Below are 72,089 nucleotides of genomic sequence, written 5' to 3'. Positions count from 1 at the left end.
AGTCACGGGGCACGACGAAGAAGAGGAAGAAGAAGAATGAAAAGAAGAAGAATGAAAAGAAGAAGAAGAATGAAAAGAAGAATGAAAAGAAGAAGAAGAAGAATGAAAAGAAGAAGAAGAAGAAGAATGAAAAGAAGAGGAAGAAGAAGAATGAGAAGAAGAATGAAAAGAAGAATGAAAAGAATGAAAAGAAGAATGAAAAGAAGAAGAAGAAGAATGAGAAGAAGAATGAGAAGAAGAATGAAAAGAAGAATGAGAAGAATGAAAAGAAGAATGAAAAGAAGAAGAATGAAAAGAAGAAGAAGAAGAATGAAAAGAAGAAGAAGAAGAATGAAAAGAAGAAGAACGAAAAGAAGAATGAAAAGAAGAAGAAGAAGAATGAAAAGAAGAATGAAAAGAAGAAGAAGAATGAAAAGAAGAAGAAGAAGAATGAAAAGAAGAATGAAAAGAAGAAGAAGAATGAAAAGAAGAAGAAGAAGAATGAAAAGAAGAAGAAGAAGAATGAAAAGAAGAAGAAGAAGAATGAAAAGAAGACTTAAAAGAAGAATGAGAAGAATGAAAAGAAGAATGAAAAGAAGAAGAATGAAAAGAAGAAGAAGAAGAATGAAAAGAAGAAGAAGAAGAATGAAAAGAAGAATGAAAAGAAGAAGAATGAGAAGAATGAAAAGAAGAAGAAGAAGAAAGAAAAGAAGAATGAAAAGAAGAAGAAGAAGAATGAAAAGAAGAATGAAAAGAAGAAGAAGAAGAATGAAAAGAAGAAGAAGAAGAATGAAAAGAAGAATGAAAAGAAGAAGAATAAGAATGAAAAGAAGAAGAAGAATGAAAAGAATGAAAAGAAGAAGAAGTAGAATGAAAAGAAGAAGAAGAAGAATGAAAAGAAGAAGAAGAAGAATGAAAAGAAGAATGAAAAGAAGAAGAAGAGGAATGAAAAGAAGAAGAAGAAGAAGAATGAAAAGAAGAATAAAAAGAAGAAGAGGAAGAATGAAAAGAAGAAGAATGAAAAGAAGAAGAATGAAAAGAAGAAGAAGAAGAATGAAAAGAAGAATTAAAAGAAGAATGAAAAGAAGAATGAAAAGAAGAAGAAGAATGAAAAGAAGAAGAAGAAGAATGAAAAGAAGAAGAAGAAGAATGAAAAGAAGAAGAAGAAGAATGAAAAGAAGAAGAAGAAGAATGAAAAGAAGAATGAAAAGAAGAAGAATGAAAAGAAGAATGAAAAGAAGAATGAGAAGAAGAATGAAAAGAAGAATGAAAAGAAGAATGAGAAGAATGAAAAGAAGAATGAAAAGAAGAAGAATGAAAAGAAGAAGAAGAAGAATGAAAAGAAGAAGAAGAAGAATGAAAAGAAGAAGAACGAAAAGAAGAATGAAAAGAAGAAGAAGAAGAATGAAAAGAAGAATGAAAAGAAGAAGAAGAAGAATGAAAAGAAGAAGAAGAAGAATGAAAAGAAGAATGAAAAGAAGAAGAAGAATGAAAAGAAGAAGAAGAATGAAAAGAAGAAGAAGAAGAATGAAAAGAAGAAGAAGAAGAAGAATGAAAAGAAGAAGAAGAATGAAAAGAAGAAGAAGAAGAATGAAAAGAAGACTTAAAAGAAGAATGAGAAGAATGAAAAGAAGAATGAAAAGAAGAAGAATGAAAAGAAGAAGAAGAAGAATGAAAAGAAGAAGAAGAAGAATGAAAAGAAGAATGAAAAGAAGAAGAATGAGAAGAATGAAAAGAAGAAGAAGAAGAATGAAAAGAAGAATGAAAAGAAGAAGAAGAAGAATGAAAAGAAGAATGAAAAGAAGAAGAAGAAGAATGAAAAGAAGAAGAAGAAGAATGAAAAGAAGAATGAAAAGAAGAAGAATAAGAATGAAAAGAAGAAGAAGAATGAAAAGAATGAAAAGAATGAAAAGAAGAAGAAGTAGAATGAAAAGAAGAAGAAGAAGAATGAAAAGAAGAAGAAGAATGAAAAGAAGAATGAAAAGAAGAAGAAGAGGAATGAAAAGAAGAAGAAGAAGAAGAATGAAAAGAAGAATGAAAAGAAGAAGAGGAAGAATGAAAAGAAGAAGAATGAAAAGAAGAAGAATGAAAAGAAGAAGAAGAAGAATGAAAAGAAGAATTAAAAGAAGAATGAAAAGAAGAATGAAAAGAAGAAGAAGAATGAAAAGAAGAAGAAGAAGAATGAAAAGAAGAAGAAGAAGAATGAAAAGAAGAAGAAGAATGAAAAGAAGAATGAAAAGAAGAAGAATGAAAAGAAGAATGAAAAGAAGAAGAAGAAGAAGAAGAATGAAAAGAAGAAGAAGAAGAATGAAAAGAAGAATGAAAAGAAGAAGAAGAACAATGAAAAGAAGAAGAAGAAGTAGAATGAAAAGAAAAAGAAGAATGAAAAGAAGAAGAATTCCAGTACAGCAAAAAGTGTATCTGCAGAGAGCTCCGCTATTTCTGACAGTTCTCTGACAGTTCCTTCACATTTACAGCGGTTGAAACATTGTATCTATTTATTTCCGAATAAAAACATCTGTATCCTAAATGGAAACAAATAGATACAATGTTTCAACCGCTGTAAATGAACTGTCAGAACTGTCAGAGAACTGTCAGAAATAGCGGAGCTCTCTGCAGTGACACTTTTGCCGGCTGATCGGGGAAAATTCGATTCGTGCATCCGAAGTTTGCTAAAATTCGGATTCGATGCGAATCGAATTTTTCCTAATATTCGAAACGAATTCCACTTCGCCAAGTTCGATTCGCTCATCTCTAGTAGTCTCAGATAAAATGTTATCTCCCTGACTATTTTCAGTGGACACAAATCATATGTAATGGAAGCCCCTCCCTCTTAGATTGTAAGCTCCAAGGATCAGGGCCCTCTTATCCCTCTTTTATTGAACTGTATTGTTGCTGTATTGTCTCCCTTTATATTGTAAAGTGCTGAGCAAACTGTTGGCGCCATATAAATCCTGTATAATAATAATAATAATAATAATATTAATAATTGGAAGAGTTTTATTATTTTTTTAATGGTTGTGCTGAGGATTATACATGTCTGTGAGACTCTTGCAGAAATGTAAGCATATTTTACTGTTATAAGAAGGCTTTTGTTTTAGTTAATCACGCCACATTACTATTCCACTTGAGGTTCCCAGATACTCCTTAGGTCTTTTACAATCCCAGCAACACCCCAGCCACAATGAAGACCATGCCTGCTTTTTGTCATAGTGTACTAAGTGTAGCACTACCCTCTTAGGTGTTGCAAGAGATATGGGTCCCCCTATAGTCCTGCACAGCCAGGCAACACACATTTTTCCATTCAGACTTGCATCCAGGAGGTAGTGACCAGTCCTTGAGCTTTTGTTTTGATGTTTTATTAGGGGATAATAAAAACTTGGATGGGGTAAGGGTTGTACAGGATGTCCAATGGAACTGGAACTAAGGAAATACTTCCTGAAACTATTTACAAGTCTCTACAACAAAAGATCCACTTCTGGAAAGCTAACTAGCCTCTCCCTGTGTAGCACCCCAGACTTTCCTCTTATTTGGCTGCCTGGAGGGATCCCTGAGCATGGGATCCAGTGCCTGTCACTTTAGGACAATAAGACAGTCCCAGCTGGTAGCTAATATGGTTTCACACCAGAGTGTTCCTTCCCCTATCTGGCTCAGGGGGTGCAGGCCTACTCACTCAGTCCTTCTCCTGTGTTGCTGGTGGGTCAGTGGCTGCTACCAGGCATTCTAGCTGGGCCGCTCCTTCCCTGTCTCACAAGTGGTCCTCTCCCAGGGGGGTAGTGAAGTTCCAAGTTTTCCTCCTTCCAAGGTCCTCTGCCTGCAGGTGAGCCCCTCTCCATCTGGGCCCCTTACATACACCTGCCTCCAGCCTCATACCCTTCTCTCTCTTCCACCCAAGCTCTCTTGCAGTTGAGCAGGCTCAGTTACTCTTAAAGGTTGTGCTGGCCCCTTGCCAATCCTCCTGTTGGGGATTGGCCAGGGTCCTCCAAGAGTACAGGCCAGCCACTCCTCAGATCCTCCCACTGCTCCTAGACCTTTCTGCAAAGTTCTTGAACAGGGAAATTCCAGAAAGTTGGTCTGCAGAGCCTCTCAGCTTGGACCACAATTTGACCCTGCTAACTATTGTACCCAGGCTGCTACTCACCCCTAGCTAACTAGGAGGGTGCTACATAAGCATGCCACAATATTTTTTTTATAGTAAGCAATGGGGCCCAGCTTATGATCTTGCAAACAGACCCACTGATTTCATAAAGTGTCCCTGCTTCCCATTAACATGTTGTGTTATGATGTAGAGACTTATGTGAAAAAAGGAATAGACACAAATGCTCCAGTCACTGAGAATGATGACTTGCTGCTCCTCGAACCCACCTGAGCAAGCCTGCCAGGAAGCTGTCACCTGTACTGGGCCAATCACGTATAATGGGTACAATGGGTGTGCATACATGTGGCTGAGGGGCAGGGAAGGCCTTGGCCACTTATCGTTGGCCCATCACAGTGACAGCTTCCTGGTGGGCTTGCTCACGGTGGGTTTAGAGCAGGATATTAATTCACCTGAGTTCATCCCTAATCACGAGCTGTTTTAGTAACACCTGATCTATTAATAATTTCCTGTGTATTCCTAGCCTAGAGTGGTGACTGCCAACAAGTGGTTAAAGCTCTCAGTAACAAGAGATTAAAATTAGCCTTATACATAAAAAATATGCATTTTCCTTTATTGTGGTTTTCCTCTGTATAGTGTCCTTCAAAGTAATTCTTTATGGAGGTAGTCCAAGCAAAAACCATATCTATTATTCATTGCTGTAGCGTACAACAAAGATCGATTAGACTCAATGCACATTAGTAAAGTACAGAGCAAGAGTACGGTGACATGAGGATAGGGGAACTGATATATCAAGAATATTGTCCTTCATTATTCTTAAAATGAAATTAAAGTTGGAATGGAAATAATTGCTAGCAGGTAGGTATTTATGGAAGAAAAGACTCAAGGGCATATTTATAAAACATTGAATGTGACATTCACCAAATATTCTCTGCAGGTAAATCAATTACTGTAATTCAACCGTTTTGCTCACATTTTTCATCTCTAGAGGACAGGCCATCAGGGGAATGAAGTATAGACCTAATGGCACTTATCTGGCCATAGTTCCTTCAAGAACTACCTTCACCTAATTCAAGCTAGCATTTGCGCCAGTGTCAGTGTAGCACCCTCTAGTGTGCTACTAGAATAGTGTAGGCAAATCTATTGTGTATGACTCAAAGTAACTGTTTGAGTTTGTGATTAAGGTCAGGTTACTGCAGGTCAAGCTGGATGGCTTAACAGGTTGGGACTCTATAGCTTCTATCTGGTTCTGGAGGACTATTGGAACTTTCCAGAAGCCAGTGGGTGGAAGAGGTGGATACCTAATCTGCATATTTATGGAAGTCTAGTCAATTCCAGGTTTGGAGGCCCTGGTAGAGTGGTGAGACCAGCCCATAAATATAAGGTGCCCCTTCAACAAGCCATGTGCTAAGAGGGCACCCATGTACATCTATGACTCCCACTGCTCTCAGTGTTTTCTGGGGGAGGGAGCAGCCCTGCTGCAGCTATGATAGCGCTTGATCGGTGGTAGAAGAGCTAGGTGTTTAGGGATGAGAAGGGGGAACACAAGTAGTGGGATTTTTTTTACCTTAATGCAGGGAATTTATTAAGGTAAAAACATTTTGACTTTAGACCACTTTAAGTACTGTCACCAGGATAAGCCCATTGGTAACAGTTAATAGTGCAATTGTGACAGGTCATCTTTGTAGAAATATGAGTGGTAGAGGAAAAAATTGAGGACACAGAGTCCTCAATATCCTTCTCCCTTGCTGTCCGCTACTACTGAACACAGATGTGCTGTGTACTTAACTCTTCAGTGTTCATCCACAAACTACAGGAGGTTGTAAACATGCCTCTTGTGCTTGTGGTTCTCCTTCAGATTATGAATGAACACAGAAGTGAGCACTATGGCTCTTCTGTGTTCCTTCACAAGATGAAGTAGGTTAGTAAACATCAGAAATATGTATACCAATCTCCCCATCCTGAACAGATAAGCCACAAATGAGACTGGCATGAAGCTAAGAGGGTGGCCACATTGACAATAACAGCTGGGGGAGAAGGCTGAAAGCAGAAGGCGGGCTTGTGGGCAGGGCTTAAGGCTCCCCTAGTGGGCACACTGTGGAACTGCACTCGCTAATGCCTAAATTTTAGGCAGGAGCTGCAGCCATGTGAAATCAACATTAAGGCAGGACTCCAAACATTAGAACTAAGCAGCAACTTGCACAGTTAACACTTTGTAATCCATGGCCATACTTCTCACACTGTTTACGCTAAGCACTTTGGACACACTTCTGTTAGAGATCACCACTCCCCAGGTGTGCTGCATTTCTGAGCCAGTACTGTGGAGCGTGTACCAGTCTTCACCAACTCAGCAGTCCCGTGACACAGGATACACATTTTGCTGTAACTTCATGCTTGTTTTCCTCCCGGGGCCTCACTCCATAACTCTTCTGACTTTATAGACCTCAGTGTAAATGCCTTAAAACACTGGATTCAAACATTTTTTTGGAGTATTTTTCAGGCTGTTTTAGACTTCATTAAAAGATAAGTTCACTTTTTTTAAACAAATAAATTCCCATTTTTTGGCAGGTAAAAAAAAAATGTGCATTTACTAATTTTTTTTTTTCTAGAAGCCTGTACAGCAAAGCATCAGCGATCAGCAGATCACCGATGCCATACAGGTCTCCTGCTTCCTGTACATTGAAGGAAGAATCAACACTGGTAGTTCATTGAAGACTACAAGCTGACATCCGCAAAGAATGCCAGGACTTGTAGTTCATTCATTCACAGAGTTCTGTAAATGAATGACGCAGCTGTGTGGGTGGAACCCCCGCACGGCCGCACTGTTTTCAAAAACTGATAGTTAGTACGGGGAACTTCACAAAATCATGTAGACTTCACCTCTGCATCATCTCCAAGATACGACCGTTCCTAACCCCAGAAACCACTAAGCAACTTATTCACTCCCTTGTCATATCACGCCTCGACTACTGTAACTCCCTCCTCATTGGCCTACCTCATCGCAGGCTATCCCCCCTCCAGTCTATCATGAATGCCGCTGCCAGACTCATCCACCTCACCAACCGTTCTGTATCTGCCACCGCTCTCTGCCAATCCCTCCACTGGCTCCCAGTTGCCCAACGGATAAAATTCAAAACACAAACAATGACATATAAAGCCATCCACAACACTGCCCCAACTTACATAACCGATCTTATCTCTAAATATCACCCAAACCGTACATTCCGCTCCTCGCAAGACCTCTTACTCTCTAGCTGCCTTATCTCCTTCTCCAGGGCGTCACCCATCCTCTGGAACTCCCTACCCCAATCTATCAGACTCTCACCTACTCTACTTGCCTTTAGGTGATCACTGAAAACCTATCTCTTCAGGAAAGCCTATCCCGCCCTCTGCTAATTCTGGAATCCTCTACTCTTCCAACCACTCCAACCCCCACAGGGATTACCTGTTGTACCATTCACCTCTCCCTCCTAGATTTTAAGCTCCAAGGAGCAGGGCCCTCAAATCCCTCTTGTATTGAACTGTGTTGTTACTGTATTGTCTCCCACCATAATGTAAAGCGCTGAGCAGACCGTTGGCGCTATATAAATCCTGTGTAATAAATAATAATAATAACTTCTCCGCTCTCTCAACTCTCTACTGCTGTCATAGGGGGAGAGCGCAGCGGGTAGCAGCTGCAACAGTGGGGACATGGTACATGTTCCACCCTAAAAACAGATGAGATATGTAACATGTTCCCAAAGGTGAACTTATCCTTTAACTCACGGGTGTCAAACTGGTGGCCCTCCAGCTGTTGCCAAACTACAAGTCCCATGAGGCATTGCAAGATTGACAGTTACAAGCATGACTCCCAAAGGCAGAGGCATGATGGAACTTGTAGTTTGTCAACAGTTGGAGGGCCACCAGTTTGACACCCCTGCGACTGATCTCCCCCTAGTGATTTCCTTTGGTGAAAACAAAAAGCCTGAAGCTTGAATACACATGTAAGCCGTTTGTAATATGTTTCTAAAAACGCCTGTATACACTTGGAAAAATGCTCAAAAAGGCTCTGATAAAAATGACTGGAAATCGATCTGCTCAGGTGTGAATGCAGCCTAAAGGGCCACTGAGTCTCCTGCACATCCCCCATCCCCCCACATTGACACCCAGCCCCATTCATAGCCTTCTAGCATTTCAATACACACTTTTGCATTATCATACTTTTATTGTATGAGTATTGGAAGGTTTTGGAAGAATTTACCGGGCCCTGGTCTCAAAAAGGTTGAAAACCATTGGCTAAGCAATCGAGAGTAACAGGAAAGATACACCTGCAATGAATGTTTGGTGAATGTCACATAAACCTAATCCATTAACCCCATTCGTCCCTTCTGGCACATCTCTCCCCCTGCCCACTAGCCATGTTTTACTTATACACCGACAGTAGCACAGTGTACAATCCTGTAAGATGCACAGAAGATACATCATCCCAGTCTAGCAATAGACACAAATCAACTTTCTGTGCACCAACTGCCATTGTAAACAAAGTAATGGTGATATCATCACTGTGCTGTACATACCTTGTGCAGAAAGCAGAGTTGTAGGAGGGGCCTAACAGCTCCTCCCACTACAAGCTGCCTGCAGAAAACTACAGGAGGGGCGGAGACAAGACCAGTCACAAGGGGGTAGAGTAGCAGTGATTGGTCTTTATTACAGGAAGCTCCTGCACAGAGGAAAAGTTTCACGCTGGATTACTGTAGAGCGATTCAAGTAACAATACACATGACAAATGTATTTACACAACATATACGTTTGCTGGAGTTCTGTTTTATGCCTGGTGTCTATGGAGATGGAGGAACACTTTCTAAAAAGGAGGAAGAAGAAAAAAAAGCTGTAGATTAGATTGATGGATTCATCTTGATCTATCCAGATAATTATGCTGACTTCTTATGATTTACAATTAGAATTTAATTTTATTATATGTCTATTATATATTAGAGCTATATTATAAAATATGTCTAGGACTAGGTCCAGGTTAGGAGATCTGTGTATGTAAAGACAAAATCTTTTTTTTTTTATTTTATATAGCGTGGGAAAGGGTTAGAACCTCTAGGGAGGTCATCTGGTGCTGGTGAATATAGTCTCCCTTCCAGAAAGTGATGGGAAATAAAAAAAGAGTTGTAAAAAAAAAAAAGGTGGGGGTAATCTTTGAAAGGGTCAACTGTTCTAGTGACAACTAACAGAAAATATCCTCTTACATTGGAGAAACTTCCTCTTTCTGTTGTGTCTTTGCAAAAGAAGTGAAGGTAAATCTGCCTGATGGGACACAGATAGATCAGAAAGTACCTGACTGTGGCCATAAAGTGGACCTTGCACCTAAAAATCATGGCTGCATTTATTTATTTTTTTTAGGCTTTCTTTCTCCTATTCTCACCTGGTGATTCAGCCAGTAAGTCTGTTTTTTTCAAAAGCACAAGCTGTCCAACAGAATGTATCAGTTTCAGAGATGAGACAAGCCAATTAACACTAATAGGGTAGTTACAGCTTTTACACATGTATGTATAACCTTTATCTTAAAAGTAAAAACACTGTTGCTGTAATCGCTTATAAAGTATTAGGTAGAGTTCCACTTCAATTTGTTAGTGTATCTACAGTGGGGATCGAAAGTTTGGGCACCCCAGCTAAAAATTTGTATTAATGTGCATAAAGAAGCCAAGGAAAAATGGAAAAATCTCCAAAAGGCATCAAATTACAGATTAGACATTCTTATAATATGTCAACAAAAGTTTGATTTTATTTCCATCATTTACACTTTCAAAATAACAGAAAACAAAAAAATGGCATCTGCAAAAGTTTGAGCACCCTGCAGAGTTAATATCTTGTACTGCCCCTTTTGGCAAGTATCACAGCTTGTAAACGCTTTTTGTAGCCAGCCAAGAGTCTTTCAATTCTTGTTTGAGGTATCTTTGCCCATTCTTCCTTACAAAAGTCTTCCAGTTCTTTGAGATTTATGGGCTGTCTGTCACACACTGCTATTTTAAGGTCTATCCATAGATTTTCAATTATGTTGAGGTCAGGAGATTGTGAAGGCCATGGCAAAACCTTCAGTTTACGCCTCTTGATGTAATCCCCCGTGAATTTCGAGGTGTGTTTAGGATCATTATCCATTTGTAGAAGCCATCCTCTCTTTAACTTCAGCTTTTTCACAGATAGCATCAAGTTACCATCCAAAATTTGCTGAAATTTTATTGAATCCATTTTTCCTTCTACTCGTGAGATGTTCCCTGTGCCACTGGCTGCAACACAACCCCAAAGCATGATTGATCCAACCCCATGCTTAACAGTTGGACAGAGGTTCTTTTCATTAAATTCTGTGCCCCTTCTTCTCCAAACGTACCTTTGCTCATTCCGGCCAAAAAGTTCAATTTTAACCTCATTGGTCCACAGAACTTGTTTCCAAAATGCATCAGGCTTGTCTATATGTTCATTTGCAAAGTTCAAACGATGATTTTTGTGGTGAGGACGTAGAAGAGGTTTCCTTCTGATGACTCTTCCATGAAGACCATATTTGTACAAGTATCTCTTTATAGTGGAATAGTGTACCACAACTCCAGTGTCTGCCAGATCTTTCTGGAGAGATCGTGCAGTCAAACGTGGGTTTTGAATTGTTTTTCTCACAATCCTGCGAGCTGTTCTGTCTGATATTTTTCTTGGTCTTCCAGATCTTGCTTTAACTTCCACTGTTCCTGATGACTGCCATTTCTTAATTACATTCTGAACAGAGGATATTGACATCTGAAAACGCTTTTCTATCTTCTTATAGCCTTCTCCAGCTTTGTGAGCGTCAACTATTTTCAGTTTCAGTTTTCTAGACAACTGCTTAGAAGAACCCATGGTGCTGATTGTTGGGGCAAGGTCAGATGAGTCTGGGCATTTAAAACCTTTGAGATTGACATAACCTGGTCTTCCCAGACGATGATTGAGAACAATCCATGACACTGGCAAGTCTCAGCTTTGCAAAGGGGGCAGTGCATGCTATAAATTCTGCAGGGTGCCCAAACTTTTGCAGACGCCATTTTATTGTTTTCTGTTATTTTGAAAGTGTAAATGATGGAAATAAAATCTAACTTTTGTTGACATATTATAAAAATGTCGAATCTGTAGTTTGATGCCTTTTGGAGATTTTTCCATCTTTCCTTGGCTTCTTTATGCACATTAATACAAATTTTTAGCTGGGGTGCCCAAACTTTCGATCCCCACTGTATATCTGCTAGTACATCTAACACTAAAATAAAATAAAACATGGCACCTGCCCCGGTCTATAACTGACTTATGAAGCAAGGACTACGTGAACCGGGCAACGCATGTCAGTAATAAAATACAAAATAAAAAAAGGGGGTTTAAAAATCAACTTGCCAACAACTAAATTAACCTGTCTAACAGTATGCGTTAAAAACCGGGGTTTAGTTAGCACACGTTTGCAAATATATACGTAAGCCACAGAGCCACATCACAGCACCCCGATATTCTGTGGTCCTAACTCTACAAATTTGAGAGTCCCCTAGTACATCTAACACTCCCTTCCCCCAAACTGAAGATTCCCCCCTGTGCTCCTTTATCCAGAGTGAAGGCATAGGAGGTGGTAGGTGTGTGACTGGACAGCAGTGCCGACACAAGGTCATCTAGCGCCCAGGGCAAACATACCAAACTGCAACCCCCCAGCCCAAGAAGTATGAGCATCATGTGTCAGCCAAGCCCCCCCACCCAAAAAACAAATCACTAATCAATACCAGCTAAAATTTGCCCTCCTCCATCAAAAATCCCATCCAAAATCACCCTTCTAAGTGCAAATCATGTTCCACCCAGCACAAATCCCCCCAATCCCCCATCCTAGCACAAATACTGCCCTGTTATCCCTAAAAGCACAAGTCCCCCCCTGAAAAAAATCTCCCGGATAGATCACCAGGTGACAACAGAGGGGAAAAAAAACTAAAAAAGAAAACTAATGTTGAACCAATACGGGGTTAACTGATCTTGCAACCCATAGTGATCCGCGGGATCAACTTCAGCGGTTTGCAGCCTGTAAGGGGTTAACTGTGGCAGCTCTGTGCTAAAGTCGGAGATCGGCGATTGGCTTCTTCGGCCTGAAACTGGCACATGCGCAGTTGCTTCGGGGGATACATATCTACACGGGTCCGGGATACTCATTTTACCACTACACCAGGGGCAGCTGTCACTGTGCCGGGAATCCGGGAATCCAGGATCACCTCAATAACTGGCCAGGACCTTCACAGAGACCGGAAGTTCTGCTGGCACCCTGCTCCTGCACCCCCTGTGATGGTGTCACCAGGTGAGGCCCACACCCCCCTAGGGATGCCACTGGCCAGCAGTTACCATTATTAAAAGTCTGTTCCTCAAAAAAATGTCCCTGATTTTAGTAAACCATCCCCAGCTGCTTGGCAAATTACATTCCCATTGGCTTCTTGTGGTTGGAGGTGGAAGAGCGTTTTTATTGGCTGCCTGGACTCGGAAAGGAGGAAGGAGGGGAAGGGATACGTGCATTAGCACTTTATATTTAAAGAAAAATGTGTGCTCTGCAGCTTCAGAAATGGAGACAAAACTATTATATTCACCCATCACAGCTCTATCATTAGAAAGAACTGATATGTACATGTCATGGCTTTAAAGAAGACCTGGAAGAAAGAGAATCTGTTTATTACAATAAGGGCATCTTGTATAAACCAATTATTTGAGTCATGGAAACCCTTTGAACTCTAAGTAAGTTATTGATGTTTTATCCTCTACATGTCTGTGAGTGTTCAAAAATGCTCTTTTGTTCATCTCTACATCTCTCCTGGGCCTTAAACACTTGTGATTGCTAATTTTTCTTTCTGCTTTAACTACTCATTAAGTTAAAGGAAAAAAGCTGTTGATTTCTTAAGTACCTTCCTTCAGCATCAAACAAGTCGTATGTCGTCTAGTTTATCTCCTTTGATTGGGTTCAATGTTTTCACCCTTCATTTAATGGATTCCAGGAACATAAAATGAGATATTATTGCAAACTTCTGTGGAATCTGATTTACAAAAAATGTGATTAAAGCAATTTCTGAAAGTAAGTGAATGGCGCCCTTAAAGCCGACTAGGAGGAATGATTGATTCTAATTAACATACACAGATAAGTAATTGTGATCAGATTGTTATGGCATAATTAGGAAACTGTCAATTCAAAATAGCATTGAAAGGTGCCTGATTTCATCATTATGACTACTGTATGCTTTATGGTGTTTCTTGTAGCCCTGATGAAGGGGGAGTATTGTTGCCACACTAAATGTATTAGCTATATTTATATCACTTACTAATAATTACCAATGATTAAAATTATCTTGGACTCTCATACATTTTTAGTCTCCTGATCCTTTCATATTTTAATAATCTCAGTTAACAGCCACCCCACTGACCCAAGTAATGGAATTCAGTGGCAATCTGATTTAGAAAAACTGGTACTCTGCTATCCAAATAGCAACTTCAGCTGAGTGTTGGGCATTGTGGACCATCCCTTCCAGCTACCATGTTTCCCAACTGGTCCATTACTGTAATTGGCAGCCCTGCGGACCAATAGGCAGGGAAAAGAAGGTATGGCCTCAAACGTTGACTTTCTAGCTAAAGTCAACACTTGCAAAGTGAAGGACATTTTCAGGAAACTAAGTGAAGGGGCATGCTATGTTTAGCACCATGGCCATTACCATAGGTATGCTTTTCCCCCCCGTAAAGTCTATATTAAGTTTTAACAAAATACAAGAAAGTAAAGCTTGTTTACAACTTCAGTAATGTCCAACAGAATGGATAATTGAGATAGTGTTCAGACAATATGATTTAGACCTGAAAAATAATAGGGAGCATATTCACAGCTGGTATGTAGAACAGGCAAGTTCCGATGGAGCTGAAACTTTTGTAAGTCCACCAGAAACTGTACCCAAATGTCGTGGTATATAGCATGTATGCAAGGAGCCACATGTTGTAGATTTCTAGTGTACCCGAAGCCTCTTGATAACAGTGTATTTTGGAGGGTGTGCTCTGATTTTAGGTCCGCAAGGAAAAAGACATTTAGGTGGGGTTTTTGGGTGCAACAATGAGTGCACCTAATGGAGTAATGTGGGCAACTAAAGTACTGGGAAGCTGAGGAAGAGAAGGGAGAAGGAAAGAAATGTAGCAGAAGACAGAAAAAAAGGGGCAAAGAGGAGGTGAGGGAAGGGAAAATAAGAGGTGGGGGAGGGAAGAGGAAGTGAATAGGGGGAAAGAGAAGTGGCAATCCCAGAGGTACACTTTTATCTTGTTTCAGGAACACCTAAAGGATATCTAAACCCAAGAACAAACATGGAATACATTTCAACTTACTGTTCTTTAGATGCATTGGCTGTTTTGGTTTTCTATTTCAGGTTAAGAACATTTTCAGCAAAAACAAAAGATACTGAGTTATCCTGCGAGTGTTCTTGTCTCTTCCTGTGAAACAACAATCTTTCTGTATCTTCCTTCTGCAAATTACTAATTCCTCCACCCTCACTTAATGGAGAGGAAAAGAAGAAATGTTTGAAGTTCAGCGTCGGTGACAACAATAGCTTCCACCCCAGATATGGTGTGGTGGGTTAGCATAGCCACCCAGGGACTGGAAGTTTGTTATTCACTGGATTATCAGGTAAAAAATGAAAAATAAAAACCCTGAAAAATGGGAAAACTATTGCAGAAGCCACGACAAAGTACTGGTAATCTGCAATATATTTTTTTTTTGGGTGGAGGGGGGGGGGTTTGATGTTGGGGATGCAACAGCATATACTATATACATTATTGTGTGTTAATATCACTTGACCAGTAGATGGCACTGTACACTAAGGTTACCAGTTGTGCATATCTGTAAAATTTGTTGGTTCTTTTTTGTTTTTTCTCTCTCTCTTCATAACCAAGATGTCTGCTGTTACAGTTTGCTGAAATGTTTTGTATGTTTGCAACTTAAGCCACACAAATAAACCAAGTTCTGCCTCATCACAAGCTACTAGTGTCTTCTCTAACACATAACCAACATTCGAAACATGTTAATCCATTCAGCACACAACCTTATTGGAGATACTGTATGTAGTACCCTCCTAGTTAGACTGCTAGCTAGGCTAGGTACATTTAGTTCTCTTGGCTCTCCTATAATCAGTGGAGCTGCTTGTGATTACTCTGGACTGCTCTGAGTTTCACAGGCCTTGGGTTTGACTACTTTCCCCTGCCTTCTGGATGGTTCTGGAAATTAGTGGGATGGGAGAGTCAGATTTACAGTCTGAAAATTTATGTGGTCGTAGTCAATCCCTAGGGAAGGATGACTAGTAGGTGGCTGGGAGAGTGCATACATAGTTTGAGGCCTGGAACAGAGGGGTTCTTGTTCAGGAGGAGAAGATCCCAGCCTGAAGGGCTGCTGTCCTTCTGGCCAGTCCAGCTGTGCTTCTTAATTTGCTCATCAAAGTCCCAGCTGTGTTAGCTGGGGGGCTGCATCTATTGAACTTTGCTGGAGCTGACTGGGGAAGTTCATTTTTGGGATCTGATCTGAAGAGTTCATACGAGAAATATCTGGCTGATATTGGAAGGAGGCATCCAACTATCCAGAGACATTTGTGAGTACAGACTGGTGTGTGAGATCCCAGTGACTGCGTGCTGCTGCTATCCCTCTTGAATCAAAGTCAGCCTGTACTAAAAGTGGATATTGATCATGATGTCCCTGTGTAGCTCAGCCCATAATTTGCTGTTGCAAGGACTGTGCTAAGAATCTTTTGGAGAAAGATGGGTGTCCTCAAGTTATTATTTAATGTTACTGGAGTATCATATGGTTACCCTGTACCCTTCCAAGTTTACATTTTCAATAAAGCATCAAAAAAGGTTATCCCTAGACTAATCAATGAGCCATGAGAGTGTCTGCAACTTTATGCCTGGCTGCTAGTGCACTTATTGGGGAAAGAACCTTGGGACCAAATCAGAGGACCCTTTTGGTCATGAGCACTACATGTAATTATTTTCCAAAAGATTTTCCTTATTTTAGCTATGAGTATCTCTGTCTACACATACAGTAGATCAATGGTTTGCCATAGCAATATACCAATGCAGAAGCCGCCCCCAGAAACCTTCCCAAAGGCTTTCTTGATTATTACTACAGTAAATGGTTTTATATTTTGGCTGAAATTGCACTTGGCACATAAACAGCATGTTTTATAGTCTCAATGTAATCCTGCTTAGAATTCCATCCATAATAGAAACTACCAGATGTTTTTTATTTCAACTGTCAAGAGCGAATTGTATTTTTTCACTTTGCTGGGGTGTCTAGTAGTGCATTAGAGTTTGCATGGATGACAATGGTTCAAACCAAGGAAAACCAATCATGAATTGAACTTCCAGCACGCTGGCACTCAGTGATTGGCAAATGGATATGCTGTGCACTCTGGAGGAAGGAATGAAGAGGCCAGTGTTTTATTATCACTGAAATGCTAACAGAATATGAATTGTTTCTATACAAAAGGCTAGAACTACCATCTGCCTTGTCTAAATGAGACTCCCAAGTGCAAACTACTAATGAATAGGGGAAGCTGAAAATTACTTTACCTTACTTTGTACACAATTAAAAATGGAAAAATTGTGTGTCTTGGTTTTGTGTGGAAAGAATAGTGCTATCATCATTTGGTGATTGATAAAGACCAACTCTCATTTCCCATTTATTCCTGGCTCTCTGCCCACAAACTGAAGCTCAGCTGAATTATCCCAAAGAAAACCTAGGGCCCGCTGGATGATCAGGTGGCCCAGTTACAACCTTCATTCATCTGCAGTAAATCAGGGAGATGGCACATTTGGTCAAAGCCCTACACCTGCTTGTCCCTTCATATGGGAGGATGCACTTGTAGACTCTTGGGAGTTGATTTACTCCCAACTGTGCATGGTAGTCAGGGCTGGTGCTAGACCATCTTGTGCCCTAGGCAAGACCAGCTATTTGCGCCCCCCCCCAAAACAAAAATTATGTAAAAACAGTAGAAAATATTAAATCAAGAAAATATGAAACTGCTATATCTCTTATAATTTGCAAAATTAAGTGCAATAAGATGCCACCAGCACCAATATTAAAGTCAAAAGAAAATAAGTATTTGATCCCCTTCTGATTTTGAATGTTTGCCTACTCACAAAGAAATGATCAGTCTAAAATTTGAATGTTCGATGTATTGTAACACTGAGAGACAGAATAGCAACAAAACATTCAAAAGAAATGCATGTCTAACAAATGATGCACTGATTTGCATGTTCATGAGGGAAATAAGTATTTGATCCCCTTCACAAAACATGACTTAGTACTTGGTGGCAAATCCCTTGTTGGCAATCACAGAGGTCAGACGTTTCCTGTAGTTGGCTACCAGGTTTGCACACATCTCAGGAGGGATTTTGGCCCACTCCTCTTGGCAGATCCTCTCCAAGTCATTAAGGTTTGGTGGCTTACGTTTGGCAAATCAAACTTTCAGCTTCCTCCACAGATTTGCAATCAGATTAAGGTCTGGAGACTGGCTAGGCCACTCCAGGACCTTAATGTGCTTCTTCTTGAGCCACTCCTTGTTGCCTTGGCCCTGTGTTTTGGGTCATTGTCATGCTAATCTGGTTTCCCACCAGAGTGCGATCTCCTCTATCTGCCCATGGGGTGCAGGTGTACTCACTTAGATCCTTTCCTGTACCGCTTGTGGGATGGCTGATGCTGCCAGTCCTATCAGCTGGGCTGCTCCTTCCCTGCCATATAGGTGGTCCTCGCTCAGGGGGCCTGTGAGTTCTGAGTCTTCCTCCTCTCCAACTCCAGGCTCACAGGCAGGCCCCATCCCACTAGGTAGCCTTCCTCCTCCACCCTTACGTCTTCCTACTCCTTGCACCCGACTCCTCACACTCCTGCTACTGAGCAGACTCTTCCACTTTGATGGGAGTCCCAGCCCATTGCCCAGCTTTCTGTTGCGGATTGGCTGAGGTCCCTCAGCAGTGCAGCCAACCATTCCTTATATCCACCTACTGCCTTCAAGGCCTCCAAAAGCCTCAGAGCAGGGGGAAATTCCAGAGGGGCTAGCCTGCAGAGTCTCTCAGACCTGACCACAATTTGACCCCTCTGACTATCACACCTGAGCTGCTAGCCAGTAGGGTCTAGCTTCCCCTAGCTGCACTAGGAGGGTGCTACATGTGATTAGTCACAATGATCACATGGTACAGACATGGTCAACCACAGCCCATCGGTACCATGTGATTAGATGTGGCCAATCACAGCTAATCACAACAAAACACACAGAATTAATAAATTTCACTCAGTAAAATGCTTGCTTATAGCAGTGAAACTCACTGCTAAAAGCAATTGTAATGTGTAAAAAAAATCCTGATCACTTCCTTAGAGTAGTACAATCTTACTATGGTAACATTATATTGCTCTGATCACAGTGTATAAAAAAAATAAAAAAATTGACTACAAACAGCTGTACATGTTTAGCTGACAATACTGTGGTCCTCTACTTTCTCTCCCACTCATCATCGCTGAGATCTAGTAGTCAGTGCTAATTTTTCTTCTTGCAGTAACAGCACAAAACAATAATTTACAAACGTGGTAAACAAAGGTGACCTTTGTGTCAGCTCCACCAAGTAATCACATGTGGGTGAAAATGTCAATGTGAAGGTCAACTATGTACTGGTTTAAGAAAAAACAGAAACTGTTCATAGTACACAGCCAGCTTCTTATATTAGCATTGCCTGATTATAAAATCATTAAACATTATTTAAACAATACAAAAAAATGAAACTGCTTTATATATATATATATATATATACAAAGCATGGAAGTGAAACATGGAAGCCATAATCTTGGTCAAAGCCAGTTCCTGTCCTCACTTCTTACTTTAGCAAACATCACCCCTCTGTTTGGTTATATAAAACCATTCACTCACAGTTCAATGCTCCTAACTGGATTTACTTCTTGCTGGGTAACCAAAATGTATTTGTACAGCTAGCATTAAAGTGTAACTTTTCTAGAAGATGTGCTCTTTTTTTTTGTAATAGAGAAGGGAATGGTTAAAACCCCTGTTAGTCTGTTTTTACTTGAAAGATATAAAAGTGGAAATCCAGCCAAAACTGTTTAAGATTGGATTAAAGTGATGGAGGGTTAGCAGCTTCCTGATGACGCTCTTCTGTGGGTGAAACGCGTAGAGGAGGGTCTTGTGGACACATACGCCACTTCCGGTAACATAATTTGCTAGCAGTGGAACACACGCTAGTTCTGGTTACATGGAACAGCAGTGGCTCTAGTAATTTTTCGCTTCCGTGAATAATATGGATACCTGACAGCTTTAAAATTAAACACTTTCCACAAAATTTTAGTTTAGTTTTTAATAGAGAACGGAATGGTTAAAACCCCTGTCAGGCTGTTTTTTTTCTCAAAAGATATTGAAGTGGAAATCCAGCCAAAACTGTTTAAGATTGGATTAAAGTGGTGGAGGGTTAGCAGCTTCCTGATGATGCCCTTCCATGGATGAAACACGTAGAGGAGGGTCTTGTGGACAGGTACGTAACTTCAGGTGACATCATTTCCCTGGCAGCGGAGCTCCCGCTAGATCTGGCTACATGGAACAGCAGCGACTCTTTTATTTTGTCGCTTCCATGAATATACTGAGTACCTGATAGCATTAAAATAAATCACTTTCCAAAAACTATTCTCTTTAATTTTTAATAGAGAATGGAATGGTTAAAACCCCTGTCAGGCTGTTTTTTTTCTCAAAAGATAGTAAAGTAAAAATTTAGCCAAAAATGTTTAAGATTGGATTAGATTGGTGGAAGGTTAGGACCTGTGTTGGGTTCTTATTGTAGAAAAATTCATCCAGCATCAGACCCTCTGTACCACTTGTTTTATAGTGTGTATCTATCAATAATACCATTTAAACCCTTTAGAAGAAATAGAAAGCACCCACTGAGATAGACCTAAAAAATGTAATGTGATCATGTTGCAAATGTAACAGCAAAAACCATGGAAGCAAACATAATACACCAATGTTTCGGGGCTGTTACATATAGTTACATAGTCAGTCTGGCTAAAAAAAGACAAAAGACCATCCAGTTCAACCACAAAGAAAAAAAAAGTTGTAATCCTACACCCACAGTTGATTCAGAGGAAGGCAAAAAGCCCAGCAAAGCATGATTCAATTTATTCCTGCAAGGGAAAAAATTCCTTCCTGATCCCCCGAGAGGCAATCGGATATTCCCTGGATCAACTTTACCTATAAATAGTAACCAGTTATATTCTGTGTATCTGAAACAATCCGGGCCTTTTTTAAAGCAATTCACTGAGCTGGCCAGAACCAACTCTTGAGGGAGTCTATTCCACATTTTCACAGCTCTCACTGTGAAGAAACCTTTCCATGTTTGGAGATTAAATTTATTTTCCTCCAGACGTAAAGAGTGCCCCCTTGTCTTCTGTAATGACCCCAGGGTGAAAAACTCTACACTGAGTTCACTATATGAACCACTGATGTATTTATACATGGAGATCATATCCCCACTTATGTATTATACATGGTGATCATATCCCCCCTTAATCTCCTCTTATCAAGAGAGAATAAATTCAGTTCCTCTAATCTTTCCTCATAGATGAGCTCCTCCATGCCTCTTATCAGTTTGGTTGCCCTTCTCTGTACTTTCTCCAGTTCCCCAATGTTCTTTTTGTGAATTGGTGCCCAAAACTGAACTGCATATTCCAGGTGAGGTCTTACTAATGACTTGTACAGGGGTAAAATGATATTGCATGCCATCATTAAGCTTGTGATCTATTGATCCCCCCAGTTGTGCCCCCCCCCCCCCCCAGTATGTATGATGTATGCATATTCTTAGCCCCCAAGTGCAGAACCTTACATTTATCTACATTAAACCTCATTTGCCACATAGTTGCCCAATTAAACAGTTCATTGAGGTCAGCTTGTAAATTGGAGACATCCTGTAAGGACGTTATTCCACTGCACAGCTTGGTGTCATCTGCAAAGACTGAAATGGGATTTATAATCTCAGACCCTATATTGTTTATAAATTTATTAAAAAGTAAGGGTCCCAACACTGAACCTTGGGGTACACCACTGACAACCCTAGACCATTCAGAGTATGAATCATTAACCACTACTCTCTGAATACAATCTTTTAGTCAGTTTTCTATCCATTTACATACGGATTTTTCCAAACCTGAAGACTTTACCTTACACATTAGTCGTGTGTGGGGAACTGTGACAAACGCTTTTGCAAAATCAAAGTATACCACGTCCACTGACACCCCTCTGTCCAAGTATACCACATCCAGCGCCACCCCACTGTCCAAGGTTTTGCTCATCTCCTCATAAAAAGAAATCAGATTTGTTTAACAACTTCTGTCTTTCATGAATCCATGCTGTCTGTTGCTTAAAATATTTTTTTACCAGCAAGAACTCATCTATGTGTTCTTTTATTAAACTCTCCAGTTTCTTCCCAACTATAGAAGTTAAACTAACAGGTCTATAATTACTTGGTAAAGATTTTGACCCCTTTTTAAATATTGGCACCACATTGGCATTACATCAATCTAGTGCTACTATGCCAGTCATTAAAGAGTCCCTAAAAATTAGTAACCATGGCTTTGAAATGACAGAGCTCAATTCTTTAAGGACCCGTGGGTGTATGCCATCCAGTCCAGGTGCTTTATTCACCTTTGTTCTGTCTAAATATTTTTGGATCATATCAATTGTGAGCCAATGTGCATCATCTGGAGCTGTGTCAATACCATGCCCATTATGGACAAGAGCTCCCCCATGCTCCTTTGTATACACAGAGCTGAAGAAGGTATTTAATAAATTTGCCTTCTCTTTGTCCCCAGTCACCCATTCTAGATTATTTGTGAAGGACTCCTTTCTCAAGGTGACAGTGTCGGTGTAGCTTCATATAATATACTTGGCCGATCCCCCGAGAAGTTCAAAAATCAATGGGTACCTCTACCTCTTTGCTAGCTTCAGAGTCTTGCACTGAGCAGTTCCCTTGCTACATTGTGAACACCGGAGGTTGGCGTCTTGGCATGGGCCATTCAAAGGTAACTTTACAGTTTCTCAAAAATAGCATGCTCTGATTGGACAAGCTGGAGATGTGGACTTCGAGTTCCATCTCAGTGATTGCTGGTTATTTCTTCCAAGTGGTTCTTATTGTTGTCTGTGTCTCATTATGGAGATTTACATTCTCTTCCTGTCCCAGGAAATTCCTTTTAACACATTTGTCACTAAGGTGTTCCCATTGGAAGATTTCACCTTCATTCCCGTTTCTGTGACAGATATAACAATTTTGAATTCCCCATCACTCTTTCTCTCAGTTGCAATGCTCATCAGGACAAATAAGGTGAACCTCAACAGTAGGAACACAGGCAGCATTGAAAAACTGACAGATTCTAACCATTCCCTACTCTATCAAAACAAATAAGCCATCTTTGGTCTACACCATTATCCTTTTTTTCTAGTTTGAAAAAAATATATATAAACAGTCTACAATAAATATATCTTACAATAAATATAGTTATTACTATTGTTATTTCTAAACAGAAAATAGTAAGTTAGCACACTGCATTCTCCTTCAATGTAATTTTTATTCCAGATACAAGTGGAAAAAGGTTAACAATCATGCTGACACATTTCAGCCTCATTGGCCTTATATACAGGTGAAACTCGAAAAATTAGAATATCATGCAAAAGTTCATTTATTTCAGTAATACAAATTAAAAGGTGAAACTAATATATGAGATAGACTCATTACATGCAAAGCAAGATAGTTCAAGCTGTGATTTGTCATAATTGTGATGATTATGGCTTACAGCTCATGAAAACCCCAAATCCACAATTTCAGAAAATGAGAATATTACATGTAATCAATAAAACAAGGATTGTACATAGAACAATATCGAACCTCTGAAAAGTATAAGCATGCATATGTACTCAGTACTTGGTTTGGGCCCCTTTTGCGGCGTGGCATGGAAGCTATCAGCCTGTGGCACTGCTGAGGTGTTATGGAAGACCAGGATGCTTCAATAGCGGCTTTCAGCTCTTCTGCATTGTTCGGTTTCATGTCTCTCATCTTTCTCTTGGCAATGCCCGATAGATTCTCTATGGGGTTCAGGTCAGGCAAGTTTGCTGGCCAATCAAGCACAAGTAATCCCATGGTCATTGAACCAGGTTTTGGTGCTTTTGGCAGTGTGGGCAGGTGCCAAGTCCTGCTGGAAAATCAAGTCAGCATCCCCATAAAGCTTGTCTGTGGAAGGAAGCATGAAGTGCTCCAAAATCTCCTGGTAGACGGCTGCATTGACCCTGGACTTAATGAAGAATCAGTGGACCAACACCAGCAGATGACATGGCTCCCCAAATCAACACAGACTGTGGAAACTTCACACTGGACTTCAAGCATCTTGCAGTGTGTTCCTCTCCATTCTTCCTCCATACTCTGGGTCCTTGGTTTCCAAATGAGATGCAAAAGTTGCTCTCATCAGAAAAGAGGACTTTGGACCACTGAGCAACAGACCAGTTCTGTTTTTCTTTAGCCCAGGTAAGAGGCTTTTTTGAGGCTTTCCCTCCTTATGGAGGGTGTCAATGATGGTTTTCTGCACAACTGTCAGGTCAGCAGTCTTTCCCATGATTGTGATTCCTACTGAACCAGACTGAGAGACCATTTAAAGGCTCAGGAACCTTTTGCAGGTGTTATGGCTTAATTAGCTGATTAGAGTGGGACACTTTGAGCTGAGAATATTGCACCTTTTCACAATATTCTCATTTTCTGAGATTGTGGATTTGGGGTTTTCATGAGCTGTAAGCCATGGTCAGTATATCACGGATTGATCACCTCCTCTACTGCCACGTCCACCAACCTCTTGGATTGGATTGGAGATTGGAGAGGTTCGTGGACGTGGCAGTAGAGGAGGTGATCAATCCGTGATATACTGGAGAGAGATTGATACAGGAGGAAGGTGACCCCAGGAGAAAACAACAGGGGATATAGTCATCTACCCATCCATTCCTGACCAGTATCAGTCACGATCATTGTGGAGACCCCAGGTGGATTAGAGATCCAATTATATTATCCATTTGCCTTTGGTAAGCAGCACACAGGAGGAGTATCCCATCAGTCCTAAAAGGACAAAAAGCTATTTTTGCCTATCATATTATTATTAATAAAAAATAAGGTGAGCGCATATTAAGATCACACTACACCTGGATTGTGGGAATAAGAAGTTCACTTATCATTCACATTGGAAGAGGACTCATTATTATGTGCACAGATTTTTTGTTCACTATTAGATGTCACTTATGATTATGGGCACTATCATGGTTTATGAATTATATAAGATGTTATAGGTAATTGATGATCTATTCCAGCATCATATATCTCATTAATTTGATTTATTTATCTATTTTTTATTCCTTGGTACTTTAAACTATATAAAATCGGTTTAGAAATCATAACAATATTCAATCACAAATAATTTATTTAGGAGCGCGGCACTATTATTAATAATTAATTGTCAGTCACTTAACACTATTTAATGAGTAGGTGTGAGGGCCAGCGAACCACAAGTAAAACATAATTTTATATATCATTACATATAGGAATTTAATTGGAAAAATCTCTGTCATCATAGTAGCTCACAAGTATTTATTTTATTTTATGATTAGTGGAAGTTGTTACTATTTTTTGGTTTGGAAAAGGTTCCATCTGCACTGCAGGTTCAGGACTGTAGGTTGAAGGCAAAGTGGGTGTTGTATATTCACAGTTGTAGGTTGTGGGGTAGAACATTCATAGTATAGCTGATGCCCCTAGTACTACTAAAATTGCAATGCTAATCAATGTTTTCACCCAAGAATCATTTTTAGGGCATCTGCAACAGTCATCACGGATTGCCTTTCTGAGGATGTTTGACAGACAGGTGGGAGATGATTTGTCGCTTCTTCACCGCCTGTTTAAATCTTATAAAGATGGAACCACAGTGCCACAAGTGCATGTATTGTTCACAGCTGCATGGTGGTTGCTGCTTGGCCCAATTCTCTTGAATGGGTCATCTTCAGCTGTGGTACAGCCCACCAAATGCCACGGGAGGTTTTAATTTTGCCATGAAGTGTAGAGCCCTGAAGGAGAAAAATCATTTGTAGGAACAGGACTTTTAATGGACATACATGAAAATAAGGTAACACAAAAAAATGGGGGGAGAAAGACCATATATCTCCTAATAAATCCAATTTTAATTATAGAAAAGTTAAAAGGGACACGGCAGTAACCACATGCATATGTTACAACAGAACAAGGATCCCATATTCAGTATGCATAATTCCTGTTAGTGCATAACTAGTCCACATAGGAAGCACAACGCATTTCTAAAACACTCTTTCTTCTTCAGGAGCACATATGAGCACATATGTTACCAATGAAACTCAATTCTTTAAAAACAATGGCATAAGATCATCATCTCCTACGATGACCGCCTGATGAGCAACTTCACCTTGGGGCAGGAGGAGCATTTTATAGACCATGAATCAATATATGTGGCACAAGGGACACTAGAAAATACTACCCAAACAGATTATGTATGCCAAGACTTAGTGCCACCAAATTGTGTTCAAATATTCGTCCAAAATAGATAGATTCAGTTGTTGTACTCCAGAGCCCAAGTAGTGGAGTTAGCCATGGCTTCCTGTCAGTTAATTGCCCATCATAGATGTTACGCACTTTGTCCTTGTTTAGGTGGTTTTTCAGGGAACAATAAAACCATGGCTTAACCACCTGCCTTTACTGCCCCCTAGCCACCATTGTGAATGAGCCCTTACCGAACATGCACAAACTGAACGAAATTGTGAAAGTTGTGTGAATCTTATGTGAGAGCATTGATAAACTGCCCCCCCAGGTGTTGCTGTGTTAGGAATGGACTGGCCAGCAATGGTGGGACTCACCTGCCTTTTGATCTGCAGTACCAGGGCTGGCCAGCGGGTGCTCCCAGCAATCAGAGACTCAACCTTTCAGCCAGCTAACACCTGGAACTGATGATGCTGGGGTATTTAAGGGATGGCCAGACCCACAGACTCTGCCTTGGTGTTGTGTTTGTCCTGGGCCCTGTATCTGTCCTGCATCCTGTTTCTGTCCCTCTGCCTGACCCTCTGTACTACGCTGCTTGTTACCTGTTTTGATCTCTGGCTTGTGACCCTGACCATCCCTCTGCCTGACCCTCTGTACTACGCTGCTTGCTACCTGCTGAACCGGTTTGGTTTGTTTGCACTGTATTATGTTTAGTATTGCACTGCGTTTATGTTTGTATGGTTAGTGTTAATAAATTGTATTGTTTATCACATATCTGAAGTCTGCGTTTCCCTGCATCAGTCACACACCTCTGGTCATACCTGGGAGCCCTGACATTACACCAAGGCCAATCCTGACCAGAAGTGGCTGCACAGGGAAGCCATCTTGGCTTGTTGATGGGAAGGATGGATCTTGATGAGGTTGAATATTTATATCTGCTAGTGTTTGATGACAGGGAGTATGCTTATCAGACTCTGAAGGAGTATACCCGGGATGAACTGCTAGAATGTATACGGCTCGCTCATGTTCTAGTAGATCAGGGCACAGAGTTCTCTGAGGTGCAGCCTTTGATTGAGGTTTGTGCTGAGTTGGTTTCATCTGGTTCCCCCGAATGCAGGGATGGATTTTTGCCACCATTTAGTGCAGACCAGGTAGAGTCCCTGGTGTGGTTATTAGAGGATGATGTGGGTTACTTTCTGGAGCGTTATTCCACATATTCACCACAGACACTAAGAGATTGTATAAACGCAGTACAGTCATTGACCAGACAGGCTTTGTGTAAGCTCAGCTTTGTTCAACCCATACTGCAGACATGGACAGATTTGTTGCACCCAGCCTCAGTCAGCTTACAAAGACCCAGTCCTGCTTCTAATCTATTTCCTCAAAACTCTATTCCTGCATTCCCAACAGCTCCTCCTGCCCTGCTATCTACCGCATGTCAGTACCCTGTTCCCACTCGCTGCACCTATCCTGCCTTTAACCCTGTAAAAGAGCCCTCTGTAGCAACCGCTCCCTCTCCTGTTCCATCCTCCAGTTCTTCTCTGTCTCCAGCTGCTCCATTCGTTTGCAGACCTGCATTTACTTGCAGTGCTCCAGTAGTTAAAACCAGAAAAAAGCGAAAATTCTTTCCAACCAATACCATCCTGCCAGTATCCAAACCGGTGAGCCTGCCTTCCGTGGTTCAGCCTGAAGCCTCTACTCGGCCTGATGCCTCTACTCGGCCTGATGCCTCTACTCGGCCTGATGCCTCTACTCGGCCTGAAGCCTCTACTCGGTCTGAAGCCTCTACTCGGCCTGATGCCTCTACTCGGCCTGATGCCTCTACTCGGCCTGAAGCCTCTACTCGGCCTGAAGCCTCTACTCGGCCTGATGCCTCTACCCAGCATGATGAACTGATCCAGCCTGACGATCCTATTAGGCCAGTTGACTCGATGCCCGCTGTTGATCCAGATGATCCGGTACCTGATCCGGTGCCCGCTGTCGAGCCAAATGACCTGATGCCTGGTGACCCAGTGCCCGCTGTCATACCTGGTGACCCGATGCCCGCTGTCGAGCCAGACAATCCGGTACCTGATGACCCGGTGCTCACTGTCGTGCCTGTTGACTCGGAGCCCACTGCCTTGCCAGATGACGCGGTGCCCGCTGTCAAGCCAAATGACCTGATGCCTGGTGACCCGATGCCCGCTGTCCAGCCAGACGATCCAATGTCTGACCCAGTGCCAGCGGTCATCCCAGTTGACTCGGAGCCCACGGTTGTGCCTGGTGACTCGGTGCCCGCCGCCCCGCCTGGGGGCCTGAGACCTGTCGTTCCGCCTGGGGGTCCGGCGCCCGCCACTCCGCCTGAGGGTCCGAGACCTGTCGCTCCGCTTGGGGGTCCGGCGCCCGCCGCTCCGCTTGAGGGCCCGAGACCTGTCGCTCCTCCTGGGGGTCCGGCGCCCGCCGCTCCGCTTGAGGGCCCGAGACCTGTCGCTCCGCCTGGGGGTCCGGCGCCCGCCGCTCCGCCTGAGGGCCCGAGACCTGTCGCTCCGCCTGGGGGTCCGGCGCCCGCCGCTCCGCCTGAGGGCCCGAGACCTGTCGCTCCATCTGGGGGTCCGGCGCCCGCCGCTCCGCCTGAGGGCCCGAGACCTGTCGCTCCTCCTGGGGGTCCGGCGCCCGCCGCTCCGCCTGAGGGCCCGAGACCTGTCGCTCCGCCTGGGGGTCCGGCGCCCGCCGCTCCGCCTGAGGGCCCGAGACCTGTCGCTCCATCTGGGGGTCCGGCGCCCGCCGCTCCGCCTGAGGGCCCGAGACCTGTCGCTCCGCCTGGGGGTCCGGCGCCCGCCGCTCCGCCTGGGGGCACGATGCCTGTCGCCCCGCCTGGGGGCACGATGCCTGTCGCCCCGCCTGGGGGCCCGATGCCTGTCGCCCCGCCTGGGGGCCCGACGCCTGCCGCTCCGCCCGGGGGCCCGGTGCCTGCCGCTCCGCCCGGGGGCCCGGTGCCTGCCGCCCCGCCCGGGGGCCCGGTGCCTGCCGCCCCGCCCGGGGGCCCGGTGCCTGCCGCCCCGCCCGGGGGCCCGGTGCCTGCCGCCCCGCCCGGGGGCCCGATGCCTGTCGCCCCGCCCGGGGGCCCGATGCCTGTCGCCCCGCCCGGGGGCCCGGTCGCCCCGCCCGGGGGCCCGGTCGCCCCGCCCGGGGGCCCGGTGCCTGCTGCTCCGCCCGGGGGCCCGGTGCCTGCTGCTCCGCCCGGGGGCCCGATGCATGTCGCCCCGCCCGGGGGCCCGGTGCCTGCTGCTCCGCCCGGGGGCCCGGTGCCTGCTGCTCCGCCCGGGGGCCCGGTGCCTGCTGCTCCGCCTGGTGGCCCGCTGCCTGCTGCTTCGCCTGGTAAACCGATGTGCCTCTGCCCGGAGTCCTGCCCGATGTGCCTCTGCCCGGAGTCCTGCCCGATGTGCCTCTGCCCGGTGTCCTGCCCGATGTGCCTCTGCCCGATGTGCCTCTGCCCGATGTGCCTCTGCCCGGTGTGCCTCTGCCCGGTGTGCCTCTGCCCGGTGTGCCTCTGCTCGATGTGCCTCTGCCCGGAGTCCAGCCCGGTGTGCCTCTGCCCGGAGTCCAGCCCGGTGTGCCGCTGCCCGGAGTCCTGCCCGGTGTGCCAGTCTTTGATATCCCGCCAGTTACCAGACCCGGGCGGTGGAACATTTTGCCCAGCTAGGACTGTTTGGAGCGTCCTGAGGCCGCTCCTTGGGGGGGGGGGTACTGTTAGGAATGGACTGGCCAGCAATGGTGGGACTCACCTGCCTTTTGATCTGCAGTACCAGGGCTGGCCAGCGGGTGCTCCCAGCAATCAGAGACTCAACCTTTCAGCCAGCTAACACCTGGAACTGATGATGCTGGGGTATTTAAGGGATGGCCAGACCCACAGACTCTGCCTTGGTGTTGTGTTTGTCCTGGGCCCTGTATCTGTCCTGCATCCTGTTTCTGTCCCTCTGCCTGACCCTCTGTACTACGCTGCTTGTTACCTGTTTTGATCTCTGGCTTGTGACCCTGACCATCCCTCTGCCTGACCCTCTGTACTACGCTGCTTGCTACCTGCTGAACCTGGCCTGTGACCCCGACCATTCTCTGCTTGCTCCCCCTGTACCTACCTGCCCAATTGATATTGACCCGGCCTGCCTGACGACGCTTGCTTGTATGTACTGTTATCTGTGGGTGGTTTGGTTTGGTTTGTTTGCACTGTATTATGTTTAGTATTGCACTGCGTTTATGTTTGTATGGTTAGTGTTAATAAATTGTATTGTTTATCACATATCTGAAGTCTGCGTTTCCCTGCATCAGTCACACACCTCTGGTCATACCTGGGAGCCCTGACATGCTGCTACTACTAATATCATGGCTGCTACTACTAAAGTTCTAGGTGCTGCTATTACTCAGGTTAAGAGAATGTTGCTATCAGAGAGGTAGATATTGGAAATGTGTCCCTGATCACTGGTGCTGCTGCTAAAATTACGAATGCAGTTGTTACAGTGTCTAATGAAGATGAAAATGATTATGCTTATTTGATTGATCTCAAATTAACACCAGGGGCCTTCCATGAAAATTCATTTATGACCCCCAACAGTCTCCAGATCTCTCCATGGAAATCAGCAGCACGTAATTCCAGTCGGGACACCTGCCGGGGAATAAGTGTCCATCAGGGGAACATTTCAATTATAACATTGTTAAATGTGAATTTCCTCCGAGATCGATGCAGACATTGAATGGTTTCTTTTGTTATGTCCATCAAAGCCTCCCTTAGGCCTCTTAATGGAGTCTGCTTTTTCCAAAGTGACAATGTTTCTGTAGCTTGTTGTCAGTCACCACTCACTGTTCATTCGCTTAGCTTTAATGACTACGTTTTACTGTCTATTTATTAATCCTAGCGTTTGGTTAATGAAACATTAAAACTGAACTTTAATCTGCCCATATTTTGAATTCAGTTTTAAATTGAAACCTTTCCATGTTCCCTATATACCTTATTTTAGACCCTGTGATGCCATCATTGAGTGTCTGTGCTTCTTTATACCAGCCTTCCTCAACCAGGGTGCCCAGGGTCCCTGGGGTGCCTTGAGGTTTCTTCAGAGGTGCCTTGGCAAAATGTCTAAAAATTTCCCAAAACTTGTATACAAGCCAGCAGGTGGAACAAGCCTGCCTTTTAGTCACATAAAGCCACAGGATTCCATTGTGCACCATTAAGACTTTCTAGCCGCCGGTGTCCTGAGAACCAATGACATCACCAATTGATAAGGATGGTGTCAGCTGCCTGCACAGCATCCTAGTTTGACCCTCCCCTGCTCCTCTCCATCAGTACTGGAGTCACATTAGCTCAGCGATGGAGAAAAACTGAGGGAGAAGAGAAACACTGGAATACTAGTCAGTGTATTTTGGAAGAATAAGTCACCTCTAATGTTGGGTGTCCTACATGTGTGGATGTTGCTGCGTTATATAAAACTAGTAGAGTAGTTTTTCACATTTTAGAATGGGGTGCCTCAAGACAGTCCATAATTTTAAAGGGTGCCTCGGGACTGTCCATAATTTTAAAGGGTGCCTTGACTGAAAAACACTGCTCTATGCAATGCAAGTGGATCATTGCTAGTGTTGGGGGAAGGGTGCATCATAATCAAGGCCCGTGCTTCCACTAGGCAAACTAGGCAGCTGCCTGGTGCGCACTGCCACCTAGGGTCGCCTGGGCATAGCACACGCCAGCACTCTTTCTGTGTGGCCTATGGACCTCTTGTATGAATTCGTAATTTCTCTGGAGAGTCCTCCTCTCTTCATACACAGGAAATAATGAGGCAATGATGATACCTTTACTCTGCACAATTGTCTAACAGCCTGCCTACACACATGACCATTTAGTACATATACACACATAACAGTATTCCGTGTAGCAGTGAAGTGTCGGCTCCCCCTAGGATGAGAAGTGATGACATTACCTCCAGGATCCAGGGCGGTCAGTGGTCTCTGATCAGAGGATCGGTCAGTACTTTTCCGATACAAACACTGGCACACACAATCCTCCAGTTGTAACAGGGAGCCGGCTAGTGACTGAATGGTACGGGTCCAGAGCTGGCTCTGCCTTCTATGCAGCTGTAGCCAATCAATTGGCTGGGGTGTGCTGTGGTTTCAGGGTTAACCCTATGAGAGTAGGATAATCAGGTCCTGATGTGTATGAGAGGGAAGAGGTGTAACGCTGGGAGGCTGCATGTCCTCACTAAGAGCCTCAGCCTAGACTCGGCACCCTGGCAGGAGCCATCAGAGGCGAGCTGAGCCTAGGAGAATGGCAGGTCATGGAGGTGACGGGAGGAGGAGGGAGGCAGACACTGGTCGGGGTGAGGGAAGCGGATGCTGATTGATCGTGTGGGATGCTGCCATGTCATGAATTATCCTTCAGCTGAGGGGAGGGGTGGAAGAGGCGGAGGAAGATGCTGGGTGTCTGAGGCCAGTGTCACAGCTGAGCTGCAGCTCCTTCCAGTGTTCCTCTCAGACTCAGTCCCTTACTGCAAGCTGGCTGGTGGCTACTGATCTCTGTGGAGTTTTGTAACTCTGTCTCTTTTTTTTTTAGTTTCTCAGTTTGATTGGTTAATACAGTTAATTTATATTTGGTTAATATATATTTTTGTTGTCAATATTGGTGCTGGTGGCATCTTATGGCACTTACAGTACTTTTGCAAATTGAAAGAAATTTAGCAGTTGCATGATTTGTTGATTTAATATTTTCTGTTTTTAAAATATTTTATATTTTTCTGGGGGGGGAGGGGGGGTGCAAGTAGCTGGTCTTGCCTAGCACCGGCCTTGATCATAATGCTCTTTTGCTAAACATGGCACCTTTTTGAAGCATTTTGATGTGTTAGGCAACCTTTTCAAGTGAATGGGCATTGTGAAAGTGCAAGGCCCTGCCACTATGTGAATTTAGGTAATGGTTGGAAAAATGGATACAGGATACAAGACACAGGATTCTCAGATTTGCAGTCTGAGAAGCTCCAGCATGTGTTCTGCGAGCAGAGAAAACGGTGTTTTAAATGTTCTCTGAGTTTAGTAGTCCGGGATCAGGCCTGGAGTTCGAAGGTTCCATATTGTCTTGGGTGGGACAGAGCCTTCAATACTGTGTCCAGGTTTTCCTGGAGTTCTACAGGTTGTATATGTCGAACAGACTGTTCAGCAATACAGGTAGAGTGTGAGGAGTGAGGTGTGCTCCAGCCAGGAGAGGTGGCCTACTGGGGAGACAAGACTCCATGGTGGAGAGATCCCCTTACTTGCAGGATCATGAGAATTGGGACAGCTAAGTGGGTCAGCAGAGGATCAAGAGAGTTGACGCAAGTAGAGGATCCAGGAAGGAGATCTGTAAGTCTCAATAGTGGGAGAACCTGGACTGCTGGATAACCCTCTCCAGAGCCCAGGAGTGGGTCTATGCAGTAGGGTACTGCAAGGATAACCTGGGTGAGCCTGAGGAGCCCATGGCCTGGAAGACCAGAGTGAGCAGTGGTGCTGCTGACAGGAGAGCCAGATGGCTCTGTATTTTCATTTAACACTGTTTTCTGTGAAGCTGAAACCCCCTGGGTGGGAAATCTAATGTTTAAAGACTTTCTTTCTCCTTATTTATAAAAGTGGACTGCTGTTATGTGATTCTGTTTGTTCAGATTCTTTTTTCCGATGAAAATGTCATTTTCGGAGGTTCAGATGTAGCCGAACATGGGAGGGGGGCTTACGGGGCGGGAGGCATCCCCCAAAGCACCTTGTCCGCATGTTGATGGGGAAAAGGGCCTCTTTCCCACAACCCTGGGTGGTGGTTGTGGGGGTCTGCAGGCATGGGGTTTAAATACATTATGTTTTATGTATGTGTTTGACTATGCTATGCTCATTGTTTTTTCTTTCTCACATATCCTATATTTATGACAATTAATATGAAATCTATTCTTCAGTATAGGAATGTAAGATATACTGTATTTGTCCAAGTGGAGAAGGAAGAGCCACCCTTCTGTTTAGGCAGAAACATCTTCCATGAAAATTCAATTAACTATTGTTCATATATTATTTTTTGTTTAACCACTTGCTAACCGCACTATAGTCGAATGATGGCTACAGTGCGGTTATCCAGTTCTGGAAGGGCGTCATATGACATCCTTCCAGAACGCACCCTCCCGTACCCCCAGTGGTGCGCACACAGCGATCTCCATGATCGCTGTGTCCTACGGACACAGCTGATCACATGATGAGGTAAAAATCCAATCACAGAGACCTTTTACCACGTGATCAGCTGTGTCCAATGACATAGCAGATCACAGAGTAAATACAGGTGCCGGTTATCAGCAGCACTTTCCTCACTCTGTCACAGCGTGAGGAAAGTACTGCCGATAATTGGCAGCTGTCACAGAGCAGATCGGCACTGATCATCAGTGCCCTGATGATCAGTGCCCTGCAGTGCTGTCCAGCAGTGCCTCTCACCAGTGCCCCCCAGCAGTGCCCCCCATCAGTGCTGCCAGTCAGTGCCGCCCATCAGTGCTGCCAGTCAGTGCCATCAGTCAGTGCTGCCCATCAGTGCCACCTATGAGTGCCCATCAGTGCGCCTATCAGTGACCATCATTGCTGCATATCAGTACAGCATCATCAGTGCTTCCTCATCAATGCCCACCAGAGCCACCTCATCAGTGCCACCTCATCAGTGCAGCCTATCAGTGCCCATCAGTGCTGTCTATCCATGCCACCTCATCAGTGCCCATCAGTGCTGTCTATCAGTGCCCATCAGTGCTGCCCATCAAGGCAGCCTCATCAATGCACATCAGTGAAGGATAAAAATTACCTGTTTGCAAAATTTTATAATAGAAACAAAGAAAAACTTTTTTTTTTTTGCTCCTTTTTTGTTTATACTGCAAAAAATAAAACCTCAGTGGCGATTAAATACCACCAAAAGAAAGCTCTATGTCTGTGAAAAAAATTATCAAAATTTCATATGGGTACAGTGTTGCATGATCGCGCAATTGTCATTCAAAGTGTGACAGCGCTGAAAGCTGAAAATTGGCCTGTACAGGAAGGGGGTATAAGTGCCCGGGAGGCAAGTGGTTAAACACATTGGGGGAGATTTACTAAAACTGGAGCGCTCAGAATCTGGTGCAGCTGTGTGTGGGAGCCAATCAGCTTCTAACCTCAGCTTGTTCAATTAAGCTTTAGCAATAAAACCTGGAAGCTGACCGGCATTAGTAAATAAACCCCATTGCGTTTTATGTGTTCATTTGACTATATTATGCTCATTATTTTTTCATCACATACATTTTTTTTCTTATGAATTTTTCTGTAAAAATTACATTTACAAATAAAGAATGTAAAAAAAAAAAAAAACAACAGAAATTTGGAAGCCCCAAGATCCCATCCCCCTCCCCCCATGTGAATGAGTATAGTGTACATAGTACAAGTCATTTACTAAACCCCTCCAAAAAGAAATGTCCAACAAAGTAGATCCAACGTCAGTCACAATGAACGATGACCTGCACACACACAAAAAATGCAGCCCGTCAAACATGATATGTCCTGTCCAGGGACACATGCCATATGATAGGTAGACATGGGGGCGGGGTCACCCAGTGACGTCATTTTAATAAAGGACTTGTCAAAAACTGTCTGTTTTTTTTTTCTTTTTATTACTTTTGACACTTATTCGGTGAGGCCCCCTTTAAAAGGCGGATTCCAGATTTCGATAAGCCCCCTGCCCACAGACCCCAACAACCACCATCTTCCCCAAAGCACCCCCCCATGTTGACAGAATGTGGTCTGGTATGCTTTGGTGGTGGGCGCTCGCTCATCCCCCTTCTCCTAGCCTGCTGGGCTGCATGCTTGAATAAAGCTCTTACATGAATTTTGGGGGGGACCCCACTCCATTTAAAAAAAAATGCTGTAAAGGTTCCCCTTAAAATCCATATTAGACCTAAAAGTCAGGTAGGGATTTTTGTGGGGACCCCACACTGTTTTTTTTATTTTGCTGTGGGGCTCCCCTAAAAATTCATACCAGACTCGAAAGACTGGTTTGGAATGAAAGGGGCAACCCCATGCTGTTTTTTTTTGTTTTTTTAACTGGCACTTTCTTTTTTACAGCGGGGAATAAACAAGTGTTTTTCTATACTGGCAATGTTTTTAGACACACAAAACAATGGGAATTGTGCATGTATTGCAGAGGGGTACTGAATGTTTTTTTTTTTTTTCCATTTAGCCCAAGTATACACTTTAAAATGTGGAACAGCAAATGAATGAAATGTGCAAAACAAATTTTCAAAAAACAATTTAAATTGTATATCTACTAAAAATGCAATATAGATAGCCCGCCTGATCAGTTGACAGCATAAAGCTGGGAGGCTATATTCTTTCTATTTTATTCTTCTATTCTATTCTCTTCTATTATATTCTGTTTTATTCAATTCTATTCTTTTTGAAATTCGAATTTTGGAAGATGGCTATATTCTTTCTATTTTATTGTATTCTATTCTAAATATTTTTTACTATTCTATTTTTTCTATTCAATTCCTTTATATTCTATTCTATGATTTACTATCCTATTATTTTCCTTTCCTTTCAATTTTATTCCTTTATTTTCAATTTTTTTTTTATTTTCTATTCTGTTTTATTCTATTCTTTGCTAAATTCGAATCTTGAAAAGGGCTATATTCTAACACTAATACACACAGCCTTAGAAGCAAAGCAACAATAGTCAGCAATTTGTTTATATATTTGTTTTCAAATTTAATTTAATTTTCAAATTCGTTTTGAATTCCGATAATTCATTATTTTGGACAAAGTTTTGTCTCACTATTTTGGATTAGCTTAAATTCATTACTATTGTAATTCAGAAATTTGGATAAATTCGAATCTCAAAACAATGAAAATATTGTATGAATTTAGATTCAGAATGAAACAAACCTCACGTTTAGAAGCGACGTCTATTGATTCACTTCTGGATGCAGTGTTGTCATTCCCTGGCTGCTGTGACCAAGGAAGCAACTAATGGAGCATGATCTGTAACCATTAACAGCAGTGAAGTTCAGAGGAGATATCAAGGATCTAATGTACAACTGATGTCTCAATATAGGGAACCTGTCAATAGTGTGCTATCCAGCGCAGGGTCATCAGGGCCAGCAAGGCTTTCTCCGCTGGTCTAAACACTGCCTAAACTTTCAGAATCACTGACTTACATTTTAATATGTTTTCTCCATGAAGGTTGTATTCCCAATATATTATATTCTCTTCATTTCATAGCTTTTCTCTTACATAGTTGCATAGTTAGTCTGGCTGAAAAAAGACAAAAGTCCATCCAGTTCAACCATAACAAAAAAAATAGTTATTATTCTACATTCACAGCTGATCGAGAGGAAGGCAAAAAACCCAGCAAAGCATGATCCAATTTGGTCCTGCAGGGAAAACAATTCCTTCCTGATCCCCCGTGAGGCAATCGGATATTCCCTGGATCAACTTTACCTATAAATTTTAGTAACCAGTTATATTCTGTGTATCCAAGAAAGAATCCAGGCCTTTTTTAAAGCAATCCACTGAGCTGGCCAGAACCAACTCTTGAGGGAGTCTATTCCACATTTTCACAGCTCTTACTGTGAAGAAACCTTTCCGTGTTTGGAGATTACATTTCTCCTCAGGGTGAATAACTCTACACCAACTTCACTATATGAACCACTGATATATTTATACATGGAGATCATATTCCCCCTTAATCTCCTCCCTCTTAAATTCAGTTCCTCTAATCTTTCCTCATAGCTGAGTTCCTCCATGCCTCTTATCAGTTTGGTTGCCCTTCTCTGTACTTTCTCCAGTTCCCCAATGTTCTTTTTCTGAATTGGTGCCCAAAATTGAACTGCATATTCCAGATGAGGTCTTACTAATGATTTGTACCGGGGTAATATGATATCTCTCTCTGGAGTCTATACCTCTTTTAATACAAGAGAGGATTTTGTTCGGTTTAGAAACCGCAGCTTGGCATTGCATGCCATTATTAAGCTTGTGATCTACCAGAACTCACAGATCCTTCACCATTGATCCCCCCAGTTGTACCCCCCCCCCCAGTATGTATGATGTATGCATATTCTTAGCCCCCAAGTGCAGAACCTTACATTTATCAACATTAAAACTCATTTGCCACATAGTTGCCCAATTACACAGAGCAAATTGCAAAGACTGAATTGGGATTTATAATCCCAGACCCTATATCGTTTATAAATATATTAAAAAGTAAGTGTTCCAACACTGCTCACCTCCTCATAAAAAAAATCAGATTTGTTTGACAACTTCTGTCTTTCATGAATCCATGCTGTCTGTTGCTTTAAATATTTTTTTCCAGCAAGAACTCATCTCTGTGATCTTTTATTAATCTCTCCAGTATTTTCCCAACTATAGATGTTAAACTAACAGGTCTATAATTACTTGGTAAAGATTTTGACCCCTTTTTAAATATTGGCGCCACATTGGCCTTACACCAATCCAGTGGTACTATGCCAGTCATTAAAGAGTCCCTAATAATTAGAAACAATAGCTTTGAAATGACAGAGCTCAATTCTTTAAGGACCCGTGGGTGTATGCCATGCGGTCCAGGTGCTTTATTCACCTTTATTCTGTCTAAATATTTTTAGATCATATCAATTGGGAGCCAATATGGATCATCTGGAGCTGTGTCAATTCCATGCCCATTATGGACAAGAGCCCCCCCCATGCTCCTTTGTATACACAGAGCTGAAGAAGGTATTTAATAAATTTGCCTTCTATTTGTCCCCAGTCACCCCCTCTAGATTATTTTGTAAAGGGCCTACATGCTCAGACCGGACCTTTTTACTATTAATATATTTTAAGACTTTTTGGGGGTTTGTCAATTTTTTCAGCCTTTATTTCCTTTTTGCATTTTCTGTTATATTCTTTGTAACGTTTAGACGATGATATTCTTCCTTCATTTTTATATTTAATAAAAGCTCTTTTCTTATTATCTATAACTTTTTTAACTTTGGCTGTAAATCACATAGGTTTGATTTTTATCCTTTTAAACTTGTTTCCCATGGGAATATATTTTGCAGTGTCTTCACATACAGTCTTTTTGAAGAACTCCCATTTCTGTGTTGTGTTCAACAATGCCAATATTCCCTCCCAGTCTAAGTCTTGGAGAGGAGCTCTCAGCCTTAGAAAATTAGTTCTCTTAAAATTGAGCGGTTTTATTTTTCCTGTATGTGCTTGCTGTTTACAGCTAACAATAAATTAAATCATGTTATGGTCACTGCTACCCAGATGTTCTTTTATATGGACATTTATAATAAGTTCTTCATGGTTTGAGATTACCAGGTCCAGCAGAGCATCATTCCTAGTTGGGGCCTCTATGAACTGTACCATAAAATTGTCCTGTAGCAGGTTTGTAAATTTTTGCCCTTTAACTGTTCCTGCAGTACCATTCCTCCTGTCAATTTCCAGGTATTTAAAATCCCCATTATTATCCTTGTCCCAGCCCTTGAAACCTTTTCAATCTGTGCAAGGAGCTGAGTTTCCACCTCCTCATTAACACTGGGAGGCCTATAACAAACTCCAATGATTACCTTTGTAGTACGCACCCCCATGTGCAGTTCCACCCATAATACTTCAGCCTCATCACACTCTCCATTAACTAGCTCCTCTTTCACACTCGCTTTGAGATCACTTCTCACATAGAGACAGATGCCACCACCTTTCCTATTTACTCTGTCTCTCCGAAAGAGAACATAGCCAGGAATAGCCTTGGTTTTTCTGCTTCCAGTAGTGTATGTTAGAGCTTTTATCCAATCATGTTTCAGCCATGATAGCCATCATGTGTTTCCGGGTCAAAGAAATCTGGCTTGAGGCCAAAATAACTTACAGTAAATGGAATGAAACTGTTGCTTTAACCAATAAGATTTTCCGTTGGTGACACCAGGGCTATCTAGCAGGTGTATAATCATGTTGGCATTTTCGCGTCCTTTCATTGGATGGTCAGACAGCAGTACTCATAACACCATGTAGGGCACACCCCTCTTTCCACAGTAGGATGAAGCCACACTGTGAATGGGAGGATAGATGAGCCATACACACTGTCTGACAGCCAGGGAGGCATTGTGGTGGAACATAGTGGATCATTGAGGAATGGATAAGGAGTATGGGGGAACACCAGATGTACATAGCACAATACGGAGTGGTAGGCTGTTGAGTCCTAGTGGGCTGCGCCAACATCCAAAAAGTTCCAGCCTGATGGAAAGGCGTTATTAGTGATGAACTCTAAGTGGGGACACGGTGTGCTTTGAAGTCTGCTTTCAGCATGTGCATGAGAGTCTATCACTTGACCCATAGCATTCCTACTTTGCTCTCTATGATGCCAGCTTGTGCTTGACCCTCTGCGCTCATTGTGTTGATGGATTCTACAATGTATCCTGCTTTTCTGGCTGACTTGCAAGGCTATGGGCTCCTTTATCCTCATATGACCCAATAAAGTGAGCCAAAACTTGCTGGATTAATTCACGTAGAACAACACTGAAAGCCTAGGTGTGAAATGCACAGCCTGCTACTGGTGCCACCACTGGTGCTATTGGCCCCATACAGTAATTAATAGCAATAAAGTTAAGTGTAATGAAAAAAAAATAAAATGCACATAGGGACATAAACATATTTGGGTATGCCTATGTACTGTAAGAAAATGACGCATGCGGACATGTGAATTATTGCCACAAACTTTGGCGTTAGGGCAATAAATCTATGGCTCTCATTCATGATTACATCTAAACTAACAAACTGTAAAGGCTTATGAAGCATCACCTATGGACAATTTTGGATACCGAAGTTTGCCATGTCATGAGCATGCAGTTTTAAGTTTTGATGTGGGGTATCTATTTACCTGCCACAATCTAATTTTTTCTATTTTACCAAAAACGTGGGTAATTTTGTGTGCTAGTGTGCTTTAAAATTATCTTAATGTATTTTTTACTGAAAATTTGCTTTTGATAAACATGCCCTAATCTTGCAACTGCCAGCAGCTTATTCTCCAGGGTCTCTGCTTTCAGAAATATGCTGTTTGGGGTGTTTACTAATATTCAGGCCTAAAATGTGCATTTTAATGTGTGCAATGTGGAAATGGTTAAATAACTGCCATGAAATTAGCCCACATGTAAGCATTCTTTGCGGGTTCAAGTGCCACTGATTAGCACACTATGCTGGATTAGAATGCTATGTTTAGATGGCAGGTTTGGTGACACTTTAGCTACTTGCCTACTGGTCACCCCATTCCTGCCCTGGCCAATCTTCAGAATTCAGCACTGTCTTTATTTGAATGACAACTGCGCTGTCATGGAACACTGTACCCAAGTGAAATTTTTATAATTGTTCTGAGACAGAGTTTTCTTTTGGTGGTATGTAATCACCACTAGGTTTTTCTTATTTTTAGCTAAACAAACAAAAAAAGACCACAAACGTTGAAATTTTTTTTTCTTAGTTTTTGTTATAAAATTTTGCAAACAAGTAATTTTTCTTCTATACTGATGGGCACTGAAAAGCTGCATTGATGGGCACTGATAGGAGGCACTGATAGGCTGCACTGATGGGCACTGATAGGCTGCACTGATGGGCACTGATAGGCTTCACTGATCGGCACTGACAGGCTGCACTGATGGGCACTCATAGGTTGCAATGATGAGCACTGATGGGGCTGCACTGATCATCAGGGCACTGATTGGACACAGCTGATCAAATGGTAAAGAGCCTCTGTGATTGTCCCTTTACCACAATCTGTGATCAGCTGTGTCCGAAGGACAAAGTAGTCACAGAGCGTGCCTGAAGCGCGCCCCAGGGGCACACAGGGGAGTGAGGTTCTGGGAGGACATCAATAGAATGCCTCCCATTACTAGCCAACCACACTGTAGCTGTCTTTCAGATATAGCATGGTCGACAAGTGGTTAAGTACCTAATTGTATGATGTTGCCTAATTGGTATAGTATAACAATTGGTCAATATCTTCTCTTGTGTTCCCAGAAAGACAAACTGGTTACAATAACAAGTCTAAAAATATATTTTCTGCACGTTATCAGGCAGTCCTAATTTGTATTCTGTCAGACTTGTAATACAGATGCAGCTTTTCAGGCAGGGGGATAATCACACATCTATACCATACATCACACGTTCTTTACATACTCTGCTCCAGCACAGGGAAGGATCACCACATTCCACCCAATACCATTTCTGATGGATAAAGCTGACATAATACAATTTCAATTCGGAATTATTAAACATTGGCAACTCCATGTCAGAACTGATGGGCTTGTGAAAGTTCCAATTCATTTGGAATATTTAAAAGTCAAGACAGGAGACAAGTTGACAAGAAAATTGCATTTAGCTCTGCATGTGCGGTAATATTTTTATGTTTTCAGGTATGGAAGTCCTTTCCGGTTAACAAAGAAAAGATTTAAAACTTAACTCCTGATAGGTTTTTTTTAAAAAAAGGTAACATATTTATTCATGGATAGTATAAAACATTTTAAATACCTTCCACCCCCCCCCCCCTTTTTATAAGTGATCACATTCCCTCATTTCTCAGCTGCATAAGCTCAGGGAGGAAAAACAGTAGCACACTGATCTTTCAAATGAATGGTTTGCAGAGGGGCGTGTCAGGACAAGTCTGATCATTGGAGGAGTGCAGGCTGGAGAACAGCTAGAACAGCTATAGAATTTACCACAATGTGTTCTCCTGCTTAGTGTGGTCAGTTTTTATTAGGAAAGCAGGGTTACTGGCAGGAACACCAGAGATTTCACACAAAGGAAGCAATACAAAGAGAACAGGATATTTTTTCATACAAGTACATGGTACAGTAGGCACATATCAGGAATATGAAATGTTGGGGTAACATACTCTTTATTATTTCATGGATTATTTATTTCCCCATGGTTGCACTTTCTTACTTGATTCACAATTTCATTTTTATTTGTTCTTTTATGCACATTGATAAATGCAGGTGAAGAGTAGCGCAGATGGACATTGATGAGGCGGCACTTATGGGACTGTGTGCAATTCAAATTTCATGGATGGATGAAACTTGAATGAACGCTTGGTATTTTAGAAGGGATGCACCAATATCTTTTTTTTATTGGTGAGTACGAGTACAGATACTTTTGGTCAAGTGCTTGCTGATACTGAGTACAGATACTTTTGCTCAAGTACTTGCTGATACTGAGTACAGATACTTTTGGTCAAGTGCTTGCTGATACTGAGTACAGATACTTTTGCTCAAGTACTTGCTGATACTGAGTACAGATACTTTTGGTCAAGTACTTGCTGATACTGAGTACAGATACTTTTGGTCAAGTACTTGCTGATACTGAGTACAGATACTTTGAGGTGCAATTTGCGTCCATACAAAATGAATGGGCCAAATCACACTGCAAAGAATAGCATGCGATGTGAACAGGAATGAGGTGTGATTCCTATCCCAATCACATGCAGGTTCCCCACTGCTCCTGTGTGAACCCAAGCTTGCCATAACCTGCGTTCACACAGAATTGGTGCAGAAACCTCCCTGAACTGATCCCATGCTGTCACACAAAACGAAAAGGTGCTTCACAGGTCTGGGGATTTGACATCCTCATGGCTTTCTCTCCTCTCCTTGCAGGGATGATGGTACTGGCTAGATGGCTTCTGATTGACCATGATGGTGCTGACCAATCAGAAAACGTCTAGCCCACTGCAAGGAGAGGAGAGAAGGCCACAGAGATTTCAACTTCTCAGACCTGTGAATCGGATTTTCGTTGTGTGACCGCATGGTACCGGTGCAGGGAGGTTTCCTGCTCTGCTCCTGTGTGAACCCAGGCCTGTCATAGCAGTGGGGAAACCACATGTGCTTTGGATCACATCACATTCCTGTTCAAATCTCATGCTATTCTTTGCAGTGCGATTTGCACCCATTTATTTTGTATGGACGCAAATCACACAGCAAAGTATTGGTTTTGGGCATCGGGAGCATTTTCACAAGTACAAGTACTTGTGAAAATACTCCATGTCAGCACCGATACCGATATCGGGGCACCCCTATATTTTAGCAATGCACGTAAAGTGGATGCAAACCCCAGACATGAAATATGAACAAAGCATATCCTTCTATAGTGTGTACTTGTCTATATTAAAAGCACTAAGTGTCATTTCTGTCTGCTGCTCTCTTTCTCTGCTATCAGCATGAATCACTTCTGGCAATTTTCCTGACACCAAGAGAAAAATGGTGACAGGGGAGAGACCTCCAATAGATTGACAGCCTCAGCTCTATTCCTGTGAGCTGTGTGAAGGGGGGTGTGTCTCTTTCCTCCAATCAGCTCTCAGAGCTCTCCTCACTGAGCTCTGCAGAGTTTAGTTTCAGGTATTTGCCCCGTTTTGTGAATGCTCAGACAAGCTTTATAAGTTATGGACTTTGAATGAATGTAGACAACTACAGATACAACTTTTGCAGGATTTGCTTAATCTCCGTGTATCATCTGAGGTCAGTCACTTCACTGGGTATATACAGTTGCAATCGTACATCGTAGGTCTTCTGAGAGCTCTTTTCTGCGAGGCATGGTTCACATCAGACAGTGCTTCTTGAAACCAGTAAACCCAAAACAGGTGTGTGTTATTTAAGGGCAGGACAGCTGTCAGCAACACATCCAATATCATCACACTGATTGGAGTCAAGGTTGGCTCACTCCTGGTTCCAATTAGCACTGGGAGAAGTCATTAAGCTAGGGCCTCACATACCTTTTCCTCCCTGCACTGTGAATGTTTACATGTTATGCGCAATTAAACCATGGCAACATATAATGTTTGTGTAGTATTATGTTCAGCAGACTGTGTTCTTCTATTGTTGTGACTTAGATGACGTTCAGAGCACATTTTATGCCCAATTCATGCAAAACTCCACGTAATCCCAAGGGGTTCACATACTTTTTCTTCAACTGTATAAAGGTTTATAACTACTTTAAGTATCTTGGTGTGATACAGTCCCTTCCAAATGGCACCCCACTGCACCTCCCAGCATTGCAGCACAACGCACGTGTCCCAATAATGTGCATGCACTCAAACAAACGCACACGCCATTTTTCACCAGCATACCACTATGCCCACTGTTGCCGTGCTGTGCTGTCATAACAAATAAAAAAAAAAGTAGACAGTTTCATGGAAAATAAAACATGACTTTACATGACTGGTAGTGACCATTTTGTCTGAAAATAATTTTTTGACAGCAGCTGCTATTTAATCCTCTCGTCTGGCCTGCTTAACTTTGCAGCGCCGTGCCTTGATGGCAATTGTATTTTTATCTCCGCCAAAATATCTAGCAAATTATATTTTCAAGCGCACTCTCCAGAACAGCATGGGAAGACACAAGAGGCAATCAATGTATAATTACACTCTTACACCTAATGCTGGTTACACTTCACTGTTTTTCCTGAGCTGTCTTTCTGTAAAGATTCTGTAGGCTCAGGATTTAATAAACTGAAGAAATGCACATTATCCGGGACAGGAGAAAATGCAGCACATTAAGGAAAAATTGAAATAATGCCATTACAGGTCATTATAAGTCGAATTGTGTCCTGGGTCATGGCCTGAAGGATTTCTAGGGGAACCACAATTCCCAGCATGCTCTGCCAGATCATCTTTTATTATCCCCTTCTACTTAAGAACGTTTTGTACTGTCTGTGTATTATTATTATTTCAGGTACTGATATAGCGCCGTCAATTTACACAGCGCTTTACATATATATTGTACATTCACGTCAGTCCCTAATCCTCAAGGGGCATACAATCTAAGGTCCCTAACTCACATTCATACATACACATATTAGGGCCAATTTAGACAGGAGCCAATTAACCTCCCAGCATGTCTTTGGAGTGTGGGAGGAAACTGGAGTCCCCAGAGGAAACCTACACAGGCACAGGGATAACATGCAAACTCCAGGCAGGGGGTGCCATGGTTGGGATTCGAACCAACGACCCTAGTGTAAACCTGCCCATACCAGGGGGCTGTGGCCAATTTTAGTTTGGGCTCAAATGGGGAGGAGTTAACGTTTGTGCCATGTTATTGCTTTCTGTGTCCTCATTGGAGAGTTTTGCCCTCACTTCTTGCCCCTGTGACACCAGAAAAGGAAATGGAGGTTGTGGTTGTCACCAGGCCTGGAAGATATAGATATATATTGTGATCTGCAATGCCCAAGATCACCAGCTAGCTACTTGTAAAAGTAAATAGTCTTTATTGGTCTCACCAAGCCAGGTTCCTTCAGCAAAAATACAGGCAAATAGTCAGTAGTCCTGGTGTAATTAAAACCAAAATGGCTCTTCATCATGGGTTTGGGTTCCCCCTGTCTGTTTAAGGGGACAAGATAAGTAGCAGGAGCTCAACTAAACATAGTCTCAGTTGCCAAACAACCGACACTTTCTCACTGCTGTGGACTTTTCAACACAACTTGAAGATATGTGCTGACTCCTTCCTGCTGCTTTGCAAGCCTCTCTTGCAAGTGGGTTAAGCTTTTTGGGAGCAACGCCCATGTAATCAGGATTTGGAGACTGTTTCCCACCCAAAGTCTCTCTGTGCCTCTGAATTCCAAGTCCCGAATGAGGATTTACCAATCCAGAGAGAACTGTAAATCAGTCCTCTGCTCTCCAACTGGATTAACCCAGAACCCCTCACCCTGTATTGGTAGAATCTAAGGGGTTGATCCTCCACATTGTGTTAAAAGGATGTTTGATCCTGTCTTCTCTGTTCCTCCCCTTCATTTTATTTATTACAGGTACTTTTTTTTAGCACAGTCTATTTATGCAGCGCTTTACATACATAGATACTGTACATTCACATCAGTCCCTAACCCTTAGGGAGCGTACAATCTAAGGTCCCTAACTCACATTCATACATACACATACTAGGACCAGTTTAGACAGGAGCCAATTAACCTACCAGCATGTCTTTTGGAGCGTGGGAGGAAATCGGATACCTCCATCAATACAGCAACAGGGCCACCCACTGAGCGAAGTACCCCAAGATTACTTCTCTTAATATCACTGGTGTGGAAGAAAGACAGGTCATATTCCATTGCCAGGTATTCCATTTAAAGGAAATCTATGGTCACACCAAACACTTTCATTTTACAACATTAGCATTGTAATTGCAAGAGAAACAATATTTATATTTGGCAATCCAGTATAAGTGAAGCACTACCCCCTTAGGAGTCACTGAGTTTTGGGTCCCCCTATAGTTCTGCACAGCCAGGCAACACGCATTTTCTTTGCACTTGCACATTGGAGTCAGTAAACAGTCCTTGAGCTTGTTTTTTTTTATTAAGGGGTATTGAACTTGGATGGGGTTGAGGGGTGTATAGGATGCCCATGGAAACTGTGAACATGAGGACAAACTCCTTAGCAACTATATACAAGTTCATAGACAAAAAGACTCTTTTTGAAAAGCTCTCTAGCCCTTCAGGTCTACCACCTCAGACCCCAGATTAATCTTCCTCTTCCTCCTGCTGCCTGAGGGAATCCCTGGGCAAGGGAATCCAAAAACTGCCATTTTAGCAAAGCAGCCCCAGTTGAGGAGCTGGTTGGCTTGGCCACCTGACTGCCTTCTCCCCTTATCTGGCTCAGGGGGTGTAGGATTACTCACTCAGTCCTCTCCTGTGATCTTGATGGGTTGGCGGCTGCCTTCAGGCCTTACATTGGGCTGGCTCCTTTTTTGCTCTATAGGTAGTCCTCTCTCATGGGATGGTGAGGCTGAGAGATCCTCCTTTCCAGCTCCCGCCTGCAGGTAGGCCTTTCTTCTGGGCCCCCTCCCAGGCTCCACATTCCAGCCTTCACTCCATCTTCCACCCGACACTGACTACTTCCTGTTCAGGCTGTCATACTTAAGGGCTGCCCTGAACCCATGCCAAGCCTCCTGCTTCGGGATTGGTCAGAGTCCTTTGGGTATGCAGATCAGCTCATCCTCACCCCTACCCACTGCCTTCTAAAAACTTCTCAAGCTTCTAGAGCAGAGGGAGGTATCAGGGAACTGACTTGCAGAGCCCTCAGCCCTGACCTAAGTTAATCTGGCTGACTCATCCCAGGCTGCTACTCAACCTTTATATAAAAACATATCTAGCTCCCCCTGGCTAACTAGAGGGAAGCTACATAAGGTTACTTTAAAAATCTTCTTTCAGATTGTGCTTATTTCCACAACTTCATGGATTCCCAGCATACTTTGCAGCTTTTTCTGTGCTGTTTACTTTCCATTTCTAAGGACTACATATCCCATGGTAACTTGCCTGAAAGCTGAGATTCCTGTCCTGACCCCACCTCTTGAAGTTCCTCTTCCCATCTCCTCTGTAGTTCAGAAGACAGGCTCAGTGAAATGAGTGACACATCAGGGTCTACTCATAGGATATAGTGGCTACGTGTCACATAATTCAAGGCAGTAAATGTGTGGGGATCTTCACAAAGTAAGCATACAAACTTCAATATCTTTCAAATTAATAGAAGTAGGCTAGAAATCTTCAAAATATAATGTAGAAACTGATATATATGTGGTGCTACTCTCATAGGAGCCACAGGAATATAAAGTAGTAGCAACAAGAAGTAGCCGTAACAGTAGTAGCTTCTTTAGAGCCCCTTTAAGTTGTAGCGGAGGACATAGTTCTTTATAACTCCAGTTGGTGTTCCCTTTGCTAGACCCACAGCTGACTTCCTAGCAGCAAGGGGGGTAAAATAGCACTCAGTTTATAAGATTCCTAGGGATGTCTGCACTCACAAGGCTCAAGAGCAGTAGGATGCCTTCCTCTGTGATACCAGACCAGATCTTCAGGAGACGAACCACCAGTCAGCGTAGCAGAATCTGGGTCTCAGCATTAAAGCCCTCAGGTCGCCCAACTGATGCCACAGGGGAGTAGATGACTTTGAGGGAAAAGTGCCCTCTTCCAGGCTTGAGCAATCCTATCCAGGAAGGACCCAGAGCCCTGTATGCTCATTGATTATTTAGTTGACCAGCATCCCTTAGAGACCCTCTCTCTGAGATAGGCTGGGGCTGTATCAATATTCATGCTCCATCTGCATAACTCCACACCTATCATCTAGAAACTTCTACAGTTTCTTGGATACAGAGGAAGCTAGGCAGGCTAGCAGCAGCTGAGCACACAGAGCAGACCTAAATAAATGATCACAGCTAACCAAGTACAGTGAGCTAACTATACTATTTCCTAACAAATATTTACAGCCACTCTGAATAAAAAATGACAACTAAATTTACTGGGGATGCACCGATACCCTATTTTGATCTGCGAATACTGATATTTTTGGTCAAGTACTCGCCGATACCGACTACCAATACTTTGCTGTGCAATACAAAATGTATTGAAGCAAATTGCACCGCGAAGAATAGCATGAGATTTGAACAGGAATGCTATTCCTGTCCAAATCACATGTAGTTTCCCAACTGCACCAGTGTGAACCCAGGCTTGTTATAGCTTGAGTTCACACATGAGAGGTGTGTGGGAAACCTCCCATGTTGAGCAAAGTGTGGGAGAGAAGGGCATGTAGGGATGTATACCTTGATGGCAGATGCTCCAGATGTTTAGCTGTAGGAGAGAAGAGAAAGCTGCTTCACAGGTCTGGGGAATTGAAATCCCCACAATTTCCTCTCCTCTCTTTGCAGGGATGACAGTACAGGCTAGACAGCTTCTGATTGGTCAGCACCATCCATGTGATGGTGCTGACCATTCAAAAGCTCTCTAGCCTGAACTGTCATCCCTACAAGGAGAGGAGAGAAAGCCATAGGGATTTCAAATCCCCGCAGCTCTCTCTCCTCTCCTTCAGTTGAGAATCTGGAGCATCTGCCTCCATCTGCTACCAAGGTATACATCCCCACACACCCCTCTCTCCCACTCTCTGCTCAGCATGAGATCAGTGCAGGGAGCTTTCCTGCCCTGCTCCTGTGTGAACTTAGGCTATGACAAGCCTGGGTTCACACAGGAGCAGTGGGAAAGTCACATGCGATTTGAACAGCAATAGCATTCCTATTCAAATCCCATGCTATTCTTTGCAGTGCAATTTGCTTTTTGTATTCATGCAAATCATACCACAAAGAATCAGTTTCCAGTATTGGGAGCATTTTCACAAGTACGAGTACTCCTGAAAATACTCAGTATCGGCACCGATACTGATATTGATGTCAGTATCTGCGCATCCCTAAAATGTACTTATCAAAAACACAACTAATCCTATCTATATAATCCTAGCACCTAACTGGGAGGGTGCTACATATGATTTTACATTCTGACCATAGATATGTTTGAAAATATTCCAGAGCCCCCCCCAAAAAAGAACAAAATCCAATATTATATCTACAATTCCAACTTACCTATTTTATATACACATCATTAGATTTGATTTTGAATTGCATTCAGATAAGAAGAAAGGAGTAGAGATAGAAATGCATGTGAGACTTGTCACATTTTAGCGCTCCAGTTTCCTACCAGCACATATACTGTAAGTAATCCCAAGAGACATCAAACCTTCCAAGCCCCATGTATATCCACTTAGCACCAGCTGTGGTCACACACATTATTGCTCACATATTCTACATGAATGTGGCTTACCTGTTCCTGGAAAGTCTGCAGACTAAACCGCCGAAATCACTCACAGTTTTGTTCAATATCATCTGGCAGAGAGATATCAGCAGCTGCTGCTGTTGAATTTTTCAAAATGATGAGCTGGAGCTTAAATTGAACCCAAGGGGCTGATGCCTGAAGCTTATAAAATGAATTGTGACACGGTCATACAGTCTTACCTGAAACAGTTTGGGATAATGAAAAAAAAACCTTAAATTACATTAATTTTTAGTTTACAGTTATTAAAAAGAGAAAATATGCAATATGTGCTCAGACATTTTAGTGAAGAGCTCATTTGTAAACTAGGTGCCATGCAGAATTATATAGTTGTGGTTTGGTTGCCCAATTAATTTGCTTTTGGGTATCAGAGCTGACAATGTATACCAAGTACAGTATGTTCATTTTAACCTCTTGCCACCCAGGCCAATTTTGACATTTCTCACATACATGTAAAAATTTTTATTTTTTTTGCCAGAAAATTATTAAGAATACCCAAACATTATACGTATTTTTTAGCAGATGTCTCAGAGAATAAAATGGTGGGTGTAACACTTTTTTTAATGTTACATGGTATTTGCACAGTGGTTTTTCAAATGTAATTTAAAAATAAAAACACTTTAATAAATTGTATTGCACACAAGGACTATATAATACCTAGCTGAGCCCTTAATGTCGTGTGATTTCCTTCACCCTCATTATAAGTAGCAGACAGTGTTCACCGAGACAGAGAATAAATCTGTCCACTAGGAATGCAAAGAGCACTAAATTCTAACAATATTTTAGCCCTTCACTATGCAAAAAAAAACAAAAACCAACTTTTTAAGTAGAGTTGGGAAGGGTCAGAACCTTTCCCTCTTCCTGTCCAAGAGACAATGGTTATCAGCAGGGGCGGACTGACCATTGGAAACTGCCTGAGGGCCCAGGGTCAGTAGGGGGCCCCATGAGATGCCCCTGGTACCTTTTTCATAGGCTTTTTTGAGTAGGGCAAGGACACAGGGGTCCCATGATCCCCTATTGCCCGGGGGCTCCATGAGTTGTCAGTCCACCCCTGGTTATCAGGGCAGGGCATGATCAGAAATCTCTTAGGTGGGAACTTAGATAGCAATACCGCATGATAGTGGTTCTTACCGTGGTTTATGGTGGTTTATGCTCACTTATTCATATATTTATATATATTTATGTCACAGCGCTGCACTATTTTGTTATTTATGTTACTAGGTCTAGTGATTCCTTGGAGTGTTCTAGCGGCTTATCATATGAGCGCTCGCTTTATTCCTTTTTGAATTCAGAGTTATACTTTGAATACAATAAACTTGGCATCATCAAAATTGACACATTATGTACAGTAAGGAAAGCCCCTCTTGGTTGATGGGAGCAGAGCTCTTTTTTTTGTCCCTGGTTCAGGCCTTCTCAGCTGTGATATGCTGAGGAGTAGTGGCCAAACGGAGATGCTCCATATATTTGTGACTGTTAGAACTTCATAAATGGTTAGGAGTTTATTTATAAAGCAGTTAATATGATATCCACCAAACATTCAGCACAGGTGAATTTTCTTGGTGACAGTGACAGATTGACCTGTAGTAAATGTTTGGTAAAAGTCACATACTACTAAGCATCCTATTTCACAGGAAGGATTGCTGTTTTTCTGACATTTCATTTGGGCTATATTATGTGGTCAGTGGAAATGCAAGTATTGGTTAGACATTTTCATAAAGGGAAACTATAATGGACACATGGATGTATACTTTTTAATTTATGACTTATTTTATGTATTATTATCTATTATATCCAGTGTATATGCCTCACCACTCTTCCTGGAAGACCAATAGTGGCCAGCATTGAATCAATTTCTCTTCAATAGCACAATATTTGAGAAAATGATGTCACCATTAAAGTGACACTAAACTCTGGTTTAATTCTGATTTTATTCTTGCTTCTTATTCTTGTATTCTTTTTTTTTTTTTTTTTGCTGCTGTGTCTTGTTAGAGGGTGGCTATGTTTGTTCTCTATGGTCCCAATGTACTGTATTCAGGAACATAGCCACCTTCTCTTGCTCACTCCCGGCATGGACTAGAGACTATGGACTACAGGATCTCAGTGAAATGGTTTTTATAAATAAGATGAAACTCATTAAGATCTCTGAAGAAGCCATTCTATGTGCCTGGGACATCCAAGGTATACCTTAGTAGATCATAATTTGAGTATTTCAACTGATTGATCAGGTATACTGTATATAGTGAACTAAAAATTTAACCTATAATAAACTTGTTAGAAATTATTTTACAGAATAACTTTTTATGTTTGAATACTATCCACAATGGGGAACAATGGAGGGTTCTCATACTGCTCCCCCTTATGCAAATATATATTGATGCTATGGTGGAGGAACAGCATTTTTATTCTAACAATTTGTTTCAAAATGATTGCCTTAATTGGTTGATATTTTATAACAATGTATACGTGATTTCACAGGATGATATACTGAATTCTTATTATCTTTTTATAGTCATCTTAACCAGGATGTACCAAGTGTAAAATTTAATTTGACATATGATTTTAAATCCATCCCATTTTTGATTACTGGGGTGTATATCCAGAGTAATGAACTCAAAATTGATTTACACATTAAATCAACTGATCGGAACCAAATACTTACATTTAAAAGTCTTCATCAACCATCTGTGTTTAAATTGCTTCCCAGAAGTCAATTCCAAGGACTATCAGGGATTGTAAATGATGAATCAATAAACAAATTATATTATCTGAAATGGTTAATAAATGAATGTGTAGCCAGGTGCTGAGCTATAGCAATATGGAGAAGGAGACATTGCCCTATATTCTTCATTCTCCATCTGCTAAGATACTGATGCTATGTTTCAGCATTCTCCTCTGGCCAACAGGGGGACAGCTAAAGCCAAGCAAGCTCATAGATCTCTATGCAGAGCACTGAGAAGCCTGGGAGTTTTGATACGGCAGCTGTGCAGTAGGAGCAGAAGTGGAGAGATTTTTTTTTTAAATTGTCCAGGAGAGTTCTTCTTCATGGGGCTAAGGGAGTTAGAGAGAGAGAGAGAGCACCTCTGTCTGGATATTCACCTGTCAACCATACCAGTGGAGATCTGATACTGAGGACACCCAGGGACAGCGCAGCACTGCCCACATCATAGCACCTGCACTGCTGCCATAGGGATACTGGAGCATCCACTCATCCCCCGCCTCCCACTGCTGACCACCAGAGGCTTTCGAGGAGAGACCAAGGGTGACCCTCCCCTACAGAAAGAGGTCACCACAACATCCCAGGGACTGGTGAGAAGTCTATTTGCCAATTATTTATACTGCTAGCATGGACTGAGCCACTCAGCAGGACACAAAATATACCCAATCTATACCACACCCAACCTGCACTCTATACTGCAGCTATTCAAAACCTAGACTGCACCTATACCAGCCCTATACCACATTATACCAAACCTTTACTGCATCTGAACCACATCTACTTTGCACCAGTACTGAGACTATACCATACCTGTACACCACGCAGGTAAATGCAGGATTGTCGTTAAGTGCACCAACACTCTTAAAGTGCCCCAATGTTAGCTGCCAGAACAATATCTCAAAGGACTGCCCCCCATAATAATTATTCTGCAAGTCCCCTTTGTACCCTTGTCCCCTTCTCTACTATTCTCCTTTCTTTTAGACAGTGCATATCCAGTCAATCAAGGACTAGCATCAGAACCTTAAATGCGCTCTGGCAGTATAGTGCCAGCACTTGGTAGATTTTACTACTGCTCACTGCTGCACTTGAGGTGGCCTTGCTACTGTTTATACTGATATGGACGGCAAATGTAATTTAATTCCTAATCCTTACAGTTAATCACATTGTGTGCTGAACCATTTAATTACTATCGTTAATCCATTTTTTGCTTGACTAGGTACGGGTACCAGCCATATTGGGTGACAGTATATTAAGTTTTCCTTTACTACCTGGTTCTGTTTTCTTTGATACAGCACTACTATTGTGTATTAACTATTACTTATTATTATTACTAATTAATAATAATACCACTGTTCCTACCACTCCATCCCCCACAGCTATCTCCTCCTGTACCACCATCCCCTCCATCCTAGATTGTAAGCTCGAAAGAGCAGGGCCCTTGCACCCCTCATGTTTTGCATTGTATTGGTATTGTTCTGTGACATGTTCTGTCCCCCTTTGTAATGTACAGCGCTGAGCGAACTATTGGCGCTTTATAAATACTGTATAATAATAATAATTACTTTCAGTGATTTCCTATTGTATGTTTGTACACTCAACCTGGTGTGTTAGAGGGGCTGAGGTTCTTGAAAAGGGTTTGAAACAGAAGACACATCCTAATCAGCAGCTTCTATGGGGGTAGTGCTACAAATGGAACAGGGACATTCCAAACAGAAGGTGGGAAAAGAATGTAATCTGGCTAAATATCGTGAACAATAGGGTTAAACGATGAAGGTTGAAGAATGCCTTTTGTGTTTCAGTTGTCTAAAGCAAGCCATGCATGGATCTAAATTTTGCCTGTTCAGTTGGGACTGTCTGAAGTTTGATCCATGTATGGGCTGACTGGTTGTACACAAGTCTAGCTATCAATTTTGCTGTACTTTACTATAGGAGATCTGCCATACAGACGGTTATTAATTGTTGGATTCTAAAAGAAATGGCAGTTATTTATGTCTTTCTTGTATGCATTATTCTAACATGAAAATAGGCAAAACATTCACCCATCCACAAATAGATTATACTATGAAAATGAATAACTATCCTACTTGTTTGACCTCCTATGTTGTTTATATAATTAAATGTCCATGTGGACTATGTTATCTTAGAGAAACAATCAAGGAGACGAAATAAAAGATTGCTTGGCATAAGTGCTATTAAGGACAATCACATAGAATAGCCCAGAGTTAGGCAATATATTGAGAAAGGCCATTCAGTTGCACAATGTATATATGGTTATTGATTTTGTGCCTGAATTAGGATGAGGAACAGTTAGGGCGTTATTAAAACAGAGGTTTTCTGGATCCATAAACTCAATACCTTATAAACAGCAGTTTTAAATCAGGATTTTGATTTGTACTTATGTTTGTGAATGGAGGAGCTTAGTGGCCACTAACATGTCTCTCTTTGTAACTGATACAATGATTGATATTTCTAATGATTCTGTATTTTCGGTCTAATATAAATATTTGAATTTCTATATTGTAACAACAAGGATCTGCTATTGAGCCTGATGAAGGGCTTGGTGCCAAAAAATTGTAACCAATTTGAATCTGTTTTTTGGAATTAAATAAAAAAAAAATTAAACAAAAGGGCCTGTATAAACTTATTTGTCCCTTGCAGTGCCATACGTCATACATTAAAAACCTGCATTATTTATTCAGAAGACCACAACCTATGATGCATTGAAAGTAATTTTAGGATGGGATCAGCGTGTCAGTGGGTTATGTGGGCATCAATTATTGAGATTGATGTTGGATCAACACTGCTTTATTCTAATAAACTACTTTGTCTTGGTTTGTTTGTGTATTTATTTCCTTTTTGTGTTTTTTTTTTGTGAATAAGTAACAAGGGGTACTATTTACCCCTTACTGATTCATGTAGTGGAGGGGTGGATATCTGGGGGCTTCTTATTATAAAAGCCCCTCTCAGAACCCTTCATCCACTACACTAAGGATGTAGGGATGAGGCCCTTGTTCCCATATAAATGGGTACAAGGTGTCTTGCCAGAGGCCCCTCCTTTCTAAGCTACCCTTCCAGTATTGAGACATGTGGCCTGGTAGGGTTCAGGAGGGGAGGGATGTTGCACACTCACCGCCTCTCCCTTTCCTGGCCTGCCTGGCTGCATGCCTGGATAAGGGTCTGGCATGGATTTTGGGTGATCCTACACCTTTTTTTTGGAGGGGGGTCCTCTTTAAAAACCTATGCCAGACGCATATCTAGTTTAACAGTCTGGTGTGGATTATGGAGATCCAATCATTTTTTGCATGGAGTCCCCCTCTAAAATCCATACCAGGCTTCTATCTAGCATAGTCTGGTGCAGATTATGAGTTGACCCTGTGCTGTGTTTTTTTTTTCTTATTTCTTCAGGACATTAGGCATTGTGTGTTTCAGGAGCTTGCTGCCCCCTCTATTCTTGGCCACCAGGCTGCATACCTGTATAGGGGTCTGGTGTGGATTTTGAGGGGACCCAAAACCAGGGCTAGTTAACACATCACTACTCCTGATTACATGTCCTTCTTTCCTAAATTGCTGGATAACTTTAACGAGTCTATTTATAAAAAAAAATGCTGAATGAATATTACAAGCATTTACCCAGCTGTAATGAATTGTCATCATATTTTGTCCAATATGATTATATTATGATTTAATGGGCCATCTATATAATTATAAATGGTGATCATATCCCCCCTTAATCACTTCTCTTGAAGAGAGAATACATTCAAATCAGTATTAAATTCTTGTCACCTATACAGGGTTCTTCATTCATGTGAATAAGCCCTAACTGAAATCTCTACACGTGTTTAAAGAGAGAGCTTCCTTTCTGTATTTTGTTTTGATGGCTAAAATTAATATTTCATAGAATATGATCAGAGACATTTCTAATGACAGGTACTCTTCCCTAGCCTGTCTAACTTGGTGGTTGCCACCACCAAGGCCACCACGGGGGCTCCCACTGTACAAGTTCCATCTTCTCCATTATGGGCCCTGGTGGAAACCACAAATATCCAATATCTGCACCATATTGGTGGCCCAAAGCATTGCCAGCCATTATAGCTAGTCTTCACAGATTTTAACACCTATGTGGAATCTTTTTACTATTTGCACTGAAAAACCCTAAAAAAAAATCTACAGCATACAAATCATCCACCTTTTGGATATTCCTAGCTAAACAAAATCCCCGGAGATAAACTGACAAAAATGATATGCTCAAGTAGAATTCCATAGCGCAGATAGTGGCAGAACTAATACATCTGCTGCTGTGAGTGGAATATTAACTTTGAATTAGGTGGAAAATTGAGAAAAAGGATAAATAAGTCACACTTGGGAGCAGAGCAGATAGATAGGTTGGAGAGTTAATCCTTTTTCTTCTTCTACCATTCTTTGGGCAGAAACACATTAGTACAACCCTGTGAAGCTGAACATACTTTTCTTTTTTAAATGACTGTCCTCTGTGTACAATACTGAGTTCGTTTTTTTAGAACACGTTATGGAACATTAGAGTCCTATTTCAGTAAATGCTGCATATGATGAAGGATATAAAGTAAATCTAAACTTTTTTTTTACTTTTGGAAAAGGATGTAATGGTTAAAACCCCTGTTGGCTCTTGTTTTTAGTTTTTAGGTTTTTTTGCTGTTTTTGTCTCATTGGAGACCGGACATAATAGGAAGTAAGATGAGATCTCTCCAAAGGAAGGGCAATTCTCTTACTTGTCATTTAGAAACATGGATGGCAGGAAAAAGACCAAGTGGTCCATCGAGCATGTCCCAATTTTTTCTCTTATCTTTTTTTCCCCAAGCATGTTTGAATCCACTTACTGTTGACTGGCTCACTGCCTCTGGGAAGTACAGGTGAAACTCGAAAAATTAGAATATCGTGCAAAAGTTCATTTATTTCAGTAATGCAGCTTAAAAGATGAAACTAATATATGAGATAGACTCATTACATGCAAAGAAAGATGGTTCAAGCCGTGATTTGTCATAATTGTGATGATTATGGCTTACAGCTCATGAAAACCCCAAATCCACAATCTCAGAAAATTAGAATATTACATGCAATCAATAAAACAAGGATTGTACATAGAACAATATCGGACCTCTGAAAAGTATAAGCATGTATATGTACTCAGTACTTGGTTTGGGCCCCTTTTGCAGCAATTACTGCCTCAGTTCGGCATGGCATGGAAGCTATCAGCCTGTGGCACTGCTGAGGTGTTATGGAAGACCAGGATGCTTCAATAGCGGCCTTTAGCTCTTCTGCATTGTTCGGTCTCATGTCTGTCATATTTCTCTTGGCAATGCACCATAGATTCTCAGGTCAGGCAAGTTTACTGGCCAGTCAAGCACAGTAATCCCACAGTTATTGAACCAGGTTTTGGTGCTTTTGGCAATGTGGGCAGGTGCCAAGTCCTGCTGGAAAATCAAGTCTCCTCCCAGAGCTTGCCATGTCTTACCTTGTTATGCAACACTTTCAACTGTTCTCAAGGGTTCCTCATTAACTGTGTATCATATTGCAACCCCTTTCTGTAGCAGGGCAACCTGTTCTCCCTCATCTCCCCCTCTTTTTTTCTTTTCAGTTTTTTTTTTTATTGTTTTGTTCATATACATGTATTTGAAATGACCCATGTTTGTTCTTCTAATTGTGAATTTATTAAAAAAGTTTGAATAAAAAAAAAAAGAAATTTCTATATATTGCAGACACCTGTAGCACTACCCCCTTAGGGATTTCTGATGAATTTGGGTCCCCCTATAGTTTTGCACAGCCAGTCAATTAACATTTTCCACACACATTTTCATTTATAGACAGAAATCAGGCCTTGAGCGTTGGTTTTGTTGTTTTATTGAGGGGATTAAACTTGGATAGGATAAGGGGTGTATAGGATGCCCAAGGGAACTGAAGTCTGAGGACAGCTTCCTGAACTATTCACAGCTTCTCTCTGACGCAGTCTCTGTTGGAGTTCTAGCCAGCTGCTTCAGTTGTACTACCTCAGACCCAAGGTGAACTCCTCTTCACCCAGCAATCTGGAGATTTCTTCCTGAGCAGGGGATTTGGCTCCTGTTCCTTTAAACAGTAACTTAGGTAACAGTCACTAGCAGAGGGCTAATCTGGTTTCCCACCTCCTTCCCACAGGGGGTGCAGCTGTACTCAGATCTTCTCTTGTACTGCTTGCAGAATGGCTGCTGCTAATAGCTAATCAGCTGGGCCACTCCCTTCCTGCCATACTGGTGGTCCTCTCTCAAGGGGCCAGTGAGTTCTGAGGTTTCCTCCTTTCCTGCTCCAGGCTCGAAGACAAGCCCCATACCACTAGGCTTCCTGGCAGCCTTCCACCTCCATCTTCACATCTTCCTGCTTCTCAATCCTCTCCCACCACCATACTCCAACTCCTGGTACTGAGCAGGCTCCAACACGTTTAAGGGAGACCATCCCCTTGCCAAGCCTTCTGTTGTGGATTGACTAAGGTCCCTCAAAAGTGCAACCAACCACTCCGGAGATCCACTCACTGCCTCCAAGGCCCTCCTCCGAAAGCCTCAGACAGGGGGAAATTCCAGAGGGGCTGTCCTGCAGAGTCCTGACCACAATTTGACTCCTCTGGCTATCTCACCTTAGTTGCTAACAAGCCCTTTTCTAGCCATCAGGGTTTAGCTCCCCCTAGCTAAACTCATGATGCATGATACACACCCATATGCTGTGCTTGTGTTTATGATCGTTCCGCCATATACATATACACGAGTACAGCAGCACACAGCCATTCATATCAATGACAGGTTATACACTGCACCTGGGCTAACTATACAGAGGATATACACTGGCAATTACATTGTATGTGCTCAGTGGACCTGTGTGCCTATAGGGCACGCAGCCTCTTGTCAAATGATTTTATGCTATTCAACCCCTTCCTGAGTGCTACTAGGGGCAACAATAGGACCACTTGGCCTACAGTTGCATTGGCTTGAATTCATGGGCATTCAAAAAAAAACATTACGATGGTAGGATTTCAATGAGTCAATGTAAAAGCAAACTTTTTATGTATGAGTAGAGCATGCCTTTAGACAGACACACTAAACCCTTTGGCGTGTCAGAACTTTTTTTATAAACAAATTATAATTCATAAGAAAATCCTGATCACAGTGGACTAAACCAGCATTCAAGATAATCCCTGTGCAGAGTCATTTGACTGTAGCGGCTGTGGAGCAGTCAATGCCCTTAACATATTCAATGCAGCTTTCTTCAAGCAAAACAGTTTGACACCACCAGTGACTGAAGCAAAGCACTGTAGATGTCGGCAGAACATGGAAATCAGCTCAGGAAGCAAACTGAAGCTTTTCTTCTACTTGTGATGCTGCCTGCATGAGAACATTTCCAAAATTCAAGTGGTGAGTGGGATAATGTAATGTATTCTGGTCATCGCTCACAGGGCTTGCTATTATATCAGGATTTTATTGCTAATCATTTATCTTTCATGAGAATTCACGTATTCCCTTTTATTTCTTTAAATGTAGAGCACTTGAAGTGTGAATCAGAATCAGTCTGCATTGAACTGCCTGTATAAAGAGCAGAAGTTAGATGAGATGAAACTATAAGTTGATGTTAAAATGGTGAGATCAAAATGTGTGATGTCAAAAAGGGCACCATGTATATTGGAGAACTGTCGAAAATGAAATATTTACCTAGTACATTGGTTTCCCAAGACGATATCCAAAGACCCCTACTGGCTTCCAAACTTGTAGGATCTGAAGTCATATAGTACAGTGAAGGTAACCTCTCTAAATATGAAAACCCTGATTTATATGCCTACTACAGGCCCAGATCAAAAACATCAGGCTGCAGCAAATATCTGTAGCCATCCTGCCCAAGCAGGGGTGACTATCTGAATGTATCTTCCTGGGCAGTAAATGGCTCAAGTTCATTTGGCTTTCTTTTAACCTCAGTGCTGCTGTTGCTTTAGCCTGCTTTAAGTAGGTTCAATGGTATCTGTGGCAATAGAGTGAGAGGCCAAAGAAATATGGGTTACACATTTTTATGTTACCTCTGACCAGCAACTAGGAGGTTTATTGCCAAATGGGGCATGCTGGGAGAGGACATAGGTATTTAGATGTGACCTGGATGTAGGCCAGAAGTGGTCCTTGGAAGCTGTGCTGCCTGGTACAGGAGAAAGTTGAACCAAGGTGGAGAACCAGGGGGAGATACCCTGTGTCAGGGATTTGCAGCAGGGATAGCCAGGTCTGAGTAGCTGCATTCAGGAAACTGAAAAACAGATTGTATTTGTTTTAGGTAAGATTTATTAAGAGCGAAACATAACCCATCGTAAACCCTAACCCACCAAATACCAGCAAACAGAATATACAGAAAACATAAATATGTAAGTGAACCATAATCCAAATGACAAAATACCTTACAAGCAACCTAGCTAAGTGACAAAAAAATCCTAACCTGTAATTAACGATATACAATTTACATGTACTTAAAAATGTGGAATGCAAATAAACTGGGTAATACTGGAGACTGGGAGCAGGAACAAGGGGAGCAGGTACAAGGTAGCAGGGTACAGGATATAGATACACGGCAAGAGCAGACTCAGGCAGGATCAATAGCAAGCAGTATCTGGCTAGAAGGGTAAAACACTGAAGCAAAGAGTAATAGTACAGGAGGGACTATATACCCTCCCAGCAGCCAGCAACAGGTCGAGACTGATTACTGAGATCTGCTGGGTACACCTGCTAGTGGGCAATGGAACTACAACCTTCTGTTCTGGGAACCACAGTGCCAATCAGGGGCGGACTGATCATTTGGAAACGTGGGCGCTGCCTAAGGGCCCGGGGTCAGTAAGGGGCCCCATGAGATGCCCCTGGTACCTTTTTAATAGGCTTTTTTGAGTTTGGGCAAGGACACAGGGGCCCCATGATCCCCTATAGCCCAGGGGCCCCTCGAGTTGTCAGTCCACCCCTGGTGCCAACAGCAGGTGATCCAAGTCCTGACACTCTGCTGGAGGAAGAAGATGGTTCCTCAGTGGTGCCTGGGCCAGCTGGAGTATGCTATTTGCGGTGTTGTCAGTATAAGCTTGAAGGTACTTTACACTGTATAAGCTGGAAGCTGCAATGGTGTGATGGGTATCTGTGGCCCCAACCCTCTCTTCCTGTGTGTTTGGGGCAAATACACTCTAGAAAGGCACCAAAGTGACTGGTGCTCAATTTGTTCAGTCCCCCATTACTAGTCTTGGACTCAGCCCTGGGATAAGTGTTAGCCCACCCTGTCATCAGAGGTCTATCACATGCCTCTAGGGCAGCAATGGGCAAACTACGGCCCGCGGGCCGTATACGGCCCGGCGGACCTTTTAATCCGGCCCGCGGAGCTAGGCTCCCGCTAGGCTCCTCTCACAGTCCGCCCTGAAGACCCGTGTAGCATGAAAATCTGTCTCCTATGAGGATATGTCCCCCTCGACGTATCTGCGCATGTGCCGGAGATCGCCGATCGGCTGCTAATGCCTGAAACTGGCACATGCGCAGATACGTCGAGGGGGACAGATCCTCATAGGAGACAGATTTTCATGCTACACCGGAACGGCGAGAGGAACGCGCGGAGCAAAGGTAAGTGAATTGACACAGGAGGGGCTTGGGGACTTAATATGGGGGATGAATTACTATGGGGGATGAATTAATATGGGGGATGAATTACTATGGGGGATGAATTACTATATGGGGGATGAATTACTATAAAGGGGATGGATTACTATATGGGGGATGAATTACTATATGGGGGATGGATTACTATAGGGGGGATGAATTACTATATGGGGGATGAATTACTATGGGGGATGAATTACTATATGGGGGATGAATTACTATGGGGGATGAATTACTATAGGGGGGATGAATTACTATGGGGGATGAATTACTATGGGGGGGATGAATTACTATGGGGGGGATGAATTACTATATGGGGGATGAATTACTATGGGGGATGAATTACTATGGGGGATGAATTACTATATGGGGGATGAATTACTATATGGGGGATGAATTACTATGGGGGATGAATTACTATATGGGGGATGAATTACTATGGGGGATGAATTACTATATGGGGGATGAATTACTATGGGGGATGAATTACTATATGGGGGATGAATTACTATGGGGGATGAATTACTATGGGGGATGAATTACTATATGGGGGACGAATTACTATATGGGGGACGAATTACTATGGGGGATGAATTACTATATTGGGGATGAATTACTATGGGGGATGAATTACTATATGGGGGATGAATTACTATGGGGGATGAATTACTATATGGGGGATGAATTACTCTGGGGGATGAATTACTATATGGGGGATGAATTACTATGGGGGATGAATTACTATGGGGGACGAATTACTATATGGGGGACGAATTACTATGGGGGACGGATTACTATGGGGGATGAATTACTATATGGGGGATGAATTACTATGGGGGATGAATTACTATGGGGGATGAATTACTATATGGGGGATTAATTACTATGTTTACTATGTGGGAATATTACTATACTTACTATGGATGACACATACACATCATTCATCTACTCTTGGCCCCCGGGTCCAATATATGAACCCACTGCGGCCCTCAAGTCAAAAAGTTTGCCCACCCCTACTCTAGGGGGTGCTACACATGTAATGTGGAATATAATAAAATATTAAACACTCTTAAAACCACACTCATAGCCAGGACACAGGAGAACAAGCTTATATTGCACAAAGGCAAATATGACATGGTAAAAAGGGCATACACACACAAATCCAGCGCTGGGTTCATGCAAGGTACAGAAGGCATAGCTGCTGTTCACCATCCCTAGCCTTACAACATTTTGTTCCATGGACAATCAAACAGGAAAGGAGGGAAGTCTTCAGGCCAGTATGATATAATCAGTGTGTTGAAACAGCTTATTGTTATCTTATTATTCTTCCATAACAAAGCTTTTTTTTCAGTGTAGTGGCATAAAAACAAAGGAACAAAAACCTAAAAAGTTTGTAAAAAAAAAAATAGCCAAAAGATATTAGCTAAGAGAAGAAGCTAATAGGAGTTGCAGCGATACCCCCTTGAGCGCCTCTAGATTTTGATGCCCCCCCCCAAGCTCTGCGTGGCCAGGCAACACACATTTTCCACATTTTCACACACAGGTTCAGTAAAACAGCAATAGAGTTTATCTTTGTTGTTTTTATTAGGGGTTAACAACTTGGATGGGGTCTAGGTGTATATGGGATGCCCAAGGAACTGTAAAACTTGAAGATAACTTTTTTTAGCAAAACACTGTACACTGTGCACAAATGTAGACCAAAAATCAGCAACTGTCTCTTTAAGGAGCACTTATGTCCCTCCTCAGACCTCATGAATTCTTCCTCTTTCACCCGGCTGTCCTGAGGGTATCCCTGGGCAAGGGATTCCAAGATCTGCAGTTACATAGTCCCAGATAAGAAATAGTTGGGTATTGCACCTGACCACCCTCTCCCTTCTCTGGCCCAAGGGGTGTAGAAGTGCTCACACTGTCCTGTCCTGTTAACGTGGTGGGTTGCAGCTGCTTTCAGGCCTTATGCTGGGCTGGTTCCTTCCCTGCTGACAGGAGAATTGTGGCACAGTGGAGAACCTTCTATCCAGCATCAGCCTGTAGGTAATCCCCCTTCCTGGGGCCTCCTCCCAGACTCCACACTCCAGCACCTTACTTCAGTCCATCTTCTGCCCGACTCCAACACTACCTGCTGCACAGGTTCTCTCACATTTAAGGGTTGCTCTTAGCCACCATTGGCCAAGTTCCCCTAAACATGCAAATTCAGGCTTACTTCCCTCCTCCAGTTTCTAGAAGGGTGGAAGGGTTCCAGAAGCTCTGATCTGTAGAGCCTCCCAGCCTGTCCTGAGGTAACCTCTCTACCTCACTCACAGGCTAACTCATTCCAGGCTTCTAGCAAGCCTCTGACTAAAAAACAAATCCTTTCTAGCTAAACCTAGAGGGCGCTACAGAGTTAATGATAGGGGTTAACTAAAAATTGATAAGGGATTTTTTTTCCTAATGGCAGCGTATCCATCACTGTAATTTATGAATGATCGAATGGCAAGACATAGGGTATTGTCTACTGCCCTCCAAGAAGCGATATGTGGTGGATCACATTTCAGAGAGTGTTAGAGCAGAGGCTGCTAGGCCTTTGGTCTGTTTTTCTTTTTTAACCGCTTGCCGACCGTCCTATAGCAGAAATACTGCTACAGGGTGGCAGCGGTGTGCAAAATCACTTATATATACATGATTTTGCATTTCCGGGTAGGGGGCAATTACCCGTCTGGTAATTACTCGCCGGCGCCCGGTGATTTCTGAGCATCTCTGACGTTGAGGAGGACTGTTTTGTTTACTAACAGTCCTCCTCCCTGTCAGCTCAGGCACACTGCTCTGACAGCAGTGTGATCACAGTGAATCACACACATCCCGCCCCCTAGTAAAACACTCCCAGCACACAGTTAACCCTTTGATCACCCCTCATGTTAACCCCTTCCTGCCCAGTGCCATTAGTACAGTGTCAGTGCTTTTTTTTTAGCACTGATCACTGTATTGGTGTCACTGAGGATGTCATTGACTCCAAGTCAGTTCCCCCCTGTGTCAGAATGTCCACCGCATTCCCACAGTCCAGCTATAAGTCGCTGATTGCCGCCATTACTAGTAAAAATGAAAAAAGAAAAATCCCAGTATATATACCGCCATTTGTAAACGCTATAGCTTTCACACAAACCAATTAATTTACACATATTGGGATGGAAGGATGGATCTGTGAGCTTCAGGGGGCTGCTTGCATCGAAGCACCTCTGCACTGAATGCTGGATTTCAGTGCAAAGGGATTGAGTCTGAGAAGGTGGCTGCTCTAGGACTTATGAGTAGAGACCCTTACTGACTCCCTGAAATACTATAAGCAGAGAGATATCCCTCATGGCTCCCAGCTATGAGACTTTAACTAACCTGGAGCTATCTTGTGGTCTTAAGCTAGGAGACATTTTCTATTCTAAAGTATCTCATGGTTCTCAGCTGTGAGAGTGAAGCCGGCCATAGATGATGAAATTTTCTCTCCTGCAACCATGGGTTGCAGGAAAAAAGATTGCTTGGTTCCCACATCAACACAGTCAGTGTTGGTTGGGGAAACTTTCTCGAGGAACTATTGTGTTCTCCCAACAGGGAAGCAAAGGGAGCCGTGCTCACCAGGAGAACACAGTGCTAGTGACTATAATAAATGCATGTAAAAATCCTACAGGCTGGTTGTACCCAAGTCATACAACAATCGAATAGGGTACAATCAGCCTGCCCATAGATGCTTTGATTCTCAACTGGTCCCTGTTGAACCGGCTGGGATTCAAACCATCTATGGCCGGCTCTAGACTGTGCCGGGGGGGTTTTTGTCCTTAGTCAGCTGGCCTTAAGCGTTTGAAGTATGCCATACCCCCTTATCCCTCTCTTTTTAAAATTTCTTTTGCAATAAAATTTAAAAAGGCATCCCCTAGACTTTTTAATGGAGCTGGAGTGAATAGAATGTTGATTGTGTAACTGGCAGCCCGTGTACTACTGAAAGAGCCTGTTACATTCTCAGTGGCTCCTCCGGGGATAGCACTACATTTATAATAATCCTCATTGTTTAGATGCATTACATTCATACAAAGCTGACAGTCCAGCATCAGAGCTTTTGAATAAAATATCCTTTATAGGTAATAGTTTGCCTAGGATAATTTGTGGTTTTTATCACTTGGATTCTCCCCTAAGTTAAAGTGGTTGTAAAGGCCCCCAGCCCCTTCAATACTTACTTGAGCCTCATCGCGAGCCAGCGATGTGAACTACAGCCTCGGCTGTCCTGGGTCTCTGCAACTTCATTGGCTGAGACAGCAAGTGGGAGCCATTGGCACCCTCTGCTGTCAATCACAGTCAGTCAGCCAATGAAGAGAGATAGGAGGTGGGGCCAAGCCACAGCTCCTTGTGTGAATGGATACACGGAGAAGCGGGTGCCCCCATAGCTTCTGCTTGCTGTGAGGGCACCCGACAGGAGAGAGGGGCAAGAAGAGCCTTCGGGGGACCTGAGAAGAGGAGGATCCGGGCTACTCTGTGCAAAATCACTGCACACAGTAGGTATGTATAGACATGTTTGTTAAATTCCAAAAAAAAAAAATGAAGCTTTAGAATCACTTTAAGGATTGTTCCCTGCTGCCACCACTGGATGTCACAAGCACGCAAGGCAATAGTTATGGGGGCAGTGACAATCTTGTGCTATTGTGCATTTATGTGTTCTCTACCAGTAGGAGGTTCATGTCAGTGGTGTGTGCTGGGTGAGGCTACAAATGTTTAGGGAGTGGCCTGGTGAGCTCTTTTCCCCCTTGGTTGTGGCCTGAGAAGGGTGTGTGCTATGGTTTGTGTTGAGTAGGCCAGAGTCTGGTTAAGGTCTAGCTCAAGAATTAGTCAACCTGCCCTGCCTGGTCAAGGAGCTTTCAAGGTGGAAGAGCCAGAGGATGGAAGTCCTGCTGGAGGGGGAACAGAGACCACCCTCAGAGGATCCTGGCATTCCCTTGGGTAGAGGACAAGTCTGGAGGAGTCTGGAGCCCGACTGCTAATGAAGACATACGCCCTAAGTTTATTTCTTCTTGTGAGTCAGAGCAATAAAACTGAGGAAAACTAAAGTTACTGGCACCATTCTTTGTTATGACTATCTCCAATGTGGCCATGGATCCACCCTAGGGTAATGTCAGCCCTCTCCCTACGTGGGAGGTAAGTCATCCTCTCCCCCGGCCAGGAGGGGTGCTACAGATTCAAATGAGTGCTCCATATTGTAATATACTGATATGCATTTATGTGGCATAAAGCTCTATACAGATAAAAGTTGAAAGGCTGGAATTCAAGCTCAATATCAAAGATTCTTGATTGACAGGCACGGCAGCCGCCCCACAGCAGGACCTGACAAAACGTGACAAAATTCAATATATCAAACAACAAAATCCCAGGCTCTATGTTAGAGTGTCACTCGGTTTTTTTCATCCACAGCTTGCTACACATTCCCGATGGTAACAAGGAGGAAATACAACACAGCAGTCATCCAGCCATTCAGGACTGGAACGTTTAATATATTCTAAAGCAAAATCCCTGGGTCTGTTAGATATTATCTCAGCCTTTTCCATCAACAGCTCATTGTACAAAAGTTGTAATATATGTATTATTCAAGTCAAACTGGGAACTTTAATTTTACAGGTATAGAAAGGGATGCTAGCATGGCAGTACTAAACGCAGCAGTAAGTGGCAAGTGTGTCCTATTACTGATAGGCGGTGCACATGCTGTGGGCCAGTCCAGAGACCGGTAATCAAGATGGCAGGCAACAGTGTTAGAGCATGCATGGATCAGTGCCTGGTAATGAAGATTCTTGTGAATGAAGACGTAAAACCCGCTGATATTTACAGAAGACTTCAAGCACATTCCGGTGCAGGGGCGGACTGACCATTTGGAAACTCGGGCACTGCCCGAGGGCCCGGGGTCAGTAGGGGGCCCCATGAGATGCTCCTGGTACCTTTTTCATAGGCTTTTTTGAGTTTGGGCAAGGACACAGGGGCCCCATGATCCCCTATTGCCCGGGGGGCCCATGAGCTGTCAGTCCGCCCCTGGTTCGGTGATGAGAAGCTCAGCGGCAGTGAGACATTTGAATGGTGTAAAGGCTTCAAAGATGGCCATACGTTCATCAGTGGTGATCCTGGCCATGGTGGTTCCAGCCCACAGCTGTCATTCCTATGAACATTCAGCGGGTGGAATGCCTGATCCTAGGTAATCGACATATAACCTGTCATGAAATTGCACAAAAGACGAATCGTTCTGTGGGAACGGTGAACATAATGATGATGAAGTGAAGCAGGCTATCCTAGGATGGTCCAGGCATACTGACGAATCTTTCCATGCCAAAGCTTTGCAGGCATTAGTTAAACGCTGGGATAAATGTATAAATGTAGGAGGACAGTATGTAGAAAAACAAATGCAGTTTCCACTTCTTGAAATTTGTTCTTCTATTATATAAACTCAAAAGTCCCAGTTTGACTTGAACGCCCCTCATATTTATTGCAGGTATTTATACAGCACCAACAATTTACACAGTGCTTTACATACTGTACATTCACACCAGTCCCTGCCCTCGAGGCGCTTACAGTCTAAGGTCCCTACCACACACATACATACTAGGGACAATTTAGGCAGGGGCCAATTAACCTTCCAGCATATCTTTGGAGTGTGGGACGAAACCAACGCAAGCACAGGAGAACATACAAATTCCATGCAGGTAGTGTTCTGGTTGGGAATTCAAAACAAGGAACACAGAAGTGCTAACCATTCAGCCATCCTACCTAGTATAACCTCCACTAAATTAATGACTCCTGTCTGCAGTAGAAGCTAGAGGTTCATACAGGCAAACTGTCTAGATCTGCCCATTTCAGTTCAACATTGTCACCTGTTCAGCAAACCCTGAACAAGTAAAGTTTTGCTGCAAACCCAGCAGTAAAGGCAATGTGTGAAATGACACCCTTTCCAGCTAACATTGTAGCCATGCAAAATAACATCGAGTGAGATCACAACTTAGCCAAAAAAAATGGAAATTTAGGGTAGAGATTTAAATTTTCAGGGAACATATTGTAGCACCCTCCTAGTCAGCTAGGGGGAGCTAGACTCTAATTGTTAGCTAGAAAAGCTGTGTAGCAGCCTGGGTGTGATAGCTAGCAGGGGACAAATTGTGGTCAGGGCTGATAGGCTCTGCAGACCAGCCCTCTGGAATTTCCCCTGCTCTATAACTTTGGAGAAAGAAGTAGTGGGTGGATCTGAGGAGTGACTGGTCTATACTCTTGGGGGATCATGGCTAATCCCCAACAGGAGGCTTGGCAAGGGGCAAGGACAACCTTTAAGAGTAACTGAGCCTGCTCAGCAGGAGAAAAAGTCAGGTGGAAGATGTGAGAGAGGAAGACATGCAGGAGCCTGTGAGGGGGCCCAAATGGGCTCACCTCCATGCAGAGGAACCTTGGAAGAAGGAAAGCCTGGGACTTCACAGGCCCCCTGAGAGAGTACCACCTATGTGTCAGAGAAGGAGCAGCCCAGCTAGAAGGTCTGTTAGCAGTCACCAACCCACCAGCAACACAGGAGAAGGAGCAAGTGTGTAGACCTGCACTCCCTGGACCAGCAAGGGAAAAGAGGCACTCTGGTCAGAAATTGGATTAGCTTTTTACCCGGGACTGTTCACACTGATGCGTCAGGCACTGGTTCTCCTGCCCAGGGATTCATGCAGTACAGATGGATGTGGAGAAGAGTCATCTGGGGTCTGGGGCAGTACTGTGGGATATTCTGGCTTGCTCTCCAGAAGAATTTTTGCTGTAATGATTTGTACATAGTTGATAAGGAGTTTTCCCCCTGTTGCCATTGTCCTTGGGCATCCAAGTTCTAATTCCCCTAATAAAACTTCAAAACAAGCCTAAGGACTGTTTTTTGTCTCAGTGTGCAAGTATGGAAGAAGAAAATGCGTGTTGCCTGGCTATGCAGGACTATAGGGGGACCCAAACTTCAGCAACTCCTAAGGGGGTAGTGCTACAATATTTTATACTTCAAAACTTCTGCAGTCTCTACCTTAAAAACACAGTTCTTCATTCGGGCTTAAATGATAGAGCCAGTCATAACACTCTCTGTACCATCAGGCTCTGTACCAGGGGAGCTTACACTTTATTTCTGACTGCTCCAAAATGAGTAAAGATAAAATGTAGTTGACAGAGATTAATGCACCCTGTGCATCTTCTTCATAACCTCTCTTTGCAGAAGAGTCTCCAAGATCCATATATCCAATGATATCGAAACAGTGAATTATAAAATGTTAGAATAGTATTTCTGGTTTCCATACAAATACCTGGCAGTGATGCAGATTAGGAGGGTCATTATTTCCAGTAATCAGTGTCACCATGACCAAGGATTGGATACAATGCTGCTAAGGATAGGAAATTATTTTCAAAGCAGCAAGGAAGGAGCTCAGCCATGGAAGGAGGGAAATTGTTCCAAGCAATATTAAAGGCTACGTTCACCTTTTCCAGAAAATAGTCTATGCAAGCAATAGGTATTAACAAATTGAGCAGCTTTATAGCATGTTTATTAAAATAATATTAAATATATTTTCTATGTGGGAGTCCAGGGTCTAAGGGTAGGAAGGCTGGAGGAGTGTGTATTACTATATGCTGATGACATGTTATTATATTTAAATGATGCCCATGTGTCCTTAGGTAGATCCTTTTTGTTGTTTCAAGACTTTGGAGATTATTCAAGGTTTTTAATAAATTGGTCTAAATCTACTCTGTTCCCCTTGGATGACCAGAGGCTGTTAATTTTGGATCTAGTGTGCCCCATTGGGATATCAGATACATTTAAATATCTTGGGATTACTATACAGCTTCAGTTACATTCATACTTAGACAATAATCTTTGGCCCATTGTCCTAGCATTTAAGGAAAGGGTTTGTACTTGGAAGGACTTGCCCCTGACCTTGTTGGGGAGAGTAAATTTGTTTAATTTGCTTTATCTTCCAAAGTTTCTGTATATTCTCTCCAATGCGCCCATTTATATTCCTAAAAAAAGTTTCAAATGTATTCATTCCCTGCTTTGTTCCTTCTTATGGGGTTCTAGGCCTTCCCGGGTAGCCCTGGAAATACTCCAATTGCCAGTACATAGGGGGAGGAGACTGGCTCTGCCTGACCTACGAATGTATTATTTTGCCTCTCAGCTGATGTATGCACACTGGAGAATGTGGTGGTGGCTACTTCCTAAGAGGCTCTGCTAAACTATTTTTATCGAGGAGAGGTTCTATCAAAAGACAGTATGACTATCCTATCGGCATCCAAACAAATTCTTACCGTATGTGCGAAACATATTTCAGATACAGCCCTAGCCATGTCTCTGAGTGCACCTCTTTGGTGTAATCCAAATTTGACTGAATTTTATAAACTTGAGGGGGGACACTAATGGGCCCAATATGGTATCAAATAT

At 42.7% G+C, this 72,089-nt stretch overlaps 1 long non-coding RNA gene across 1 annotated transcript; it reads right to left on the bottom strand.

The window, feature by feature from the left end:
* Window positions 1-22,698: 22,698 nt before the first annotated feature.
* On the bottom strand, window positions 22,699-46,730 carry LOC149442192 (uncharacterized). The gene is made up of 2 exons (XR_016307213.1): window positions 46,624-46,730; window positions 22,699-25,242 (listed from the first exon to the last, which is right to left on the bottom strand). It is a non-coding gene; the product is annotated as an uncharacterized LOC149442192 (long non-coding RNA).
* Window positions 46,731-72,089: the final 25,359 nt, after the last annotated feature.

The sequence above is a fragment of the Staurois parvus genome, unplaced genomic scaffold (genome assembly GCF_062004578.1).
Source record: "Staurois parvus isolate SC_StPar_1 unplaced genomic scaffold, SC_StPar_1.0 ptg000903l, whole genome shotgun sequence".
NCBI classification, from domain to species: Eukaryota; Metazoa; Chordata; class Amphibia; order Anura; family Ranidae; genus Staurois; species Staurois parvus.
This window is presented reverse-complemented; position numbering and strand designations above follow the sequence as displayed.